The sequence below is a fragment of the Triticum dicoccoides genome, chromosome 3B (genome assembly GCF_002162155.2).
Source record: "Triticum dicoccoides isolate Atlit2015 ecotype Zavitan chromosome 3B, WEW_v2.0, whole genome shotgun sequence".
Lineage (NCBI taxonomy): Eukaryota > Viridiplantae > Streptophyta > Magnoliopsida > Poales > Poaceae > Triticum > Triticum dicoccoides.
In genome coordinates, this window is record NC_041385.1 from 248,546,800 (window position 1) to 248,618,888 (window position 72,089).

Sequence of the window (72,089 nt, forward strand, 5' to 3'; positions counted from 1 at the left end):
TTTCAAAGTCTCCTGCAAATCAGCAATCCGGTCCTCCTTGATTCTCACCTCAGCCTGCATACAGACAGCATTTAGCTTTAAGCAAGCGGTCCAAGAAATTGAAGTATCAACCACATAACAAAGTTATACGCCTGATACTTGGGGGCTAATGCACCTTCAATTTTCATATATTATTAGATTTCAAAAGTCCCAAGCTCAATACAGGTATTCAACTTGGCACTTGGGGGCTAATGGCTATTTGATCAAATTATGTTCTAAGGATAGTTTTTCTATCGGAGACCCGGTTTAATTATGCTAAGTTAAACCGGCAATTAGGGGCTATATTGATGGATTTCAAAGTGTTGACGATCGTATTCAAGTCCTGGTTTGACGAAGGTTACAAACCGACCCTTGGGGGCTAGGAGGATCGATGCAATGGCAGTCAGTAAAGAAGTAAGTTACCTCAAATTTATCCCTCATCATCTTTACCAGCCCAGCTTCACAGTCACGGCTAGTATAAAGCCGGTTTAAATAGACGGAATGAAGATCTTGGGCACTCAGAGCAGCATATGTCTCCAGTTCAACATCCCATTTTTCTTTATTCAGAGCGGAAAAATCCTCTTTTATGGTATGCTTGGTTAAGGTGACAGGATTCCCGGGTTCAAAGCGGCCTACACCGGTAATCACAACATCATCATCTTTGGAAACGCCGGTTTGTATTGGTGCGATCGGTTTGTCAGCAGGACTGTGGGATTTCTCAATCCGGACGGAGCTGGCAGGCGGGTCAGCAGAGACTGAAGTATTAATAGGCCTCTCTTAGGGAATAGCATCGTCTTGCAAAGGAGGATCATTGGGAATATCCTCAGGAGCGAATGCGTCAAGATCTGGCGTTTTGTCATGTTCTGGGGTTACATCTTCTTCAGCCGCTTTATCCAGGCGGGCTTTCTTGCTCGGTTTAGGTTTGGCCCTGAAAGAAAATCAAAGAGTCAAGGAAAAGCATAAGCCATTACATAGTGTACTGGAAGCATATGTTCAGCTTAGCTTACCCAAGAATCGTTTTTAATGGTGGCAGCTGAGTGGCCGACGATTCACCAGAAGATGAATGAGAAGTAACTTGATAATCGGAGTCGGATGGGTTAAGAGGTTGACGGAAGAAACCCGCTTTAGGATTTAAATCAATAAAAAGGTCGGAGACCTCGGAGCGGCGTTTTCGAACCAGACTGTTTGGTAAACCGGTGGAGGTAACTACCTGGCCACTGTGCCGGGTTGTGCGGCGAGCTTCATGTTGCTGAGTCTTCATAAGAAATTTGGGATCCAAATAAGCAAGAGGATGAGAAAATTTAACTTTCCGGTTTGCCTGGCGAAATTTTGGCAAAGGCAAGATTTCTGAATCAGAAGAGAGAATAGTTACCTCAACGAATTCCGCATTGCTGGCTTCAGCGTCGTCCTGACAAGCATCATCATCAATAAGGCGTGTAAAAAATAAGCCAAGCGAGTCAAGTTCTACCTCAAGGTCCGGGTTACCCACATCATCATCAATAGCTGGGTCAGATGAAGCGGTGGTTTTTCTCTTGTGAGCTGGCTTCTTGATAACCTTGGTCTTGGGTCGGGTTGGCCGCCCTGCCTTCTCCGTTTTGTCTTGTGAAAGCTTCTTGCTCCAAAACGGATTATCGCCCTGGATCAGCAGTGATTAAATATCAGACAGATAATGCAGTAACCGGTTCAACAATAGAGCAATTAAAATCTTACCGCTGGCGGTTTGTTTGTGGTGCAGTAAGGAAGTAGACCGGTTTGAGCACAGAGGTGCTCCGGTTCATTCAGCATCTTCTTTACAGATTCTGTGACTTCATCATCGGAGAGTTGGATTTTAGTGTGTCGGAGTGGGTCATCGACACTATCAGTATACTTGCACATCAAACTGGAGCGCCGGCTCAGAGGCAGTATGCTCCATGATATCCAACAGCGTGCAAGATCTATTCCCGTTAAACCGTTGGCCATAAAAGCTTGGAGCTTGGACAGTTGCGGAGCATATTTAATTCTCTCCTTGGCGCTTAGTCTTTGTGGAAAAGGGTGCGTGTTGCTGAGCCGTTCTGGACGGAAGCCAGGCAAGGGATTTTCATTTTCAGGAGAGGTATCTTTACAATAAAACCAAGTCGCATTCCACTCCTTGGGGTGAGTATGGAGTTTGACGTGGGGATAAGTGATCTCCTTCCTCTTCTGAATGGCCATACCGCCCAATTCAGTGTTGGGGCCGTCGGTAAATTCAGTGCGGCGGTTTAAATGGAAGCAGTCTCTAAACAGCTCGACTGAAGGCTCCTCTTGAAGGTATACCTCAAAGAGTACTTGAAAGTGACATAGATTGGTGACGGAATTGGGGCCAATATCCTGTGGACGGAGCTGAAAGTTGGCTAACACATCCCGATAAAACTTAGAACCGGGCGGTTTGAAACCCCGGGCCAAGTGATCTGCAAAGACCACAACCTCTCCCTCCTGAGGTGTGGGAGGACATTCATTTCCAGGAACCCTCCAGTGGATCGTATATTTATTGTCTAAAGCGCCGATCAGGACTAGATCATCCAACTGAGATTCTGTGACGCGAGAGGGAACCCAATTGCACTCATATACTTGTTTGGCCATGGTGAGATCTACAAGAAATAGGTGATCCGGTTCAAGAATATGTTGGATAAAAAGAAGGTGTTGATCTAAACAACGACAAACCGGAGGCAATATCTATAAACCGGTCTTCTACGATGCGGCGTCATAGGGATTCTGGTGGTTCAACTAGGGGACTAATGGTATATACCGGTTTCGTAACTTTTTTCTATGGTAAGTTAAACCGCCTGACCTAAGCATCGGAAGCAATTGAAGTTGTGGACAGCTAAGTATGCAGAAACATGTTTCACAAGATCCTATTACCGCTGCGGATCTACAGCAAGCTCACAAAAACAAAAATATTCCGAAGAATAAGGCAGAACGGAAGTGAAACATTGAGCGGGTATGTGTGTGAGATCTATGGACTCAGATGAGAAATTACAGGTGGATGTTTAAAGATCACTACTGAACACAGCGGGGGTTCACAGATTTATTCAAGAGTCAGAGAACAAGTATGAGCAAGCGACGAACACAGCGCGAGTATGAAACCCTAAGAACAGATCTAGGTCAAGAAGAGAAGAAAGCTTACTAGAAACGAAGAAGATGCGGAAGGATACCACAGGGCTCTGGTGCGTTCAGGTTGATGCAGTGGCCCAAGACGAAGCAGAGGTCGACAGCGACAGCGGAGCTCCAAGGTTGGCGACGCGAGGAAGACGAAGAAGAAGAGACGAAGGAAAAAGAAATGACCCTTCGGTCTTATTTATAAGGCAACAGAGTTAGGTCAAGCGCGCGGATCCAGGAGCTATTGTTAAAAGGAGGGCGTTATAAATGATAAATTTCATGATGACGTCATGACCGGTTTACAGCGACCAGAAATGATGACGACATGGCGGTTTACCAATTACCAGAAGTTGTCCAAGACACAAGATTTTGGGAACGGTTGACATGAACCGGTTCAAATCAATCTGGGGCCTAATGTTGGGGATATTACCACTAGGCGTGAACCGGCTTACTTGGGCCGGGTTAACTTCCTTAGTGGTATAAGCAAATGAAGGCCCAAGGCCTATAGTCGGTTTAGAACCTGTAGCCGTAAACCGGCCTGATGTATACTTGTATTGTAAGTTAGGAATAGAGAGATACCAACCGGGATACGAGTATGAACCGGTTGGGACTCTATGGACCGACGGGCGTCACCCGTGTATATAAGGGGACGACCCGGCGGCGGTTCAGGGGAGAGAACGACAACTCGAGCCTAGGCGAAGCTTGTTTGCTCCCTAGCCATCGAGACCACATCAATTCCATCACAACTAGACGTAGGCTTTACCTTCATCGAAGGGGCCGAACTAGTATAAAACCCTCGTGTCTTTGTGTCCACTTTAACCCCTTCAAGTAAACCCGTAGCGATGGCTCCACGACTAAGTCCTTTCACTAGGACATCTGCCGTGACAAATCCACGACAGGTAGTGCCACTCACGCGAAAACTGGCAGGAGCAAAAAGAAAGAAGGCTTATGCAAATGGGAAAACCAAGGAAAATACGAGAGGGACAAGACAAGGAGCAACAACACCGGGTAGAGACACCTCAAGGACAAAAGCAAAGGAAAAAGAACCCCACAAGAAGTGTCTCAAACACACACAAAGACGTCAAGATCAACAACAACCGTTGATCATGAGGGGAGGGTGATGGCCGAAGCCACCTATGTTTGAGTTAATAGGTATGGCACCGCCAGAGATTTTAACCTTGGGCCCATGACGAAAACTCATCTTTGAAGAACAAGTACCATAAAAAATGGCCAATGTGAAAGACTTGATCGATTTATGCATAATGGTGGGAGGGAGAGTTCATTGAGAGAAGAACACTCCCCCTATGTCCATGCCTACATCTAGACAAGATATACTGATGAGTGTGAGCCACATTGCCCGAATCAATGATATTTAGCTCATGCCTTAACTCACAAAATCTTGCTTCATCTAGAGGCTTCTTGAAGATATCCGCTAGTTGCTCTTGAGTGTTGATGTAGATGATCTCAATATCTTCACGCTTGATGTGATCCTGAATGAAATGACGATGAATCTCAATATGCTTCGTCTTGCTATGTTGCACTGATTTGTGAGAGATCTTGATAGCACTTTCATTGTCACATAGAAGAGGCACTTTGTCATATGTGACACTGCTACCTCTTGAGCACTCCGTTGGTTTTCCATTGAAGAGGAAAGCGTGATGCAGCAAAGTAGCGTAAGTATTTCCCTCAGTTTTTGAGAACCAAGGTATCAATCCAGTAGGAGGCTACACGCAAGTCCCTCGTACCTACACAAACAAACAAGAACCTCACAACCAACGCGATAAAGGGGTTGTCAATCCCTTCACGGCCACTTGCGAAAGTGAGATATGATAGAGATAAAAAGATAAGATAAATATTTTTGGTATTTTTATGATATAGATTGAAAAGTAAAGATTGCAAAATAAAGTAGATTGGAAACTTATATGATGGAGAATAGATCCGGGGGCCATAGGTTACACTAGTGGCTTCTCTCAAGATAGCATAAGTATTACGGTGGGTGAACAAATTACTGTCGAGCAATTGATAGAAAAGTGCATAGTTATGAGAATATCTAGGCATGATCATGTATATAGGCATCATGTCCGCGACAAGTAGACCGACTCCTGCCTTCATCTACTACTATTACTCCACACATCGACCGCTATCCAGCATGCATCTAGAGTATTAAGTTCATAAGAACAGAGTAACGCATTAGACAAGATGACATGATGTAGAGGGATAAACTCAAGCAATATGATATAAACCCCATCTTTTTATCCTCGATGGCGACAATACAATACGCGCCTTGCTGCCCCTGCTGTCACTGGGAAAGGACACCGCAAGATTGAACCCAAAGCTAAGCACTTCACCCATTCCAAGAAAGATCAATCTAGTAGGCCAAACCAAACTGATAATTCGAAGAGACTTGCAAAGATAACCAATCATACAAAAAAGAATTCAGAGGAGATTCAAATATTTCTCATAGAAACTTGATCATAAACCCACAATTCATTGGATCTCGACAAACACACCGCAAAAAGAGTTACATCAAATATATCTCCAATAAGATCGAGGAGAACTTTGTATTGAGATTCAAAGAGAGAGAAGAAGCCATCTAGCGAATAAATATGGACCCGAAGGTCTGTGGTAAACTACTCACAACTCATCGGAGAGGCTATGGTGTTGATGTAGAAGCCCTCCGTGATCGATTCCCCCTCTGGTGGAGCGCCGGAAAAGGCTCCAAGATGGGATCTCACTGGTACAGAAGGTTGTGGCGGTGGAAATAGGGTTTCGGGGTGCTCCTTGATGTTTCCAGGGTACGGAGGTATATATAGGCGAAGGAGGTCGGTCAGGGGAGACACGAGGGGCCCACGAGGGTGGGGGCGCGCCCACCCCCCTAGGGCGCGCCCTCCTGCCTCGTGGCCGCCTCGGCTTCTTCTTGATGTCCACTCAAAGTCTCCTGGATTGCGTTTGTTCCAAAAAGATCACTCCCGAAGGTTTCATTCCGTTTGAACTTCGTTTGATATTCCTTTTCTTCGAAACACTGAAATAGGCAAAAAAAAACAGCAATTTGGGCCGAGCCTCCGGTTAGTAGGTTAGTCCCAAAAATGATATAAAAGTGTATAGTAAAGCCCATAAATATCCAAAACGGGTAATATAATAGCATGGAGCAATCAAAAATTATAGATACGTTGGAGACGTATCAAGCATCCCCAAGCTTAATTCCCGCTCGTCCTCGAGTAGGTAAATGATAAAAATAGAATTTTTGATGTGGAATGCTACCTAGCATATTTCTTAATGTAATTTTCTTTATTGTGGCATGAATGTTCAGATCCAAATGATTCAAGATAAAAGTTCATATTGACATGAAAACAATAATACTTCAAGCATACTAACAAGGCAATTATGTCTTCTCAAAATAACATGGCTAAAGAAAGCTATCCCTACAAAATCATATAGTCTGGTTATGCTCTATCTTCATCACACAAAGTATTAATCATGCACAACCCCGATGAAAAGCCAAGCAATTGTTTCATACTTTAGTATTCTCAAACTTTTTCAACTTTCATGCAATACATGAGCGTGAGCCATGGACATAGCACTATATGTGGAATAGAATGGTGGTTGTGGAGAAGACAAAAAAGGAGAAGATAGTCTCACATCAACTAGGCATATCAACGGGCTATGGAGATGCCCATTAATAGATATCAATGTGAGTGAGTAGGGAGTGCCATGCAATGGATGCACTAGAGCTATAAGTGTATGAAAGCTCAACAAAAGAAACTAGTGGGTGTGCATCCAACTTGCTTGCTCACGAAGACCTAGGGCATTTTGAGGAAGCCCATCATTGGAATATACAAGACAAGTTCTATAATGAAAAATTCCCACTACTATATGAAAGTGACAACATAGGAGACTCTCTATCATGAAGATCATGGTGCTACTTTGAAGCACAAGTGTGGTAAAGGATAGTAACATTGTCCCTTCTCTCTTTTTCTCTCATTTTTTTGTACTGGGCTTCTTTGGCCTTTCTCCCTTTTTTTAGAGTCCGGAGTCTCATCCCGACTTGTGGGGGAATCATAGTCTCCATCATCCTTTCCTCACTTGGGACAATGCTCTAAAAATGAAGATCATCACTTTTATTTACTTACAACTCAAGAACTACAACTCAATAATTAGAACAAATATGACTCTATGTGAATGCCTCCGGCGGTGTACCGGGATATGCAATGAATCAAGAGTGACATGTATGAAAGAATTATCAAGGTGGCTTTGCCACAAATATGATGTCAACTACATGATCATGCAAAAGCAATATGACAATGATGGAGTGTGTCATAATAAACGGAACGGTGGAAATTTGCATGGCAATATATCTCGAAATGACTATGGAAATGCCATAATAGGTAGGTATGGTGGCTGTTTTGAGGAACATATATGGTGGTTGTATGGTACCGGCGAAAGTTGCGCGGCACAAGAGAGGCTAGCAATGGTGGAAGGGTGAGAGTGCGTATAATCCATGGACTCAACATTAGTCATAAAGAACTCATATACTTATTGCAAAAATCTACAAGTTATCAAAACAAAGTACTACGCGCATGCTCCTAGGGGTATAGATTGGTAGTAAAAGACCATCGCTCGTCCCCGACCACCACTCATAAGGAAGACAATCAATAAATAAATCATGCTCCAACTTCATCACATAACGGTTCACCTTGCGTGCATGCTACGGGAATCACAAACTTCAACACAAGTATTTCTCAAATTCACAACTACCCAACTAGCATGACTCTAACATTACCATCCTCATATCTCAAAACAATCATCGAGTATCAAATTGATCATAGCATCCAATACACTTTCTATGATAGTTTTTATTGTACCCAACTTGGATGCCTATCATATTAGGACCAATTTTTATAAGCATAGCAAATACCATGCTGTTCTAAAAGACTCTCAAAATAATATAAGTTAATCATGAGAGATCAATAATTTCTACAAAATAAAACCACCGCCGTGCTCTAAAAAGATATAAGTGAAGCACTAGAGCAAAACTGTCTAGCTCAAAAGATATAAGTGAAGCACATAGAGTATTCTAATAAATTCCGAATCATGTGTGTCTCTCTCAAAAGGTGTGTACAACAAGGATTATTGTGGTAAACTAAAAATCAAAGACTCATATCATACAAGACGCTCCAAGAAAAACACATATCATGTGGTGAATAAAAATATAGCTCCAAGTAAAGTTACCAATAGATGAAGACGAAAGAGGGGATGCCTTCCGGAGCATCCCAAAGCTTAGGATTTTGGTTGTCATTGAATTATCTTGGGGTGCCATGGGCATCCCCAAGCTTAGTATCATGCCACTCCTTATTCCATAGTCCATCAAATCTTTACCCAGAACTTGAAAACTTCACAACACAAAACTCAACAGGAAATCTCATGAGCTCCATTAGTGCAAGAAAGAAAAACCACCATTAAGGTACTGTAATGAAATCATTCTTTATTTATATTGGTGTTAAACCTACTGTATTCCAACTTCTCTATGGTCCATACCCCCCGATACTAGCCATAGATTCATCAAAATAAGCAAACAACACACGAAAAACAGAATCTGTCAAAAACAGAACAGTTTGTAGCAATCTGTAACTTTAGAATACTTATGGAACTCTAAAAATCCTACCAAAATAGTAAGTCCTAGGAAATTTGTCTATTGATCTACTGCAAAAATAATCAACTAAAAAAACGTTTCTGTGATTTACTAAAATTATTCTCGTGCACACAAAAGTTTCTGTTTTCAGCAAGATCAAATTAACTATCACCGTAAGTTATCCTATAGGTTCTACTTGGCACAAACATTAATTAAAACATAAAACCACATCTAAACAGAAGATATATGAATTATTTATTACTAAACCTAAGCAAAAAGCAAGGAATAAAAATAAAATTTGGTTGCCTCCCAACAAGCGCTATCGTTTAACGCCCCTAGCTAGGCATAAAAGCGAGAATAGATCTACGTATTGCCATCTTTGATATTCAATTCATAAGTGGCTCTCATAGTAGATTCATAAGGTAATTTGATTTTATTTCTAGGAAAGTGTTCCATGCCTTTCCTTAATGGAAATTGGAATCTAATATTTCCTTCCTTCATATCAATAATTGCACCAATCGTTCTAAGGAAAGGTCTACCAAGAATAATAGGACATGAAAAATTGCAATCTATGTCAAGAACGATAAAATCTACTGGCACATAATTCCTATTTGAAACAATAAGATCATCATTAATTTTTCCCATAGGTTTCTTAATGGTGGAATCCGCAAGGTGCAAGTTTAAAGAGCAATCATCAAATTCATGGAAACCTAACATATCACATAAAGTTTTTGGAATCGTGGAAACACTAGCACCCAAATCACACAAAGCATAGAATTCATGATCTTTAATTTTAATTTTAATAGTAGGTTCCCACTCATCATAAAGTTTTCTAGGTATAGAAACTTCCAACTCAAGTTTTTCCTCATAATATTGCATCAAAGCATCAACGATATGTTTGGTAAAAGCTTTATTTCGACTATAAGCATGAGGAGAATTCAACACGGATTGCAACAAGGAAATACAATCTATTAAAGAACAGTTATCATAATTAAATTCCTTGAAATCCAAAATAGTGGGTTCATTGCTATTTAAAGTTTTGACCTCTCCAATCCCACTTTTACCAAATTTAGCATCAAGATCTAATAAGTCCGAATCATTGGGACGCCTTTTAACTAAAGTTGACTCTTCTCCAGTCCCATAATTATCAAGATTCATATTACAAAACAAAGATTTAATAGGGGACACATCAATCACTTTTATTCTTCATCTTTATTTTCATGGAAACTAGAAGAACACGCTCTTACAAAGCAATCTTTCTTAGCACACATTCTAACGGTTCTTTCTTTGCACTCATGAATGGAAATTCTCATGGCTTTGAGAGACTCATTGATATCATGCTTAGGTGGAATAGATCTAAGTTTCAAAGAATCAACATCAAGAGAAATTCTATCCATGTTCCTAGCCAATTCATCAACTTTACGCAATTTTTCTTCAAGCAAAGCATTGAAATTCTTTTGAGAGATCATAAATTCTTTAACGCTAATATCAAAATCAGAGGGCATCTTATTAAAATTTCCATAAGAATTGTTGTAGGAATTACCATAATTATTAGAGGAATTACTAGGAAACGACCTAGGATTAAACTTTCCTCTATAAGCATTGTTACCAAAACTATTCCTACCAACAAAATTCACATCCATAGATTCATTATTATTCTCAATCAAAGTAGAGAAAGGCATATCATTGGGATCAATAGGAGAACTCTTAATAGCAAAAAAATTCATAAGTTCATCCATCTTTCCACTCGAAACATTAATCTCTTCTATCGCATGAACTTTTTTACTAGTAGATCTTTCGGTGTGTCATTGAGAATAATTAACCATATATCTAGGAGCTTAGTAGCTTCTCCTAAAGTGATTTCCATAAAAGTGCCTCCCGCGGCCGAATCTAAAAGATTTCTATAAGCAAAATTCAATCCGGCATAATTTTTTGTATGATCATCCATAAATTTAATCCATGTGTAGGGCAATTGCGAATCATTAATTTCATCCTCTCCCAAGATTGTGCAACATGCTCATGATCAAGTTGCTTAAAATTCATAATATCATTCCTAAGGGAGATGATCTTAGTGGGAGGAAAATACTTAGAGATAAAAGCATCTTTTCACTTATTCCACGAATCAATACTATTTTTAGGCAAAGATGAAAACCAAGTTTTAGCATGATCTCTAAGTGAAAACGGAAATAACTTCAATTTAACAATATCATTATTCGTGTCTTTCTTCTTTTTCATGTCACACAAATCAACAAAGTTGTTTAGATGAGTAGCGGCATCCTCACTAGGAAGGCCAGAGAATTGATCTTTCATAATAAGATTCAACAAAGCAGCATTGATTTCACAAGATTCAGCATCATTAAGAGGAGCAATCAAAGTGCTAAGGAAATCATTATTATTGGTATTGGAAAAGTCACACAATTTAGTATTATCTTGAGCCATTGTGACAAACAATCCAACACACAAGCACACAAGAGGCAAGCGAAAAAGAGAGGCGAACGGAAAGAGAGGGCAAATAAAACGGCAAGGGTGAAGTGGGGGAGAGGAAAACGAGAGGCAAATGGTAAATAATGTAATGCGAGGGAGATGAGTTTGTGATGGGTACTTGGTATGTATTGACTTGAGCGAAGACCTCCCTGGCAACGGCGCCAGAAATCCTTCTTGCTACCTCTTGAGCACTGCGTTGGTTTTCCCTTGAAGAGGAAAGGGTGATGCAGCAAAGTAGCGTAAGTATTTCCCTCAGTTTTTGAGAACCAAGGTATCAATCCAGTAGGAGGCTACACGCAAGTCCCTCGTACCTACACAAACAAACAAGAACCTCGCAACCAACGGGATAAAGTGGTTGTCAATCCCTTCACAGCCACTTGCGAAAGTGAGATCTGATAGAGATAAAAAGATAAGATAAATATTTTTGGTATTTTTATGATATAGATTGAAAAGTAAAGATTGCAAAATAAAGTAGATTGGAAACTTATATGATGGAGAATAGACCCGGGGGCCATAGGTTTCACTAGTGGCTTCTCTCAAGATAGCATAAGTATTACGATGGGTGAACAAATTACTGTCGAGCAATTGATAGAAAAGTGCATAGTTTGAGAATATCTAGGCATGATCATGTATATAGGCATCACGTCCGCGACAAGTAGACCGACTCCTGCCTGCATCTACTACTATTACTCCAAACATCGACCGCTATCCAGCATGCATCTAGAGTATTAAGTTCATAAGAACAGAGTAACGCATTAGGCAAGATGACATTATGTAGAGGGATAAACTCAAGCAATATGATATAAACCCCATCTTTTTATCCTCGATGGCAACACTACAATACATGCCTTGCTGCCCCTGCTGTCACTGGGAAAGGACACCGCAAGATTGAACCCAAAGCTAAGCACTTCTCCCATTGCAAGAAAGATCAATATAGTAGGCCAAACCAAACTGATAATTTGAAGAGACTTGCAAAGATAACCAATCACACATAAAAGAATTCAGAGGAGATTCAAATATTTCTCATAGATAAACTTGATCATAAACCCACAATTCATCGGATCTCGACAAACATACCGCAAAAAGAGTTACATCAAATAAATCTCCAAGAAGATCGAGGAGAACTTTGTATTGAGATTCCAAGAGAGAGAATAAGCCATCTAGCTAATAACTATGGACCCGAAGGTCTGTGGTAAACTACTAACAACTCATCGGAGAGGCTATGGTGTTGATGTAGAGGCCCTCCATGATCGATTCCCACTCTGGCGGAGCGCCAGAAAAGGCTCCAAGATGGGATCTCACGGGTACAGAAGGTTGCAGCCGGTGGAAATATGGTTTCGTGGTGCTCCTTGATGTTTCCAGGGTATGGAGGTATATATAGGCAAATGAGGTCGGTCAGGGGAGCCACGAGGGGCCCATGAGGGTGGGGGGCGCGCCCACCCCCCTAGGGTGCGCCCTCCTACCTCATGGCCGCCTCGATTGCTTCTTGACGTCCACTCCAAGTCTCCTGGATTGCGTTCGTTCCAAAAAGATTGCTCCCCAAGGTTTCATTCCGTTTGGACTCCGTTTGGTATTCCTTTTCTTCGAAACACTGAAATAGGCAAAAAAACAGCAATTTGGGTTGGGCCTCCGGTTAGTAGGTTAGTCCCAGAAATGATATAAAAGTGTATAGTAAAGCCCATAAACATCCAAAATGGGTAATATAATAGCATGGATCAATCAAAAATTATAGATACGTTGGAGACGTATCAGACACCGTAATCCTTTAAACTTTGCCTCATCCATAGCAATTGTGCACAACAACTTGCAGCGGCTACATATTTGGTCTTGGTGGACAAGTGAGATACGCAATTTTGCTTCTTCGAAGACCAACTCACCAAAGAGCGACCAATGAATTGGCACCCTCCGGGAGTTGTCTTCCTCTCCACACAATCTCCTTCCCAATCTGAATCCGAGTAACGCATGAGATCAAAGCTTGCTCCTTTGGGGTACCATAAGCCAAAGTTTGGGGTATGATCCAAATATCGAAAGATTCTCTTGGCCGCCACATAGTGGCTTTCCTTAGGTGCGGCTTGAAACCACGCACAAATTCCCACACTTAACATGATATCCGGTCTAGATGCACAAAGGTAAATCAACGATCCAATCATGGAGCGATATACCTTTTGACCCACTGCTTTACCATTGGGATCACTGTCAAGCTTGCATGTGGTGGGCATGGGAAACTTGACTGGCTTGACATCATCTAGCTTGAATCTATTGAGCATGTCTTGAGTACACTTGGCTTGGATGAATGTTCCTTCTCTTCTTTGCTTGACTTCAAACCCAAGAAAGAACTTCAACTCTCCCATCATAGACATCTCAAACTTCTTGGTCATTAGTGTGGCAAACTCATCATTGAAAGATTTGTTAGGAGAACCAAAAATATATCATCAATATATAGTTGGCATATGAACAAACCCCCTTTGATCTTCTTAGTAAAAAGAGTGGGATCAATTTTCTGAATTTCAAACCCACGATCTTGCAACAACTCGGTAAGGTGCTCATACCACGCACGTGGGGTTTGTTTAAGGCCATAGAGCGCCTTCTTGAGTTTGTATACATGATTAGGGAGCTTGGGATCCTCGAATCCTAGAGGTTGCTTGACATATACCAACTCATTCAAGGGACCATTAAGAAATGAGCTTTTCACATCCATTTGTTGCAACTTAAAATCATGATGAGATGCACATGCAAGCAACATGCAAATAGATTCAAGATGTGCAACGGGGGCAAATGTTTCATCATATTCGATACCCTCGACTTGGGAGTAGCCTTGTGCCACCAATCTTGCCTTGTTTCGAACAACCACACCGTTCGCATCTTGCTTGTTCTTGAAGATCCATTTGGTCGCAATGACATTGTGTTCCTCTGTTGGCCTTGGCACTAATTCCCACACTTGGTTGCACTCGAAGTTATTGAGTTCATCATGCATGGCTTCAAGCCAATTCTCATCAACGAGCGCCTCATGTACCTTTTGGGGTTCAACACACGAAATAAATGCATGATGCTCACAAAAGTTTGACAATTGTTTACCAGTAGATACCCCTTTTCTCAAGCTTCCAAGCACATTCTCCATGACAAGTTGTTGGCGCTCGAGCTTGGCTGCCACCTTGGCGGCATAGTGCTCCAAAAGTTCCTCAATGGGCATTTGAGGATCATCTTGCTCATCTTGAGCACTGTCTTGAGTTTGCTGTTGATCTTGAGCTTGTTCTTGATCTCGAGCAATGTCTTGAGCTTGCTCTTGACCTTGAGCACTGTCTTGAGCCTGCTCTTGATATTGAGCGAGCTCAAAGGCATGAACTTGATCTTGGGCATCAATTGGTGCAACACCATCTCCACGAGGTTGATCTTGCCCTTAATCTTGCTCATAGGGTTGAGGGCCTTCACTTTGTTCTTCGAAAGCATGTGGGTCTAGCATTGATGATGGCTCCACTTGAGTAGAGCATTTTCCTTCTCCTTCGGCCACAAGGGGTTCCTCAATGGGGAGTATTTGACCAATCCCCATTCTTCTTATGGCTTGGGGAGGAATTTCATCACCTACATCACAAAGACCACTTTGCTCCACTTGGGAGCCGTTAGTTTCATCAAACTCCACATTAAACGTCTCCTCAGTGAGTCCGGTGGACTTGTTGAGGACACGCTAGGCATGAGAGTTTGTAGCATAACCAACAAATATGCCCTCTTGAGCTCTATGTTTGAATTTAGACAAACGGACACCTTTGTTGAGAATGAAACACTTACAACCGAACACCCGGAAGTACTTGAGGTTGGGCTTGTTGCCGGTAAGTATCTCATATGGAGTATTATTCAAGCCTTTGCGGAGGTAGAGCCTATTGGATGCATGACAAGCGGTGTTGATGGATTCAGCCCAAAAGTTGTACGGAGACTTGAACTCCGCCATCATAGTCCTTGCCGCATCCATCAACGTTCGGTTCTTCCTCTCTACCATACATTTTGTTGAGGGGTATAGAGTGCGGCATATTGGTGCTTGATCCCCTTGTCACTAAGAAATTCATCCAAGGTGTAGTTCTTGAACTCGGTGCCGTTGTCACTTCTAATCATCAAAATCTTTGCTTCATGTTGACGTTGAGCTTCATTTGCAAAGTTGATGACGGTTTGTTGAGTCTCACTCTTCCTCTTGAAGAAGTACACCCATGTATATCTTGAGAAGTCATCCACAATTACCAATCAATACTTTCTTCCACCGAGACTATCAAAGGATGGAGGACCATGAAGGAGCTCCAAGGGCCTCTACGAGTAGATGATAGTAGAGGGTCGGTGAGCCATTTCATGAAGCTTTCCTTCGATACAAGCACTGCAAGCATGGTCTTTGGCAAAACTCACATTTGTTAGTCCACAGACGTGATCCCCTTTGAGGAGACTTTGCAAAGATCTCATATTGACATGGGCTGGTCGGCGATGCCAAAGCTAACCCACATCAACTTTAGCCATTAGGCAAGTCACGATCTTAGTGGGTCGCTCCAAAAAGTTCACCACATAAAGACCGTTCTAGACATGCCCAACAAAATCTACTTTAAGAGTCTTGCTCCACAAAAGGGCCATGGTATCAAGATCAAAGAATGTTGCAAATCTCATAAGTGCAAGTTGACGAATGAAAAGCAAATTGTATGCAAGGGACTCAAACAAGCATGACCTTCTCAATAGATAAATCTTGAGAGATGACCACCTTGCCAAGTCCCAATACCTTAGAAGTTGAAGCATCACCGAATTGGACATGAGTGGGCATATATGGAATTGGATGCACATCCACCACCAAGTCCTTGCTCCCGGTCATATGATTTGTTTCTCCACTATCAAGCAACCATGACACTCCGCCGGAAGCAAACTCCTACACGAGATCAATGCTTGGATTTAGGTACCCATTCTTGAATGGGTCCTTTGAGGTTAGTAACAAGGGTCTTAGGAACCCAAATAGACCATTCAATGTACTCATAAAAGGAACCAACAAATTTAGCATAAACATGCCCATCACTAGCACGACATAAAACATAAGAGGGGTTAAAGTCGCGGGCTTTGTTGGTAGGGGCGGTATTGCCCTTCTTGGCATTACCACCAACTTCCTTCTTCTTATTCTTCTTCTCATGAGCACCCTCACCCGCCTTGATAAAGGTTTCCTTGAGCGAGAGAGGTTGCTTGTTCTTGTTCTTGTTCTTCTTATTTAACTTGGGTATAAACCCAAGTCCATCCTTTCCTACAACTTCCTTTTGATTGCTCAAAAGGTCATTAAGGTTCTTCTCGCCTTGTATGCAAGTCACAAGGCCCTTCTCAAGTTGCTCTTTCAACTTGGCATTTTCCTCCACAAGATGCATATGCCCACAACAAGGGTTAGTAGCATTGGCATTATCGATTAGAATGAAAGGAGGACACGTTGAAATCTCCTTGGTTAGCTTCACTTGGAGTTGATCATGAGACCCTTTTAGAGAAGCATGAACACCCTTCAAGACCTTGTGAGCCTTGTCAAGTGTATCAAATTCTTACTTGAGTCTATCATGGCCAACCCCAAGTGCAACTTTCTCGGATTTAAGCACACGAGTAAGAACAATAGGATGATCAAGATCTTTTTGCAATTTAGCATGATGAATGTTGTGTGACTCCTCAAGAGTCAAACAAAGATCTCGCTCTTCCTCTAGAGGAATGGAAAGATCCGCAATCTGATTGGCATAGTCACGGCTATGCCCCTCCAACTTGGAGATAATATCCTCACGTGACTCAATGATGGCCTCACCAAGTTGTTCCAAGAGAGCAACAAAGTGCTTCTTGGATTCACCCTTGAGCTTACTCACGAACTTGGTGAATTCATTCTCACAACTTTCACCACCTCACTATCATCAACACAATCTAACAATGAAGGAGTAGTAATGATGGTGGTTTTGATGTTAGGAGTTACCTTGTTGATATCTTTGGCCATGAGACACTTGGCAATGGTGTTTTCGTTGGGGGCGCTGAAGAGAGACACCTTGGAGGGGGAAGATGTAGCAATGGCAATGGTTGCCGTTGGCATTCCTTTCCACTTGTATCTTCCTCATCAGCATTGGAGGGTCACTCTTCATGTTCCACCAAGCCCTTTGGAGGAGTCTTCTTGGTGAAGTTGTTCTTGCTTGGGAAAGACTTGGCTTTGTCTTTGCGAATGAGTTTGCCACCATTGTCTTCCCTCTTCTCCTAAGGGCACTCCACCACAAAGTGACTCACATTGCCGCAATTGTAGCAAGTCCTTACTCGTTGCTTGTTCTTTGACCCACTTGATTTGTTCTTGGTGGAGTTGGGTCTTGAGTTCCTCTTGTTGCTCCAAAATTGCCTTGACGCGAGAGCCATGTGCTCATGGTAAGCATATTCGATGTCCTTGGGGCAACTCTCCTATTCTTCTTACGGAATGGCCTTGGCCTTCAACGCAAGGGTGGATGAGCCTTTCTTTGACCGGACATGAGCAAGAGCATTGTCGGTGGTCTTGTTCATGGCAATAAACTCATCCAACACTTCACTAGAGGTTAAGGTGTGGAAATCCGGCCTTTGATGAATCACGGAAGACATTGCCTTGTTGAATGGCATGATGGCCTTGAGAAACTTGCGCTTGATCCAATTGTCACTCGTATCCTTGCTCCCATGATCTTGGAGAGCAACCGCGAGAGTTGTCACCCTCCGGTAGAGATCATGCGGATCCTCATATTCTAGCATCACAATTCATCGGCCTCATCAAGGACCACTTCAAAGTTGGACCATTGGATGCTTGAGCTCCCCTTGTACAAAGATAAGATGTGTTCCCAACAATCCTTTGCATGAGTGAAGGGACGTAAGTGGGATAGATCTTCGGGAGGAACCACATCTTGAAGGATGAACAAAGTGGAGTGATCGTATTGATTATCCACTTCTTCTCTTGGGGTGAAGTTGTTTGGGTCATGCGGGTAGAAGCCTTGCTCAATGATTCTTCAAAGATTTGTGATCTGTGATTCAAATGAGACTTGATGCGGAAAACCCAATTAGCAAAATCACCCTTAACAAGCTTAGGAGGAGGACCAAGATTATTGATGTGCGGTGTAGGGACCGGTCCTCCATAGACCGGGGGAGGGGGAACCGAGGCAAAGGTTCCCGCCCCATTCTTATCGTGAGGAGAAGAAACATGAGTACCTCTAGCCGCTTCCTTAGTAGAATTGGCCTCCGACTCCAATGCGGTGGGATTAACCACAAGCAAAGGATCAGGACAAGCTTTCATCCCCTTAGGCAATTCTTTAAGCATGGACTTGAGTTCGGTCATCATGGACGTCTTAAGTAAAGCCATAGCTTCATTTAAGTCGTCACGTGTGATTGAAGTCAACTCCACAGCCCCAGGCACTTCCTCCCCGGTGTCAACCATACTCTTCGGGTGGTGAAACCCTTAATAAAGAGACGAGGCTCTGATACCAATTGATAGGATTGATATGGTTGACTAGAGGGGGGGGGGGTGAATAGGCAACTAACATATTTTAGATTTTCTTCACAAATTAGGTTTAGCAACAAATAGGTTTTCTAGATGTGCAACTAGTTGAGCAACCTATATGATTCTAACAACAAACAACAACAACAAGTGCAAGCAAAGGATACAACACAACAATAGCTTGCACAAAGTAAAGGAAATAGATAACAACAAGTGGAGCCGGTGGAGACGAGGATGTGTTATCGAAGTTCCTTCCCTTTGAGGGGAAGTACGTCTCCGTTGGAGCCGTGTGAAGGCACAATGCTCCCCAAGAAGCCACTAGGGCCACCGTATTCTCTTCACGCCCTCACACAATGCGAGATGCTGTGATTCCACTAGTGGTGCCCTTGAAGGCGGCAACCGAACCTTTACAAACAAGGTTGGGGCAATCTCCACAACTTGATTGGAGGCTCCCAACAACACCACAGAGCTTCACCACAATGGAATGTGGCTCTGAGGTGACCTCAACCATCTAGGGCGCTTAAACACCCAAGAGTAACAAGATCTGCAAGGGATAAGATGGGGGAATCAAATTTCTCTTGATGAAAGTGTAGATCCGGGCCCTCTCAACCAATCCCTAGAAAATCAACAAGTTTGATTGGTTAGGGAGAGAGAATGGGCGAAAATGAGCTTTGGAGCAACAATGGAGTTTGGGAGAGGAAGAGGTGAGTCTTCTTGGGTAAGAAGACCCCCTTTTATAGTGGGGGGGACAAATCCAACCATTATGTACCTCTCAGCCCGCAAATCATCGAAACTACCGCTCATGGCACGGTACTACCGCTCTGGGAGTGGTACTACCGCCCTTGAAGATCAGTAGGAGGGGTTAGAAGAGCAGAGGAGGAAGCAGAGGAACAGGCGGTGGTAGCCGTGGTAGTAGGGCGGTACTACCACTTCCACTACCACTGCTACATCCGCCAGTTTTCTAGAGGCGAACAGGTTGCACGGTAGAGACGCGGAGGTACTACTGTAAAACCCGACACAAAAAAGTCGAGGCCTCAACTGCGAGCGGTAGTGCGAGCGGAGGTAGCAGCGGTACGACTACTTGCAGCTCTTCTCCTCTTCTTCGGCACAAATGGAGGACAACTCCAATGAAATGGAAAGGGGCGACGGGTGCAATATGTGTGTGTATGTGATGATTCCACCCAAAACTTTCCGACGCGGACCCACTCTTGATAGTACGGTTTTCCCTACGAGTCAACTCCACCAGAAAAGAAACACGGTAAATGTTGGGGATATTACCACTGGGGTGAACCGGCCTACCTGGGCCGGGTTAGCTTCATTAGTAGTTTAAAGGTGATTAAACAGATGAAGGCCCAAGGCCTGTAGTCGGTTTAGAACCTGTAGCCGTAAACCGGCTTGATATGTAAACTTGCATTGTAAGTTAGGAATAGAGAGAGACCAACCGGGATACGAGTATGAACCGGTGTGGGATTCTGTGGACCGACGGGCGTCACCCGTGTATATAAGGGGACGACCCGGCGGCGGTTCAATGACAGACAACAACAACTCGAGGCCTAGGCGAAGCTTGTTTGCTCCCTAGTCATCGAGACCACATCAATTCCATCACAACTAGACGTAGGCTTTTACCTTCATCGAAGGGGACGAACTAGTATAAACCCTTGTGTCTTTGTGTCCGCTTTAACCCCTTCAAGTTAACCCCTAGCGATGGCTCCACGACTAAGTCCTTTCACAAGGACATCTGCCGTGACAAATCCACGACAGTTGGCGCCCACCGTGGGGCTATCGCACGACGGTTTGATGATCTTGGAGGGCAACCTCAAAGGACTCGAAGGCTATGCTGTGGGCCGGATGACCAAGAGTCGTCGTGGCAAGCTCTACATCGACGATGCAGGATGGGGTCCCGAATCCGGCTCGATCGAGTACGGGTACCGGGTCCCCTTTGGTGGTATACCCGTTTTTATCGGCAAGATTGGTGAGCCTGGGCCTGAGCCGGACATCCGCACCGACCTCGTCGAGACTGCTCAGCGTGCGAGATCTACCTAGGTTAAGCCGGCTGTGAAGCGTGCCTTCGTGGGAGTCATCCACAGAGGAGAGCATGAGGACGAGTCAGAATACGGTAGTGAGACCGTCGTCTATTCTGGCGACGAGTCCTCAACCGGAGAGACTGAATCATTGTACCAGTTGCAAGACGACCAGATTAGGGGCTGTTCCGATGGCGACAATATTCCGGACCCCCCAGATCAGATCATCTGGGTTGGAATATTCATGGCCGGCACGCAGGAGGCAAATCACTCTTCGACCGCAGCAGCAATGCTTTCTGGATCAGCAGCGGCAGCAGCAGCAGGGGAAGGAGGCCTTGTGCACCCACCGGTTCAAGTTCTGTCTGACCTGTTTGACGCACTAGCAGTACTTATGGCAGAGGCCAATCCGGCGGATCAGGAGGCCCATGATGCGGAGGTTGCAAAGGTGAGAGAGCAGATCATACAGGCCAAAGCCGACCTGGCAGCAGAGAAGGACAGGATGGCTGCAGAGTGGGCCGCTTTGGACGCCCAGGCCTATAAGCTCATGCTCGACCAGATCGCATCACAGGAGGTCTTGAAGTGGAAGCACAGATCACGCCTGCCGTTAGGATTCGACCCTCGAAATCTCTTTCACACTCCGGGAGCTGGAACCAGCAATCCGCCGGGGCACCTGGAGGTAAACCGGGTCGAGGCACCAGGGCCAGGAGCGACGGTCCAACCCCGCCTAATGGAACCTCCTCGGCAGAACATTGTGATTCCTCCGCCGGTCCAGACACCTCCGGGTCATTATTCTAATCCTATGGACAATCTTGTCGCAGCTGTTGCACGATTAGAAGCTATCCCGGTCGAAGGAGACTCTCCACAAGCAGTAGAGACGCGCCGGGTTAAGGAACTTCTCCGGACCGCTTTGATTCAGGAGGAGGCATACTCATACAGCCGCGATCGGATTCATTCCACACCTCGTCCAAGCCGGAGCTATAGTAGGCGCATGGACGAACCGGCCGTATCAAGCAATGCGCGGAACCGTGAAGCGGCCCGTGGCAATAGCCCGGCAGGTGGTGTTCGCGATGCTCAGGATGTAGTGGACCGGGCCCGGGCACGAAGGGAGGCCGAGTTAGCAGCACAGAACGAGGCGGATCAGCTTACACCAGTTCGTCCTACCACCTCAGCCAGGCCAGGGGTCGCATCTAGCTTGGGAGTGCCCTATTTAGTCCCCGCTTTACGCAATGTACGCCTGCCAAAAGACTTCAAGGGTCCGCGCAAGGTGCCGAATTACACCGCTGATTTATCTCCAGAAGCGTGGGTAGAGAGCTATGAGATGGCCATGGAGATGCTGGATGTGGATGAGACCGCGTGTGCAAAGTACTTCACCATGATGCTTGAAGGCACGACCCGTACTTGGTTGAAGAGCCTGCCGCCTAATTCTATCAGTTCATGGGCCCAGTTGCGGGCCCGGTTTATCCAGAATTTCAAAGATACGTGTAAGCAGGCTAAGTCCATAGTAGACTTGGCGGCTTGTGTTGAGGAGGACGGAGAGTCAACAACCCATTGGGTACGCCGTGTTTCGGAAGTCTTGCACTCGTCTGACAGGATCAATGCTGACTCTGCGATCTTAACCCTGGAGGGCAACTGCCGGTTTAAGCCTTTAAAGTTGAAGTTGGGGCGTATGAAGCAGTTCTGTAATGACATGGGAACTCTCATGGCTGCTTTAGTGAAGTATGCCGATTCTGATAGTACCAAGGATCCTGAGACTGACGATGACGAAGCAGGGAAGGGAAAGAAGAATAGCAACTTCAAGGGGCATCAATACAAACCGGCGGGCCATGGAAACGGAGGCAAGCGTAAAGCGGATGGCAGAATGGATTTTGTGGCTAACACTAATGCACAGGACAAGGGTCAATGGCGCAGAGGTAAAGCGGCGAATCGTAATGGGGCTCCAAATCCTAACCCGGATCGCTTAAACTATTTGTTGAATCAGCCTTGCCCAAAACACGGGACGAAGGAGGCGCCGGCTAACCACCTTTGGAAGGATTGTTACATTATGCAGGAATTTAAAAACTCTAATGCCTTCCGATATGACCGTGGGTCAGGTGGTGGCTCAGGATCCGGTTTCCATGGGCCGGGTCACGATGGAGCTTCCGGTTCAGGTTTCAATCAGGGCGGTAATAATAACTAGAATAACCAGAGCCGTCAAGGGGGTTACAACCAACAACAGCAGCAGTCGGGTTATCAGAGCCAGCCAAAACAGTTGAACAATGGGCAATATCATGTTTTCACAACTAGCTTGGATAAGTGCGACCGGAAGCTTCACAAGCGAGCGGTGAACTCTGTTGAACCGGCCATACCACGTTACTTACGCTGGTCGGAGCAGCCTATCGTGTGGAGCAGGGAGGATCACCCCCCCGGGTTGACAATCCGGGCCAGTTGGCATTAGTGGTAGACCCTCAGGTGGGAGGTTATAAATTCACCAAGGTTCTCATGGATGGAGGGAGCAGTATTAACATCCTGTACTATGAGACATTCCGCCGCATGGGGCTAACGGACAAAGATCTCAGACCGTCTAATACGGTGTTCCATGGTGTGGTGCCTGGCAAATCATCATACCCTGTTGGTAAGATAGCCCTGGAGGTGGCTTTTGGGGACGAGCATGATTCCCGATCCGAAACACTAACCTTTGAGGTGGTGAAAATCCGGAGCCCGTATCACGCCTTGTTTGGGCGGCCGGCTTATGCCAAATTCATGGCACGGCCTTGTTATATCTATTTGCAGCTCAAGATGCCGGGTTACAAAGGGACAATAACGGTTCATGGGAGCCGAAAGATTGCTTTGGAATGTGAGGAAGGTGATGCGGCCTATGCAGAGTCGGTTTGTGCCACGGAGGAGTTGAAATATTATAGGGACAATGTTGATCCAGCGGACATGACCCCTTTGAAGAAGCCGACTACGGAGCATGATTCAGATCTGAAGTTCAAATCGGCGGCTGAGACCAAGCTTGTTGACTTCGTGCCCGGCGATTCATCCAAGCAGTTCACTGTCAGTGCCAACTTGGACCCTAAATAGGAAAGCGCGCTCATCGAGTTCATCTGTGAGAATCGGGACATTTTTGCATGGAAGCCTTCTGACATGCCAGGTGTACCGAGGGAACTCGCTGAGCACACTCTTAATGTTGATCCTAAGTGTAAACTGGTAAAGCAATTTCTCCGCCGGTTTAACGAAGAAAGGCGCAAAGCCATTGGAGAGGAAGTGGCCAGGCTCTTAGCAGCTGGTTTTATCATTGAAGTGTTCCATCCAGAGTGGCTTGCTAATCCAGTGCTGGTTCTTAAGAAAAAAGGCACTTGGCGTATGTGTGTAGATTACACGGATCTTAACAAGGCTTGTCCAGCGGATCCTTTTGCCCTCCCCCGCATTGACCAGATTATTGATGCCACGGCGGGTTGTGAGCGTTTGAGTTTCTTGGATGCATATTCTGGGTATCCTCAGATCAAAATGGCGGTTAAGGACCAGGAGAAGACGGCGTTTATTACTCCCTTTGGAGCCTTCTGCTATGTATCTATGCCTTTTGGGCTCAAGAGCGCCCAAGCCACTTATCAACAGTGTGTACAGAATTGCCTGCATAAACAGATCGGACGCAATGTGCACGCCTATGTGGATGATATCGTAGTCAAGTCAAGGCAGAAGGAGACGCTGGTTGATGATTTGAAGGAAACCTTTGACAACTTGCGGGTTTATAAGATGATGCTTAACCCAGCCAAATGTGTCTTTGGTGTTCCGGCAGGCAAGTTACTGGGCTTTCTTGTGTCCAATAGAGGAATTGAGGCTAATCCGGAGAAGATTACGGCTATCACCTCCCTGGCTAAACCGAAGTGTATCAACGATGTTCAGGGTTTGGCGGGTCGGATCGCCGCACTGAGCCGGTTTATCAGTCGCCTCGGAGAGAAGGCCATCCCTTTATACTAGATGCTGAGAAAGATAGATCAATTCATCTAGAGTCCGGCTGCTGATGAAGCATTGGAGGACTTGAAGCGGCAATTAGCCAATCCACCCGTTCTTGCAGCCTCGGTCGACAAGGAGCTGTTATTGTTATACGTAGCGGCCAATGCTCGTGCAGTTAGCGTGGCTATTGTGGTGGAACGAAAGGAGGCAGACAAGGAGTATCCAGTTCAGCGGCCGGTTTACTATATCAGCGAGGTGCTTATTGAATCCAAGCAAAGATATCCGCATTGGCAGAAGCTGGTATATGGAGTTTTCATGGCAAGCCGGAAGTTGAAGCAGTATTTCCAAGGGCACCCCATCACAGTGGTCAGTTCAGCTCCCTTGGGCGATATCATACAGAACCGGGAGGCGACTGGCCGGATTGCCAAGTGGGCCATAGAACTTGGGCCGCACGGATTGAAGTACGTGCCTCGGACGGCGGTGAAGTCTCAAGCACTTGTTGATTTCATCAATGATTGGACAGAGTTGCAGGCACCAGAGGAGAAGCCGGATGACACATATTGGACTATCCATTTTGATGGATCCAGGCAATTGGAGGGCTTGGGGGCTGGAGTCGTATTAACTTCCCCACGAGGTGATAAGTTTTGTTATGTTCTCCGCTTAATGTTCCCTTGTACTAATAATGCAGCTGAGTACGAAGCTTTGCTCCATGGTCTCCGGATGGCTAAGGAGATGAACCTAAGTCGGGTTAAGTGTTTCGGTGACTCGGATCTCGTGGCTCAACAGGTGTTTGGCACTTGGGATTCTAAAGACCCACTTATGGTTGCATATCGTCGTGAGGTGGATATGATTGCGGGTCACTTCAAAGGTTATCAGGTGGATCACGTAGATCGTCGAAAAAATGAAGCAACGGACACTTTAAGCCGGTTGGGCTCTCAGCGTAAACCGGTCCCGCCTAATGTCTTTCTTGATGTGTTGCACAACCCGTCAGTCAAGCTCCCGGGTGAAGCGGATTTGGCTATTCCTGATCCGGAGGCTCAATTGGTGGCAGCCCTGCATATTATACCGGATTGGACAGTTCCTTATCTTGCGTACATGAACCGGGGAGAGTTGCCAGAGGATGAGACTCTAGCCAGGCAGATAGTCCGGCGATCCAAGTCTATGACAATTGTCAATGGCGAATTGCATCATTGCAGTGTATCAGGGGCGTTTCAACGTTGCGTCTCTCCTGAGGAAGACTGTGAAATCTTACGTGAAATCCATGAAGGGGATTGTGATCATCACGCCGGTTCAAAGTCTCTGGTGGCAAAGGTGTTTCGTCACGGGTTCTACTGGTTGACAGCTCATGCTGATGCGGAGGACTTGGTTAAACGGTGTGATGGCTGTCAGAAATTTTCAAGGCGTGCTCATGTGCCGGCTCAAGAATTGAGGATGATTCCAATTACTTGGCCGTTTGCAACATGGGGGCTGGATATGGTCGGACCTTTTAAAAGATCCAAGGATAAGAAAACCCACCTTTTGGTGGCAGTTGACAAGTTTACCAAGTGGGTTGAAGCGGAGCCTGTCAGCAAGTGTGATGCAGCTACAGCGGTGCAGTTCATTAAAAAGGTGATTTTCCGGTTTGGCTTTCCACACAGTATCATTACTGACAATGGTACCAATTTATCCAAGGGTGCTATGAAGGAATTCTGTGAACGTGAGCACATCCGACTTGACGTATCATCAGTGGCTCACCCCCAGTCCAATGGGCAGGCAGAACGGGCTAATCAAGAGATCTTGCGAGGCATCAAACCCCGGCTTATGGTTCCATTGCAAAGGACACCGGGTTGTTGGGTTGAAGAGCTACCGTCTGTGCTATGGAGTATCAATACTACGCCCAACCGATCTACATGATACACACCGTTTTTCATGGTCTATAGAGCAGAGGCGGTTCTCCCTAGTGATATCCGGCACGATTCGCCTCGTGTGGCGACTTATGTTGAAGCGGACAATGAGACAGCACGGCAAGATGCTTTGGACCTATTAGATGAGGAGCGTGACATAGCGGCTGCCCGCTCGGCGATTTATCAACAAGATCTTCGTCGCTATCACAGTCGCCGGGTCAGAACCAGAGCCTTTCAAGAAGGAGATTTGGTGCTTCGGCTCATCCAAGACCAGACGAATATGCACAAGTTATCCCCACCTTGGGAGGGACCTTTCATGGTTAGCAAGAATCTGCACAACGGGTCGTACTATCTGATCGATATTCGAGAGCATAAAGACTCACGCACATCAGAGGAGAACAACAGGCCGTGGAACATAGCTCATCTTCGGCCTTACTACACTTGAGCCATCGGCTCTATCTATGTACATATTATGACAGTGTATATATTATCATTGGTATAATAAAACCGGAGCCTCGGCTAAAGCGGGGTCTCTGTCCTTTCATATCATGCGTGGTTACATGAAGTGGTTCTGTTTTAAAGCGGCCTCCGATTTACCCCTTGAAATTTGCTTTTCAACAAAGCTTTGTGATATCACTTGGGGCCTTGGTCGTGTCCGAACCATTGCGACACCTTTTGATAGGCAAAAGCCACCAGATCACTTGGGGACATGGTCAAGTCTGAACCAGTCACGCCTCTTGATCGGTCTAAGGCCACAAAATCACTTGGGGGCTTGGTCGAACCCGAACCATTGCCACGCCTTTTGATCGGCATAAATGCCACGGTTTCATTTGGGGACCTGGCTGACTTGAACCATTGTCACTCCTATTGGGGGCTTGGTCCTGTCCGACCATGGTAACACCATCTGATCAGCTCAGTAAAGCATGTTTTTGCAAACGGTTTTTGTCATTGCCTTTGCTTCCATATTTCTTTTATGACTATTCTTCAATTTTTGTTGTGTTTCCTTTAAACCAACAACACTTTTTTACCGGTTCAGCTGACGAAATTCGGTTCATTTCTAATCCGGAGAAATATGCCTAGTTTAACTTTCCTGTTAACGTCATGAACTAGCAGGGGGGCTCACAATGACCCAGCACGGTTTACATGGGAGTTATTTTTTCCCCTTTGATGGTAACGGTTTATAAATACTCCGTTTCAAGCCTGGCTAAGCCAACTTCATGCCCAGCGATGGCAGGTATTTTGTATCACATATTTGATTATATGTCTTAAATACATTGATGATATATATATAAAGGTCATAAACCGGCTGGCGGTATAACCACCACCGAAGTTTAAGATTTTCTGATTGCAGGAAATATAAATTGAGGGTTTCAAGCAAAAGCATCAGTACTTATGCACGAGGGCATATTCAAGGCAGAAGTATTGACTATCCTATTACAAGGCAACGCGGTGCCCAAATAAGATCATTGTTGTTCTGGCGGATCATAATAAAACAGCTACTTAAACCGGCTTCCGGTTCAAGCCTGTTCATCGCCCCGATCTGATGGTTGTGGGTCATCCCGCGCCGCTTCAGCTTCCTCATCTCTATCCATTGGATGGAAATCAACAGTGGTCTAGTCGATTCCCATTAAAGCTTGAAAAACAGCTTCTTCGTGGATCAGAGAAGACGGTTCAATATCAGGAGCGTAAGTATGCTTACGGATTGGAGGAATCAGATTCTCCGCTTCAAGAGTTGGTGCAGGAACTCGTTTGTTCTGATCATTGTACTGAGCTTGATAATGCGACAAGTTATCCTCTTCAGCCAATTGACAAGCCAGAGGGCGTACTGCATGGTTTATCGCCCTCAAATCATCCTCATTGAACTCTGAGCCGTCTTCCTTCAAGCTGGGATAGCCTTGAGCTGCCTCAACAGGATCGAAATCCGGCACCCATGCTTTTGCCCGGATCAAGGCATTAATGGCTCCGGTTCGAGCAGCAGATTTTTTCAGTTCTTCAATCCGAGCAGGAAGCATTGACAACCTATTAAGAGTGTCTTGGATTAAAGTGGGTGCCAGATTGTTATGAGATGCAGTGGTGATGATCCGCTGCGCTCCGATATACAGCTGTTCAATTAAAGTGTAGGCAGCCTTCAACTTCTTCCGAACATCTGACCCTAAGTGACCAATGCGTGTACCTGCAACAATACAGGAAAGATCACAAACCAGATCTATTATAAGCAGGCCGGCGTTGTCAAAGAAACCAAAAAGAGCTTACCAAAGATAGCAGCGGTCATGGAATGTACTTGCCGCTTTACGGCGGTCAGCTCATCTACCACCGGCTTAAGGGCAGCTTCAGCGTTTTCAGCTCTGTTTATTAAAGCGGCCTTCTCAGTGGCCCAATCAGCCCGCTCCTTCTTGAAGCCCTCCTTCAGCTGTTCTGTGATGCTCAAAGCGCTGGTTAATTCTTCCCTTGCCTTGTCGGTTTCAGCTTGTTGGGTTTTCAAAGTTTCCTGCAGATCAGTAATCCGGTCCTCTTTGATCCTCACTTCAGCCTGCATAAAGACAGTGCTTGGCTCTAAACAAACGGTACAAGAATTTGAAGTACCAACCACATAACAAGTTATACGCTTGATACTTGGGGGCTAATGCACCTTCAATTTTCATCTATTACTAAAATCGCAAATTCCCAAGCTCAATACAGGTATTCAACTTGGCACTTGGGGGCTAATGGTTATTTGCTCAGTTATGTTCTGATGTTAGAATCTTTATTGGAGTCCCGTTTTAACTATACTAAGTTGAACCGGCCCTTGGGGGCTACATTGATGGATTTCAAAGTATTAAGGACTATATTCAAGTCCCGGCTTGAAGAAGGTTACAAACCGGCCCTTGGGGGCTAGGAGGATTAATACAGTGGCAGTAATTAAAGAAGGAAGAAGCACAAGGAAGTTACCTCAAATTTATCTCTCATCATCTTTACCAGGCCAGCTTCACAGTCACGACTAGCATATAGCCGGTTCAAGTAACCAGAATGCAGATCTTGGGCACTCAGAGCAGCATATGTTTCCAGATCAACATCCCATTTTCCTTTGTTCATGGCAGAAAAATCTTCTTTCACAGTATGCTTGGCCAAAGCGACAGGATTCCCTGGTTCAAAGCGACCGACGCCGATAATTACAACGTCATCATCCTTGGACTCGCCGGTTTGCGTTGGCGCGGTCGGTTTATCGGCAGGCTTTGAAGGGCTACGGGATCTTTCAATCCGGACGGAGCTGGCAGGCTGGTCAACAGGGACTGAGGTATTGATAGGCCTTTTCTCAGGAATAGCATCATCTTGCAAGGGAGGATCATTGGGAACATCCTCATGAACGAACGCTTCAAGATCTGGTGCTTTATCCTGTTCAGGGGCGACGTCTTCCTCGGCCGCTTTATCCAGGCGGGCTTTCTTGCTTGGTTTAGGTTTAGCCCTGAAAGAGAAACAAAGAGTCAAGGAACAACATAAGTTATAACACAGTATACCAGAAGCATATGTTCAGCCTAGCTTACCCAAGAACCATTTTCAGTGGCGGCAGCTGAGTGGCCAATGATTCACCAGAAGAAAAATGAGAAGTAACCTGATAATCGGAGTCAGACGGATTAAGAGGTTGACGGATGAAACCCGCTTTAGGATATAAATTAATAAAAAGGTCGGAGACCTCGGAGCGGCGTTTTCGAACCGGACTGTTTGGTAAACCGGCGGAGGTAACTACCTAGCCGCTGTGCCGGGTTGTGCGGCGAGCTTCATGTTGCTGAGTCTTCATAAGAAATTTGGGATCCAAGTAAGCAAGAGGATGAGAAAATTTAACTTTCCGGTTTGCCTGGCGAAATTTTGGCAAAGGCAAAGGATCTGAATCGGAAGAGAGAATAATTACCTCAGCGACATCAGCATTACTGGCTTCAGCGTCGTCCTGACAAGTATCATCATCAATAAGGCGTGTAAAAAGTAAGCCTAGTGAATCAAGTTCTACCTCAAGGTCCGAGTTACCCACATCATCATCAACAGCCGGATCAGATGAAGCAGTGGTTTTCCTCTTTTTAGCAGGCTTCTTGATGACCTTGGTCTTTGGCCGGGTTGACCGTTCTGCTTTCTCCGGTTTGTCTTGTGGAATCTTCTTGCTCCAAAACGGATTATCACCCTAGTTAAGCAGCAATTGATGTCAGACAGAGATAGCAATAACAGGTTCAGTAAAAAATGCAATCAGAATCTTACAGCTGGCGGTTTGTTGGTAGCACAGAAAGGGAGCAGGACGGTTTGAGCGCAGAGGTGTTCCGGTTCGTTCAAAATTTTCTTCATAGCCTCTGTGACTTCATCATCTGAGAGCTGGATGTTGGTGTGTCGAAGCGGGTCATCAACGCTACCAGTATACTTGCACATTAAACCGGAGCACCGGCTGAGAGGCACTATGCTCCATGATATCCAACAGCGTGCAAGATCTACTCCTGTTAAACCGTTGGCCATGAAGGCTCGGAGCTTGGATAATTGCGGAGCGTATTTACTCCTCTCTTTGGCACTTAATCTTTGTGGGAAGGGGTGTGTATTGCTGAGCCGCTCCGGACGAAAGCCAGGCAAAGGATTTTCATCATCAGGGGAAGTATCTTTGCAGTAAAACCATGTTGCATTCCACTCCTTGGGGTGACTGTGTAGTCTGGCATGGGGATAAGTGATTTCTTTCCTTTTCTGAATTGCCATACCGCCCAATTCGGTATTGGGACCATCAGTGAATTCTGTGCGGCGGTTTAAGTGGAAGCAGTCTCTGAACAATTCAACTGTGGGTTCCTCTTGAAGGTATACCTCACAGAGCACTTGGAAGTGACATAAGTTGGTAACAGAATTGGGGCTAGTATCTTGCGGGCGGAGTTGAAAATTGGCTAACACATCCCGGTAAAATTTAGAGCCGGGCGGTTTGAAGCCCCGGGCTAAATGATCCGCAAAGATCACAACCTCTCCCTCTTGAGGTGTGGGAGGACATTCATCACCAGGAACCCTCCAGTGGATAGTCTCTTTTCTGTCTAAAGCGCCGATCGAGACTAAATTATCCAACTGAGTTTCTGTGACACGAGAAGGAACCCAGTTGCACTCATATACTTGTTTGGCCATGGTGAGATCTACAAGAAACAGGTGATTCCGGTTCAAGAATATGTTGGATGAAAGAAGGCGCTGGTATGAACAACGCTAAACCGGAGGCAGTATATTTAAACCGGATTTCTATGAAGTGGCCTCATATGGCTAGAGAGTTCTGGCGGTTCAACAAGGGGACTAATGGTATATACCGGTTTATTAACTTTTTCTATATTAAGTTAAACCGCCTAATCTAAACATTGAAAGCAATTGAGGTTGCGGATGGCTAAGTATGCAGAAACAGATTTCACAAGGTCTTATTGCAGCAATGGATCTGAAGTAAGTTCAGAAAAACAGAAAATATTCAAAAGGTTAAAGCAGAACGAAAGTAAATCAATGGGCAGGTATGAGGATGAGATCTATAGACTTGAGCGTGAAACTACATGCGGATGCTAAAAAGCTACTACTAGTCAGAGCAGGGTTTCACAGATCTATCTAGGAGTCTGGGTACGAGCATGAACAAGTGATGAACACGGCAAGAACATGAAACCCTAGAACAGATCTATGTTAAGAAGAACAGAAGGCTTACCAAAATCGAGGAAGACGCGGAAGGCTACCGCGGTGCTCTGGTGCGTTCAGGTTGATGCAGCGGCCGAAGACGGTGCAGAGATCAACGGCGGCGGCGGAGCTCCGAGGCTGGCGACGCAAGGAAGACGAAGAGAAAGAGACGAAGGGGAGAAAAGGAAATGACCCTTCGGTCCTATTTATAAGGCAGGGGACGTGTGGCAGGTGCGCGAATCCAGGAGCCACAAAATTCGGAAGTGGAGCTGCTGCTTTGGGTATCGCAGATCTATTAATAAAAGAAGGCGTCATAAATGTTAACTTCATGATGACGTCATGCCGGTTTACAGCAACCAGAGATGATGACGACATGGCGATTTACCAATCACCAGAAGATGTTGAGGACAAAGATTTCTGTGAAGGATTGACATGAACCAGTTCAAATCAATCTGGGGCCTAATGTTGGGGATATTACCACTGGGCGTGAACCGGCCTACCTGGGCCGGGTTAGCTTCATTAGTAGTTTAAAGGTGATTAAACAGATGAAGGCCCAAGGCCTGTAGTCGGTTTAGAACCTGTAGCCGTAAACCGGCTTGATATGTAAACTTGCATTGTAAGTTAGGAATAGAGAGAGACCAACCGGGATACGAGTATGAACCGGTGTGGGACTCTGTGAACCGACGGGCGTCACCCATGTATATAAGGGGACGACCCGGCGGCGGTTCAAAGACAGACAACAACAACTCGAGGCCTAGGCGAAGCTTGTTTGCTCCCTAGTCATCGAGACCACATCAATTCCATCACAACTAGACGTAGGCTTTTACCTTCATCGAAGGGGCCGAACTAGTATAAACCCTTGTGTCTTTGTGTCCGCTTTAACCCCTTCAAGTTAACCCATAGCGATGGCTCCACGACTAAGTCCTTTCACAAGGACATCTGCCATGACAAATCCACGACAGTAAAGAAAACCGTCTTCTCTTGAAACTCTGAGGGGTACGACCCGTCTTGTGACATATGCTTGATAGTCTGAAATGCTTAATGCACACGATTAGTCCGCAAATATATTGTCATCAATCGCCAAAATCACTTAGGGAGAAATATGCCCTAACAGCCATTCAGTGGGTGCTTGGAGCAAGTGCGGAATGCACCTCCAAGTGGTGTCACGATTAACGATTTTGTGAGTTCCAAAGGATATTTGTGAAATTGTTTGCGTTGATGAAAGTTTGGGCTCATCCTTGCCTCTATGTCCAATTGTAAGCCAATGAATATTTCAAGCCAACAACGAGTTTCAAAGCCCGACTATGCTTGCTCAAGGATAGTGATAAGTGGAGGGTGAGGGACAAGGAATCTCCACAAAAGAATGGTGCTCATGTTAGTTTGGAAGACGATGATGATAGTGATGATGCACGAAGGGGAGGAAGAAATAGGGTCAAGCCAAGGGAAAAAATAAGGAGAAAGAAAGGGTGAAGAGATCGGCCAAGGCATCCACTTTGAGGGATCAAAGTAGTGATATGGTTAAGGTGAAAGAAATTATGCCGGCCAAGCATTTTGATACTAAAATGGCCATGGCCAAGAAGAAAGACAAACAAAAGGAGTCAAAGTGGGAGAGAAGGTGTGCCTTCGAGGAGCGCAAGATCGCCCTATAGGAGCAAAAGAGGAGGGACAACAGGACCGCCGAGGAGGACCAGTTCACGATGATGAATGTAGAGCGCATGGGTGCAATGACAAGAGAATTTTGGGAAATGAGAAAAATGGAGATCATGTGCCAGAGGAAGATGCAGCTTCAAAATCTTTTGGCCGGTGGTGGGGGTTTGGACAATGTTGGTGGTGTGGGTTTTGGATGAGGTGGTGGTGTCGGTAATGGTGGTGGTGGTGGTGGGGAGTTGGAGGTGGTTTTGCTTTCGGCAATGGTGGTGGTGGTGGGTTTGGAGGTGGTGTTGGCTTCAAAAATGGTGGTGGTGGGTTTGGATGTGGTGTTGGCTTCTGCATTGGTGGTGGTGGTGGGTTTGGTGGTGGTGGTGGGTTTGGTGGTGGAGGATGTGGTGGTAGTGGTGGTGGTGGGGTTTTTGGAGGTGGCGAAGCTTTCGGTAATGGAGGTTGAGGTGGTGAAAGTTTTGACAATGGTGGTGGTGCTTCGGCAAATGGAGTTGATGTTGATGCTTCAACCAATGAAGATGGTGGTGCTCATTGTTCGGTCAATTTGGATGAAGATGGTGATCGAGTTTCTATAGCCGGTGGTGGTGGCAACGATCTTCACAACAATGATGTTCTTGATTTGTTTTACGGCTAATGGTGATTTGATCATTTTTTTGTTTGACTGCGCATTTGTATGGCCTAAATTGCTACCTCGTATGTTGCGCATGCTTTTGGATGTGAAGTAGTGCATAATGACTATGTTTATATAAATTCTAGTACTTGTCAATATTTGCCTGCAAAATTATTTGTTGTACCGCGAGGCCTCTGCGCGAAACAGATCCTTGTGGTACGGCTTTACAAATCTGTTCTTTCAAATCCCTCTCGGTACCTGATTAGTCCAAATTACGCGATTATTTAGATAGTATTTTTATTCCTACTCGGTAGGCTTTGTGGAATTTACCACGTTTGTGCACTTCTTTTTGTCATTTTCCCTCAGGCAACACTTTTTGGACCAAATAATATTTTATCAAAGGAATTCCCGGAAATGGTAGTCAAATCACACATTTAATGTGATAATCATCTACCATAAGTGGAGGGAGCAAGAGGACCAAAAGAGAAGGTGCTGCACCGCCTCCAGAGCGAAAGACAACATGCCATACGACCACGACCGCTCATATGAGAAGTCGTATGGAGTGCAATCGCCGCCGCCTCTTCAACTATTTTCACCCCATGGAATCAGATCGGAGAACAGATGCACACAGAGAGTAGAAACTCGTCCAGAAGGAGGAACCTAGCAGGAATTGGCAAGGAGTAGGCCACCGCCTCCACCACATCACAAGGAAGGCTTCAACATTGTCACAACTTTCATCATCATCATCATCATCATCATCATCGGCATCCTACTCATTGTAATCCCAAGAAACCTATTGGGGATAACTTGTGTGTTACATGTGCGAATCATTCATGTTCTCCATCACTACTGTTATGATGTTTGTTGCCTTTATGAGTGAGTAGTTCCCCTAGTTCTCGGGGATATGGATGAACCCTGGTGTATAATAGTTTGTTTGATACTAGGATTTAATATCCTCTTTGCATGTTTATGTTAATGATCTTCTTGATGTTGGGTGAAGTCGACTATCCAATGTATGCCAATTTTGGACGGAAGGTTATTACTTCCGGCGGACTGACTGGTTGTAGCGGTGGGTGGCGTGACATGCCCCATCTTCCTTTTGTCCCAGACCACTCTGGCTGCGACCACGAGGACCTCTTTCCTCTTAATCAGTGTTTGGTAACCGGAGTGGGGAAGAGCGGTGGTGGCGTATGTGATATGGGGCCGCCGAGTTTATGTAGGTATCTGTACCGGATCTGCCTAAAAATATAAATATTCAAAGTGTCTTAGGAATCCGACGTAGAATTGTGTTTAGGCACCATTATAGATGCACACTAGTGGGGATTCCGGACTCCCTAGGAATGCTTTTAATCTCATTGGCTTCGATACTTTGTTTACAATTCTTGTTATTATTCTTCTGCAATAGTTACTTCCATGCCCGTTGCACCATTATATTACTACCACTTTGGATCACTAACAACTTACATACATATTATTTGAACCTTTGAAAAGACAAAAGATTGATTCATGTGCTCCTTGTGTGATCGATACTCTTACTTCGAAAAAGCTACAACTAAATCCTGTGCACTTGCAGGACATCAAGCTTTTTCTGGCGCCGTTGTCGTGGAGCTGAGCACTTTTGATCTTTGTTTTGAGTTAGGTTTGAATTACGTGCATTGATTCATTCACAGATCTAAAGCAACCATGGCTGAGTTTGGACTCCGTTACCAGCTCAAAACCATGCTCCTCAATGGACCACCTATGCAGGAGATGTTTGCACCATTGGGTCCTAACCCCACCAGTGTAGTTTATGAGGTGAATCCAAGTGTCCTTGAATTATTGAAAGTAAGCAATTTAAAGGTGAGGGTCCTTATCAACATTTGGAATTCTTTGATGACATATACAGGACATTCAAGTTAAATGCTTTTAGCCCAGATGATATGAAACTAAAATTATCTCCTCACACTGTGGCTGGTGCAGCGAAAGAATGGTTAGTGTCTCACACTGTAGGTACCTTTGATACATGGGATAAACTCACAACATCATTTTTATTAGAGTACTATCCTGAGATAAAATCTTATAAAGCCAGACGAAGGGTCTTAAACTTTCGACAGAGATGAGCAAAAGTCTAGTAAACACATATCAAAGGTACATAACTCTATTGAATGATTTACCTCATCATAAACTCCATGATCGGTTGGTCTTAAATCTCTTCTATGGAGGACTTTGGGATGATTCCAAGGAAGAACTAGATTTAGCTTCTGAAGGTTCTTTTATTACCAGCTTGGTATCTGAAGCCTGGGAATTATTGGATGGTAAGATTGCTAATCACAAAGCTTGGGGGAGTGATGAGGAAGAAGAGGGTAAAGTTGATGTAGATTTTGACTACATAAAAGCTTATCTTAATTCGGGGAGAGTCAACCAAGTTAGTGATGAATTTTATCTTGACCCTAATATTGTTTTAGGATTTGTTAAGAGCTATGCAGAACATATGGAGCTTCCAAAGAAAAAATGGGAGTGCTACACCAATGAGGACCCCGAGGAAGAGGTCATTGTGGTGGCCTCGGAGGACGAAACATCAGTAACTCCCATTGAAGATGATTATGAACCAGTACAAGAATTGCCCTTTCTAGTTAGAAAGGCACAACTTGAGTATCTCAGCAAAGAACATAAAGAGGAGGAAGATAAATATATATATATATATATATATATATATATATATATATATGCAATATTCAGTTAAAGTCCCGGAAGAGAAAGAAGAAGGGAAAGCCCATTGAAACTATGGTGAAAGAGGTAACAGATTTTGTGAAGAGATGTATTAAAGTAGCCAACAACAGTAAACCATTTGTACCTTGCTCCTTTGGTACTACTTATTTTGGGCTTTGCGGTATGGCCTCCTCTATTAATGACCTTATACTCTTTATACTAAGCTTCATGATGAAATCTATGCTTGTGGCTTGCAAACTACATATATGGTGATAAAATTAGCTAATTTAACTTTGAGGAAACCTTATGGGATGGTGTTGGATGTTTATATCATTCTAGGAACATTCACTTACTGAGTAGACTTTGTTGTAATGGAAATTCCCAAAGATGATAATTTTTGAAAGACCTTTTCTTAATACTACAGGTGCAAGTATTGATTGTCTCTCTCAAGTATGGGGAAAGGGAATTTAATTTTTTAAGGTTTTAAAATTGCCCCAACCAAGACATGACAACATTGAAGAGAAAAGAATTGCGCAATTGGCTTCCATTTACTTCGGAACTCCAGAAGACGACCTGGAACAGAGTTTGATATTATGAAAAGAGCCGAGAAGACCCAACTAAAGTGGAGATCGATCAATATCTGAATGAAGCACTGGTACAAGACCTAGTTTCTAGTGAACAATATGAAGTACCAGAAAAGAAAGGCGATGGGGAGCTACCACCTCCAAAATTAAAACCTCTACCGAAAGAGCTAAAGTATGAGTTTTTAGATGCAACCAACAAATATCCTATTATTATTAGCGCTAATGTTTTAGATGAAGAAAAAGAGAGGCTAATGAAAACTCTAAGGAAACAAAGAAAGGCCTTCCAATATTCAATGGATGATTTGAAGGGTATAAGCCCCTCCATATGTACTCATCGCATATACATGGAGGAAGGGGCTGAATCGGTGCACAAATGCCAAAGGAAATTGAATCTTGCAATGAAGGAGTTGGTAAGACAAGAAATAGTTTGCTTACTTGATATAGTTATTATATATCTTGTTATTGAAAGCAAGTGGGTGAGCCCAGTTCATTGTGTGCCCCAAAAGAGAGGATTTACGGTAGTACCCAATAAGCATAATGAGCTAATCCCCAATAGAACAATAGTTGGGTATAGAGTGTGCATTGATTTTAGGAGACAAAATAAGGAGACACACAAGGATCATTATCCTCAACCATTTATTGATCAAATGCTGCAAAGGCTAGAAAACAATACTCACTTTTGCTATTTGGACAGATACTCGGGATTTTAGCAGATAGCGGTGCATCCTGAGGATCAAGATAAAACTACTTCCACTTTCCCCTTCGGTATGTACTCTTACCGTTGAATGTTGTTTGACTTATGTAACACACCTGCTACCTTTTAAAGATGTGTGAATGCTATCTTTGCTGATTTTGTTGAAGAGGTCATGGAAGTTTCCATGGATGATTTTTCTGTCCATGGTACTTCTTTTGATGATTGCCTTTACAATCTTGATAAAGTTTTGCAGAGATGTGAGGATACCAATCTCATCTTAAATTGGGACAAGTGCCATTTCATGCTCAATGAAGGTATGGTCCTAGGGCATAAAATATTGGAGAAGGTATTGTGGTGGATAAAGCAAAAATAAATACCATATTGAAGCTCCCTTTTCCTGGAGACATAAGAGGGATACAGAGTTTTCTTGGGCATGTCGGCTTCTATAGATGATTCATTAAAAACTTTTCTAGTATTTCGAAGCCCCTAACTAACCTTTTGCAGAAAAGTGTTTTGTTCGTGTTCAACAATGAATGCAATGTCTCTTTTGAAAGGCTCAAACACGCTCTACTTAATGCAGCTGTTATTATACCTCCAAATTAGGACATACCTTTTGAAGTAGTGTGTGAAACTGACGACAATGCGGTGCTGGGTCAACAAGAAGGTAACAATTTTTTATATTATCTACTATGCTAGTCACACTCTTACGGAAGCTCGAAGAAATTATGCTAAGAATGATATAGAGTTATATGCAATATTTTTTGCTTGTGAAAAGTCTGGGCCTTACATCACCGACACCAAGGTCATATTCTACACGGATCGTCAAGCGATAAAGGAATTCCTCGATATTAAGGATACAAAACCTTGGTGGATGAGGTGGTCTCTTCTTTTACAGGAATTTGATAGCAAGATACTAGACCGGAAGGAGATAAATGAAGTCTTGACGAACGTCTCCCTGCTAGAGGAAGAGCATGAGTACGAAGGAACGGCAATATGTATCCCATTTGGAATGGTGGTAGCCTTGGATAGGGATACCACCTGTACCTTCGGGGATACTGAGCCTCCACTCATTTGATTAGAAGAACCATTCCTTAAACTGAGGGTAAGAGAAGAAAGTGATGTCGATTTATTTGATTATACTAATTCTTTGCACCCCATTAAACTCCAAAAGACGTCTTCATCGCTTCGTCCCTGAAGAGAGAAGAAACTGGGCACGAAGACGCATATCAAGAGCAAGGGTTAGAAAAGGTGTGGAAACTCACGCTGGTCCTACTGAAAACTCTTAATTATCACACTTACAATTTTCGTTTTGGTTTTCTGTAAATTTTTCCTTTGTTTTCCTCAGCCGTACGATCGGTCTTGCGATCGTACAGAACACCGTTGTTCCTCCTATACTAATGGGTGATTCGGGTGATAGACCAAAAGACCAGCAATGTGACCGCTTAATGACCGCATGGAACACCATCTATCACTCTGTCACTCGAAGCTAACATTATCTTCTTGTTTTAGAAAAACTTTTTAGTAGGACAGAGGGAGGAGAACGAGCACCCATTGCTACTTGTGAGATGCGCTAGGATTTTCCCCAAAGAGGAGATGAGATGCAACATAGTAGAGATAAGTATTTCCCTCAGTGAGAACCAAGGTATCAATCCAGTAGGAGAATCACGCAAAGCCTCGTGAACATCACCTTCACACACAAAAGCAAATATTTGCACCCAACATGGGGAAGAGGGTCGTCAATCCCTTGAACTCAACTTCATAAAGATAATCTAGTGCACTGAAAGTGCAACTAATCCCTGGGTGGTTTTGGTAATTCTTAACAACATATAGTTCATTGAACTAATGATCTTTCAAGATAGTCATTTCAGAAAGTTCAATGATTGGCATGGCATGGACTAGAGATGTGGACCCCTCAAAATGCAAAGGACATATATTGGCAACAAGCTCAAGACTCTACATTTTCATTTTAGATTTCCAAGATCACATTGAGTCCATATGAAAGCCAATAATATTAAAAGGGGATAAGGTGTTGCTTAATGGCTTACTTGCTCAAAATGCTTAGTGATATGCTCACCCTCAACCATTTTCTCAGTTCCACATATGACCTAAACCTAAAGTCAAATTCGGCCGCACCGATTTGATCTATCCGGTGCCACCGAGTTTCATTTGACATAGCCACTGCCACAAACCCTAGTTACTTCAGTCCCACCGATAGGGATCTCGGTCTCACCGAGATGGGATTGCAAACTCTCTATTTCCTTTTTGTAACATTTCGCTCTCACCGAAATGAGCAAATTGGTCCCACCGAGTCTGCATTGCAAACTCCCTGTTTCCTTTTCGTAACACTTCGGTCCCACCGAAGTGAGCGAATCGGTCCCACCGAGTTTACCTGACCAACCCTCTGTGTACCTATTGCTGAAAATCGGTCCTATCGAGTTTATATGATCGGTCACACCGGGATTACTTTATGTCCTAACCCTAGCATATCGGTCCCACCGAGATGACTATATCGGTCCCACCGAAAATCCTAACGTTCACATTTTTACCTGGATCAGTCTGACTGAGTTTGCTGATTTGGTCCCACCAAGTTTGGGAATCTTTGTGTAACGGTTAGATTTTGTGTGGAGGCTATATATACCCCTCCACCCACTTTTCATTCGTGGAGAGAGCCATCAGAACATACCTACACTTCCACTACTCATCTTTTGAGAGAGAACCACCTACTCATGTGTTGAGACCAAGATATTCCAATCCTACCATATGAATCTTGATCTCTAGCCTTCCCCAAGTTGCTTTCCACTCAAATCATCTTTCCACCATAGCCAAATCTGTGTGAGAGAGTTGAGTGTTGGGGAGACTATCATTTGAAGCACAAGAGCAAGGAGTTCATCAACAACACACCATCTATTACCTTTTGGAGAGTGGTGTCTCCTAGATTGGTTAGGTGTCACTAGGGAGCCTCCGTCAAGATTGTGGAGTTCAACCAAGGAGTTTGTAAGGGCAAGGAGATTGCCTACTTCGTGAAGATATACCCTAGTGAGGCAAGTACTTCGTGGGCGATGGCCATGATGGGATAGACAAGGTTGCTTCTTCGTGGACCCTTCATGGGTGGAGCCCTCCGTGGACTCGCGCAGTCGTTACCCTCCGTGGGTTGAAGTCTCCATCAACATGGATGTACGATAGCACCATCGATCAGAAGCATGTTAAAAATCTCCGTGTCAACATTGCCTTTGCTCCCTCCAAACACCCCCCCATTTACTTTCTTGCAAGTTGCATGCTTTACTTTTGCTACCCATATACTCTTTGCATGCTTGCTTGAATTGTATTGAGATTGCTTGACTTGTGCTAAGTTGCTAAAATCTGCCAAGAACTAAAATTGGGAAAATGTTAAGTTTTTATTTGGTTAAGTAGTCTAATCACCCCCCTCTAGACATACTTTCGATCCTACAAGTGGTATCAGAGCTTTGGTCTCCATTTGCCTTGATTTCCATAGCTTTGGTGATCATAGCCTTGGTTTCACAACCTAGGAGAGTATGGCGTATAGCGAGGGAAATTACCACCGTAGAGGTCCTTACTTTGATGGTATTAATTTTGCTAGTTGGAAACATAAGATGAAAATGCATATTCTTGGACATAACCCCACCGTTTGGGATATTGTGTGTATTGGCTTGCTAGGTGAATTCTTTGATGGGATATAACCAAATCGTGAAGCTACCGCGAAAAAATTGAAGATGTTGCAATACAATGCTCAAGCTTGCGATATCCTCCTCAATGGATTGTGCCCCGAAGAATGCAAAAAAATCAGCCATCTTGAGAATGCAAAGGAAATTTGGGATACTTTGATTGATATGCACGAAGGTACCGACTCCGTCAAGGAATCCAAGTTGGATGTGCTCCAAAGTCAACTTGAAAAGTTCAAAATGAAGGATGGTGAAGGTGGCGCCGAAATGTACTCTAGGCTTGCTCTCATCCCAAATGAGATTGCCGGCTTAGGAAGTGAAGAGATGACCGACAAATTCATTATCAAGAAGATCTTGAGAGCCTTGGATGGAAAATATGATACCGTGTGCACATTGATCCAAATGATGCCAAATTACAAAGACCTCAAGCCAACCGAAGTCATTGGAAGAATTGTTGCTCATGAGATGTCACTCAAGGACAAAGAAGAGCTTCACAACAAGTCTAGTGGTGCTTACAAAGCCTCATGTGATGCTCCTACATCATCAAATGAGAAACAAGCCTTCAATGAAGAATTGAGCTTAATGATGAAGAACTTCAACAAATTCTACAAGAGTAGAAGCAAGGAAAGAAGTTCCAAGTCAAGGTCCTACAATGAAAAAAGATCTTCTAGTCGTGAGCGAAATTGCTACAATTGTGGTAGACCCGGACACTACTCCAATGAGTGTACGACTCCCTATAAAAGAAGAGAAGACTCACCTAAAAGAAGAAGCAAAAGGGAAGAATCACCTCCAAGAGAGAGAAGGAGTAGAGATGATCGCTATGAATGAAGAACCTCTCGAAGAAGCAAGGATTTGGAAAGGAAGGACAAGTCATCAAGGAGCTACACAAAACAAAGACATCAAGCTCATGTTGGTGAATGGGTATCCGACTCCGACTCCGACCACCACTCCGAGAGAAGTTATCACTTCGACTCCGAATATACTCAAGATGAAGGTGTTGCCGGTCTAACACTTGTGTCGACCAACTCCTATGACATATTTGATTTACCAAATGAAAGATTTGGGAGATGCTTCATGTCTAAAAGCCTCAAGGTAACACACCTCGAGTATGTTGATTTCAATAGTGATGAAGATGACTTGCTAGGTGATGATGATTTACTTGTTGACAACTCTAGTGATGAATACTATGACAAAACGTCAATTAACCATGATAATCAAGATAAAACGAATGAGAATGATAAGAAGGAGATTGAGCGTCTAACTAAAGAATTAAACACTCTTAAATTAGCTCATGAAACTACTTTAGAAGATCATTGAGAACTTTTAAAAACTCATGAGAAGTTACGCTTCGTAAAGCTCAATCTTGAGCAAGAGCATGGGTTCTTAAAGGCCATCAATGATGATCTTCAGAAGAAAAGTTCTTCTTGCATTGCCAAGCATTTAATCTTGTCTACTTACATGCCACAAGTAAAATCTAGCAACAAGAACAAGAAAGATTCTACTTCTAGTAGTAACAATAATCATGCTAAATCCAATATTGTTGCTTTTAGTAGTTCTCTTGATTCCACTAATGATTCTCTTAGCCAAGTTACACTTGAGCAAGAAAATAGCTTATTGAAGGGAATTATAGAGAAAGGTGTTTACAAAAGCCTTGCCGGAAGTAAGCAATTTGAGGAAATTGTATGCAAGCAAGGAAGGCACCGGAAGAATCAAGGTGTTGGTTCTGAATGAAAGTTCAATGCCAATGGAGTTGGGTGGGAAGAAGATCAGTACCCCAAGACGAAATTTGTTCCTCAACAAGAGAAGTATGACCCTACTTCCTTCAAGGGGACACAAGCTCAAGATGATCTTCCACCACAAGACCACAAGCTAAATGGCAAGGACAAGCTCCAAGAAGAGATTGATGCATTTGAAGATCCTCCGAAGGCCTTGGTCAAGTGGGTTCCCAAGGCTACATCAAGTTCTACTTCATCAAGTACATCTACAACTCCAAGGACTCCCATCAAGATGATGTGGATCCCGAAGAAGAAGAACTAGAGAGTTCTTGAGGGTGACTCCGCCAACATACTTCACTCATATTTATTTCGGCAAGGACAAGTGCAAACAACTTCCACATCTTGCACTAGTTCAAGGAGTCACAAACCCTCTTGTTGGTAAGACAAGGACAAGGTAACCTAATGCTTTCATGGACATCATCATGTGTGTGCTTCACTCTATGTCTATGGATATCCTTGTTTGTTCCTTGTGGGACTAACCCATGTAGGTATTGAAAGTGCAACTCACTCTAATGGATTGCTTCAAATGATCTACATCAACAATGAGCATCCACATATTCAACATCTACATGAAGTCATCATCGACAAAACCCAAGGTTAGTTGATCCCTCTTAGGGGGGGATATCACATCTAGGGGGAGCTTTACTCTAAGAATTGAGCTAAAGCAATTCTAATAGTGTGAACACAACAATGCTTTATGTAAAAGTGGTAACCCCACTTGTGCTTAAACGATGAGTATGACCTATGATCAAATGTTCTCATTTGACTCCTAAGTCAATATACTCATATATAGATGACCTAGTCATCGCCAATTGCTTGATAGATGCTAGAGTGATTGTGCATGCTTTGCCACATATTTCATTTGCTATTTTATTATGTGAGCATGTTGGTTGCATACTTTTCTCATTCGAGGACATCCATTTGTTGCTTTGATTGTTTGGAGTTTCTTGTTTTTGCCAAATGGATGGACAAGAATGCCTAAGAACTCCCTCTAGCTATTTATGCTTTTCTCTTCTCAAACTCTATTCATGCTACATCACAAAGTTTGATCTAAGTCAAACTAAAACCCTCTATGTGAGGAGCACTCGGAGTCCCATTTTGTCATAGACTTAAAACTTCCAAAACCTCCCTCTGTATTTCGGTCTGACCGACTAGTCCATTTCGGTCACACTAAGTTCACTGGGTTGATCAAGTTTTCAATCTCGGTGCAACCGATTAGAACACTTCGGTCTCACCGAGTTGCAGTAACCACTTGCAATTCTGCATCTCGGTGCCACCGAGTTGTTCCACTCGGTCACACCGACAGTGTCAGGATATATATACTGACGGGCCAGATTTTGGAAATCACTTCAAAACCTCTTCGCCCGCGCGTGTCCTTCTCTGCCTCTCGGGTCTCCGGATCATCACCTCGTCGCCAGCAACCTCCCGCCGCTGGTCTCCGCCGCTGTCAAGGGATTTCAATGCCGCCGTTGCACCGTAGTGAACTCACCGCCGAACTAGGGTATGAGTTCGACCCCTTGTGCATTCTTTTTACCTCCGATTCTGAGCACAAGGTCAATGCCATGTTCTTTACCACGTATGAGATCGATCCATCCATAGAGAACCTCCATTAGACTAGATTTGAATTGAAAATTTAGGGTTAGGTTTCCACTGGACTCATCTCGGACCGACCGAATTGTAGGAATTGGTTCCACCGATTTGGCTTAGGCCAAAGCACAAGTGGTTTTCGGTCTGACCAAAAGTTGCAAATCGGTGTGACTGATACCAGGACTTTGTGAAACCCTAGCAAACTCGGAGTCACCGAACTGTGTCTCGGTCTGACCGATTCCACATGTTTAGACTCCAAAGTTGCTTTTGTGTCACCGAGTTTTACAAATCGGTAGCTCCGAGATGCTTCCTGCAGAAAACTAAAACTAAGGTTTTGACTCATTATTTTTGCAAAAACTTTGCACTTTGTGATGCTCATCTACTATACCTCATCTACATCTATTCACAGGGTCTGTTGTTAGTTTTCTTTGCCAGAATGTCTGACCAGAGTGATAGCCAGAACAAATCAGAAGAGCAAGTGAACATGAGTGAGGGCACTAGCCCCTCTAGCAACTCTGATGATGGCAGCAGGAGCAGTCCAAGCAATTTTCACAAGGCAGCTACAAGGACAAGGAAGAAGAGAACCTCAGATTCATAGGATCAGGACTATGTGGCTGCTGAGGAGGAAGTAAGATCCAAGAAGAAAGTGCTGAAAAATGAATATGGAACTGCTGCTGCAACAAAACTTGGTATGCACAAGAAGGCACCTGCCAAGAGAGTTCCTATGTCGAAGGCCAGAACCTCCACTTAGGAAACTATGGTTTTCACACTTGAGCCAAGATCAGGTGAACAAGGGAAGAAGAGTGTCAGAAAAACTACATCTAGAGTGATTGGAAATCCATCTATGAGGAAGGATTCTGCAAGTGAGGAGGAACAGGAAGAAGAGGTTGCTGGTCAAGCACCTCCTGCTAAGGCATAGAAGCTAATGGGGGATGCCATCAAGTCTGGGATGGCTCCTTCAAAGCCCAAGACAGCCCCCAAAGCTCCAGCTCAATCTCCAAAGAGAAGCACCAGGAACATACCTGCAACGGAGAAGAACAAGGCCCAAGTGCCTGAAGCTGCAGAAGAAGCTGAAGCCCAAGTGCTTAGGAAGCTCAAACCCAAGATTCCAGACCACAATAACAGTCACCCAGTTGCTGAAAACATGAAGGAAAGAAAGGATGCTGGTCTCAGAAAATGAAGACAAGCAGATCCATATGCTATGAGGAGGAGGACTGCAATGGACTATAGGTTCCACACCAAAGAGCAACCGGATTTTTCTGAGACAGTGTTGCTGGACAAGTAACCCATAGTTAGTGATATGAGATGGGTGGACTGGAAATACAATGATGCAAATGGTGATCATTTCCCAGGTGTGCATGAAAGCTTCAAAGCAAATGGTGTTGATGAGTTTGTTGGTTAGAAGCTCACCAAATGGAATGATGAGCTCATTATGCAATTCTATTCAACAGCTCACTTCTATCCAGATGGAAGGATTGTGTGGATGACAGAAGGTTAGAGGCACCAATCTACAGTTGATGAGTGGGCCAGGCTGATAAATGCCCCTGAAGAAGAAGAAGAAAATGACATAGATGTGTATGCTGAGAAGAATAAAGATCATAACACCATGGCCAATATGTATAAGGAGATTCCAGATAAGGCCTTGGAGACACATAAGTTTGGGTCAGTCTACTACTTGTTGTCTGGTTTAGCCACCATAAACACCATCTTGAGTCACACTCTGTTGCCCAAATCTGGAGATCACAGGATGATCAGAGGCCATTCCATCAACTTGCTGTAGTTGTTTGATGTTGTGCCACAGAAGTTCAAGGTCATGAGCTTGATTGTTGAGACAATCAAAAGGACAACAGCTGACCAGAACAAATCTTGTGGATATGCTCCACACATCCAAGAGCTAATCAATTCCAAGATGAAGCAAGGAGTGTATCTTTTGGACAAAGAACATCTTCCTTTGTTACCTGACTTTGAGGACAACATAGTTGTCATGGATGCTAAAGATCCCTCTTCAATTGCAGCTCATGAGAAGAACGAGAAAGCCTGAGCAGAAAAAGCAGCAAAGATGCCAAGTGCAGCAGAAGCTTCAGAAGTCTTTCTCAAGTCAAAGCAAGACCAGTTTGGATTTTTGATTCAAGCAACCTTGAGGATTGAGAAAGGACTAGCTACCCTGACTCAGAACCAGGAGAGCTTGGAGAGGATCATTGAGACAAAATTCTATGATTTGGACTTGAAAGTGACTGAGATACACATCTGTTGAAGAACTCCAGGAAGAAGCACTGGACAGGAAGGGCAAAGCTACTACACAGGTGCTCCATAGAGTGCCTAGGGCACAGAGGTCTGTAGTAGAGCCAGTGACAAACACAAGAGCAACAACTTCAGCACCTGCAGGCACAACTCCCATAGCTCCTGTTGCCCCTCCAGTGGCAACCCCTCCAGCTCCAACATCATCTACAAACACATTCGTCCTTGGAGTCATCTCAACACCTCCTTCCGAAGATCAAGCCTAGAGAGACACATAGCACTATACATTTTCGAGCTTTTTGGTAACTTGTTGCCAAAGGGGGAGAAAGTGTATAGATCATAGGCTTCAGAGAGAGAGAGAGAGAGATTTGTCTCTTTTTGCTACTTATTTGCTTTGTTTGCTTTGTTTGCTTGTGAGATACATTATGTCTATGTGTGTGAGATACTTTGTATGATCATGTGCTTGATCATATCACACTTTATGTTTATGCTTGAATGATGACATTATCTATCTCTTGTATGATCATTCACTTTGCCTTGGTGATGAGTGCTTGTTCTTATTTATTATAATTTTGAGCACTCCACCAAGATGTATGTGACATGGAAGAGTAACCCATGATCCTAACAGATTGTGCATTTGTAGTCCAAAGCAAATTTTAAAACAATGCACAAATTTAGGGGGAGCTCTTGCCTATCACATACTTCTCAAAGCGACAATGTACTTCATTCTTATTATCATTTGTCGAAGCTTTGATCTATATGTTGTCATCAATTACCAAAAAGGGGGAGATTGAAAGTGCAACTAATCCCTGGGTGGTTTTGGTAATTCTTAACAACATATAGTTCATTGAACTAATGATCTTTCAAGATAATCATTTCAGAAAGTTCAATGATTGGTATGGCATGAACTAGAGATGTGGACCCCTCAAAATACAAAAGACATATATTGGCAACAAGGTCAAGACTCTACATTTTCATTTTAGTGATCCAAGATCACATTGAGTCCATAGGAAAGCCAATGCTATTAAAAGGGGATGAGGTGTTGCTTAATGGTTTACTTGCTCAAAATGCTTAGTGATATGCTCCAAAACCCTCAACCATTTTCTCAGTTCCACATATGTCCTAAACCTATAGTCAAATTCGGCCCCACCGATTTGATCTATCCAGCGCCACCGAGTTTCATTTGACATAGCCACTGCCACAAACCCTAGTTACTTCAGTCTCACCGAGATGGGATTGCAAACTCTTTGTTTCCTTTTTGTAACATTTCAGTCTCACCGAAATGAGCAAATCGGTTGCACCGAGTCTGCATTGCAAACTCCCTGTTTCCTTTTCGTAACACTTTGGTCCCACCGAAGTGAGCGAATCGGTCCCATCGAGTTTGCCTGACCAAACCTCTGTGTACCTATTGCTGAAATTGGTCCCACCGAGTTTACGGGATCGGTCACACCGAGATTACGTTATGCCCTAACCCTAGCATATCGGTCCCACTGAGATGACTATATCGGTCCCGCTGAAAATCCTAATGTTCACATTTTTACCTGGATCGGTCTGACCGAGTTTGCTGATTCGTTCCCACCGAGTTTGGGAATCTGTGTGTAATGGTTAGATTTTGTGTGGAGGCTATATATACCCCTCCACCCACTCTTCATTCGTGGAGAGAGCCATCAGAACATACCTACACTTCCACTACTCATCTTCTAAGAGAAAACCACCTACTCATGTGTCGAGACCAAGATATTCCAATACTACCATATGAATCTTGATATCTAGCCTTCCCCAAGTTGCTTTCCACTCAAATCATCTTTCCACCATAGCCAAATATGTGTGAGAGAGTTGAGTGTTGGGGAGACTATCATTTGAAGCACAAGAGCAAGGAGTTCATCAACAACACACCATCTATTACCTTTTGGAGAGTGGTGTCTCCTAGATTGGTTAGGTGTCACTTGGGAGCCTCCGTCAAGATTGTGGAGTTGAACCAAGGAGTTTGTAAGGGCAAGGAGATCGCCTACTTTGTGAAGATCTACCCTAGTGAGGCAAGTCCTTCGTGGGCGATGGCCATGATGGATAGACAAGGTTGCTTCTTAGTGGACCCTTCGTGGGTGGAGGCTTCCGTGGACTCCCACAGCCGTTACCCTCCGTGGGTTGAAGTCTCCATCAACATGGATGTACGATAGCACCACCTATCAGAACCACGCCAAAAATCTCCGTGTCAACATTGCGTTTGCTCCCTCCAAACTCCCCCCATTTACTTTCTTGCAAGTTGCATGCTTTACTTTCCGCTGCCCATATTCTCTTTGCATGCTTGCTTGAATTGTATTGAGATTGCTTGACTTATGCTAAGTTGCTAAAATCTGCCAAGAACTAAAATTGGGAAAAGGTTAAGTTTTTATTTGGTCAAGTAGTCTAATCACCCCCCTCTAGACATACTTTCGATCTTACATGCACTCAACTCACTAGCAATTGGTTCATCATAGTTGGATATTTTAAAAAGATTAGCAAGTGGATGAGGATCCATAAACTTTTTGCTTCTGATTTGGAAAAAACATACAATTATGCCAAGCGAACGAGCAAACAAACCAAGTAAGATATAAGGGAAAATGAAAAGAAAGCAAATAAAAAGGAAAATATCTTTGTATTTTTCTGAAAACGTTTTAGATGTGTGTGTGTGGGGGGGGGGAATGAAAATGAGAGGCATATGGCAAAAAATGTAAATGCAAGAGATAAGAGTTTATGCTAGGTACTTGGTGGGCTTGATGTACATACTCCCCGACAACGACGCCAGAAATTCTTCCTGCTACTTCTTGAGCTTGCGTTGGGTTTTCCCTTGAAGAGGAAAGGGTGATGCAGCAAAGTAGAGATAAGTATTTCCCCCAGTTAAGAACCAAGGTATCAATCCAGTAGGAGGAACACACAAGTCCCCAATATTTGCACCTGCACAAACAAACAAATACTTGCACCCAATGCGATAAAGGGGTTGACAATCCTTTCACGGTTACTTGCAAGGATGAGATCTGATAGTGATAGAGATAAAAGATAAGTAAACGTGCAAAATAAAGTAAAAGTAAATAAATTGCAGCAAGGTATTTTTGTGTTTTTGATTTTATAGATTAAAATAATATGGTAAAAGATAGAACCGGGGGCCATAGTTTTCACTAGAGGCTTCTCTCTTGAAAGGAAGCATACGGTGGGTAAACAAATTACTGTTGAGCAATTGATAGAAAAGCGCATAGTTATGATGATATCCAAGGCAATGATCATGTATATAGGCATCACATCCGAGATAGGTAGACCGACTCCTGCCTGCATCTACTACTATTACTCCACACATCGACTGCTATCTAGCATGCATCTAGTGTATTAAGTTAACAAGAATGGAGTAATGCCTTAAGCAAGATGACATGATGTAGAGGGATAGATCCAATCAATATGAAGAAACCCCATCTTTTTATCCTTAATGGCAACAATACAAATACATGTCATGCCCCCTTCTGTCACTGGGATTGAGAACCGCAAGATTGAACCCATTACAAAGCACCTCTCCCATTGCAAGAAAAATCAATCTAGTTGGCCAAACTAAATCAATAGATCGGAGAGAAATACAAATCTATATAAATCATGCATAAAAGAGTTCAAAGAAGACTCAAATAATATTCATAGATAATATGATCATAAACCCACATTTCATCAGATCTCAACAAACACACAACAAAAGAAGATTACATCAAGTCTCCAAGAACATCGAGGAGAACATTGTATTGAAGATCAAAGAGAGAGAAGAAGCCATCTAGCTAGTAGCTATGGACCTATAGGTCTATGGTAAACTACTCACACATCATCGGAAGGGCAGCAAGGTTGATGTAGAGGCCCTCCATGATCGAATCCCCATCCGGTAGAGTACCGAAAAAGGTACCTAGATGGGATCTCATGAAGATAGAAACTTGCAGTGGTGAAAAAGTATTTTTGGTGTGCCCTCTGGTCTACGGGGAATATTTGGGTATTTATAGAAGAAGAATTAGGGTTAGAGGAGCCACGAGGGGCCCACAAGCTTGGGGGGGGCCTTGAGCTTGTGGCCATCTCGTGCCCCTTCTGGCCTCCTCTCGAAGCTTCTAGGGTGTCTTGTGGTCCAAGAAAAATAATCAAAAAGTTTCGTTCCATTTGGACTCCGTTTGTATTGATTTTTTGTAAAGACAAAAACAAGGGAAACAACAACAACTGGCACTGGGCACTAGGTTAATAAGTTAGTCCCAAACAATGATATAAAATAGCACAATAATGCATATAAAAAATTCAAGGTTGATAATATGATAGCATGGAACAATAAAAAATTATAGATACGTTGGAGACGTATCACTCCACCCTTGCTCGCGTTGGCGAAGCCGTGGTGATTTGACATGGCACGAACATCGCACACGGTTTTGCCAGTGCACCCGTGTCTGCTGCGTGTAATTCGAGTCTTCATATATAGCTCCATTTGGCAGCAAAAAAATGTGAGAGAGGGTCAGAAGTCAACTACACTAGCATGTGGACCAAATATATATGAATGAAAAGGGTGGTGTGTGTTGTTCAAATTCTCAATGCCCAACTTTGACCGCACAGGCCCACAGGTGGGCGCGTCATCGAAGATCAGGTGAGAGGGTCCAGAAGACAACAACCACCTGGAAGCGGCCAAATATATGTAGGAATAAAGGCTGTTAAGTTTAAATACATAATGCACAAATTTGGTGGCACCTGCCTCGCAAACCAGAAAGTCCCCCTTGGATATATCTATAAGGACATGCTAAGGTCGTAGCTAGGGTGCTTGCCCCACCCCCACTTTGTGTCGGCGGGACGCATGCACGTACTCATACTTTGGTCATACATGCACGCCGCCATGACCTACCAGTGAATCTATCGCTTGGTCAAACAACCATTGTTGTTGTCAATAAAAAAGGGATAGAATACACCGCTTGCGCCAATAGATTGGACCATCATGAAAAACTGCATGAGAAGGGCCACAAAACCAGCACCACCTGCATGCGGCCCAAAATGATGTATGTTGGAAGGGGTGATGTGTTTCAAATACCAAATAATGTACAATTTTGATGTGGTGCCTACCTCTTAATACAGACAACCCCCATGAAATCTAGGTAAATAAGGACGACATACGTAGGGTGTCGGTCCAACCCACCAATTCAAGCGTGTGGGAGGGAATCCTGTGAACGCATGAGCTTGAACTTTGCTTGAACATGTCACCGTGACCCACCCTAACCCGAACTAGGAGGAATCCATTCATGGCAAAATCCCCTCATTATCGGTCAAATGGATGATATATATATATATAGACCCCAGGGAGCCCATAGATATGCATATACCCTACATGTGGCCCAAAAATATGTATGGGTGGTGTGTGATGTGTTCAAATCCCCAATGCACAACTTCGATGGGGCACCAACTACATCACAAACAGAACACCGTACTCCCAAGCCAGGTTCAAGACGTACAATGCCAGTTCCCCAATGCATGTGCTCAAACTTAATTTGGTCTAACATGGCACACAAAGCAAGAGGAAATTATCATGGTCAATCCCCTTCTCGTACGTTGGGTCAAAGGGTTAGATGAGGAACCTGCCATTGTCAAACCCGTCGAAGGGATAGATTGTGTGGGCCCACAAATCTCGATCTTTTTATGATTTTTGAAAACAAGAAAAAACAAAAAAAATCATTCTACAAATTACCAAAACAAGGATCTCAAGGTTATATAATCGACATGACAGGTCACCACAAACACATTTAGATGATAAATATCTGTAATGACCGTATCATGATGCTTAAATGAAGCTTGAGATATGCAACTTCCCACCCGGTCACGCATCCTTAGACTCCTCCAGCCCTAGCATGCTTAACTTTTGCGTTCTATTCGACTCGGCTAGTGGATGGGAAGCCGCCCCTTGCTGATAAGAGTTGCCTCCTCGCCTTTAAGGCGTTTCACGCTGGTCACCGTGTGGGTCCTACTCCCTACTATCATACACGTTTGTGCTTTTAGAAACTGTGTGCAATCTTTACACACTGGACCACTTCCATTCAAACTTACATCATTTTTTTTACCTAAAACTAGCCGGAAGAAGCAAAAGCTTTGCCTTTTCATTAATTATGAACAAGATAGTTGCCTAGTTAATTGCGGAAAACCACAGCTGATGCACGACGGCGTTCTCCTGCTCTTGCGCGACAACACTTTGACACTATCTCTGCACCACTCCTTGGGGGGCAACGAACACATGTGTAGACATTGGCCTGCTCAAGCACTAGGGTGCATAGATACCGTCACGCTCAGCGGTGCGTGGACGTTCTTGCTCTCCGCCCTGCTCCAGCTCGTTCTCTTCGTCGAGGAGGTTGATGACGACGGTGGCGCTTCACCGGATTGGCATGCTTGGAATGGTATACTACCGTATGGTCGGTGTGTTGCTGCCTAGCCTTCTATGCCCATTGACACTGGCAGCAAGAAATCGAAGGGAGAAGAGGCGGGAAACCGATGGGAGGAGTGGCCAGAAACCGATTAGGGAGTGGCGGGAACTATAGCGTGTTTGGATATATAACACCATTAATATGGAAAACTTAGGAAATAAGGAAGCGCGAGCTATCACGACGCGTGCGCACAGTGCTTACCCACGGTGCTAGACGGTTAACCAGAACTACTTTAAATATTCAGGCTTCATTTGGCCTTATTTATACATTATAATTGAATTTTCTAAGCATTAATTTAATGCGCAAAATTTAAAATTGAACTACAAACACATGCTCTAGTGCACCAAAATGGCTGGAAAAACCATACATGTATCCTTGGATGCATGTTTAGGTCGCATGCAAGGAATGAGAATGAATTACAACCATTGATGACCCACAAGTATAGGGGATCAATTGTAGTCCTTTCGATGTGTCGAACCCAACAAGCAGCAGAAGGAAATGACAAGCGGTTTTCAGCACGGTATTCTCTGCAGGCACTGAAATTATCGGTAATAGATAGTTTGGTAGTATGATAATTTGTAACGGGTAACAAGTAACAAGTGTAAAAAAGGTGCAAAAAGGTGTCCCAATCCTTTTTTAGCAAAGGATAAGCCTGGACGAACTCTTATATAAAGCAAAGTGCTCCTGAGGACACATGGGAATTATTGTCAAGCTAGTTTTCATCATGCTCATATGATTCGCGTTCGTTACTTTGATAATTTGATATGTGGGTGGACCGGTGCTTGGGTGTTCTCCTTACTTGGAAAAGCCTCCCACTTATGATTAACCCCTCTCGCAAGCATCCACAACTACGAAAGAAGAATTAAGATAAATCTAACCATAGCATGAAACATGTGGATCCAAATCAGCCCCTTACGAAGCAACGCATAAACTAGGGTTTAAGCTTCTGTCACTCTAGCAACCCGTCATCTACTTATTACTTCCCAATGCCTTCCCCTAGGCCCAAATCATGGTGAAGTGTCATTTAGTCGATGTTCACATAACACCACTAGAGGAAAGACAACATACATCTCATCAAAATATCAAAGAATACCACATTCACATGACTACTTATAACAAGACTTCTCCCATGTCCTAAGGAACAAATGTAACTACTCACAAAGCATGCTCATGTTCAAGATCAGAGGGGTAATAAATATCATTAAGGATCTGAACATATGATCTTCCACCAAATAAACTAACTAGCATCAACTACAAGGAGTAATCAACACTACTAGCAACCCACATGTACCAATCTGAGGTTTTGAAGCAAAGATTGAATACAAGAGATGAACTAGGGTTTGAGAGGAGATGGTGCTGGTGAAGATGTTGATGAAGATTGACCCTCCCTTGATGAGAGGATCATTGGTGATGACGATGGCTTCAATTCCCCCTCCCGGAGGGAAGTTTCCCCAGCAAAATAGCTTCGTCGGAGCCCTAGATTGCTTTTGCTCAGGTTCCGCCTCGAGATGGCGACGCTTCGCCCCAAAAGCTTCCTTATGATTTTTCTAGGTCAAAACCTCCATATAGTCGAAGATGGACCCTGGGGGCTAGCCAGGGGGCCCACAAGCTCAGGGAGCATGCCGTGGGGGTAGGGCACCCCCAAGCTTGTGGCCACCTAGTGGGTCCCCTTATATTGTTTCTTCGCCCAATATTTTTTATATATTCCAAAACAATTCTCCATAAAGTTTCAGGACATTTGGAGTTGTGCAGAAGAGGTATCTCAGATTTGCTCCTTTCCGATCTAGAATTCCAGCAGCCAGCATTCTCCCTCTTCATGAAAACCTTGTAAAATAAGAGAGAAAAGGCATAAGAACTGTACCATAGTGTGAAATAACAGTCCATAATGCAATAAATATCAACATAAAAACATGATGCAAAATGGACATATCAATCCCCCAAGCTTAGACCTTGCTTGTCCTCAAGTGAAAGCCGAAATCAATAATCATGTCCACATGTTTAGAGATAGAGGCGACGATAAAATAAAATACGGACATGAGGGCATCATGATCATCCTTAGAACAACAATATATTGTCATGTAAATTCTTATGCCAAAGTGATAATTCATTCACAAGGTAAAGTATGAACTCAAAAACTTTATTGAAAACTAACAAACTATGATCTCAGTCATTGAGGCAATTGCAATTTATCACAACATCGGAAAGAGTCAATGTAAGAGCTCTTGTAGCAAGTCCACATACTCAACCAAGTCTTCCATAATTTCTAACACTCACGCGATACTTATGAGATCAAAGTTCAATCAAACACATAGAAAGATAGGGGCTTATAGTTTCACCTCCCAACCATTTACCTCAATGGTAATGTCAACAATAATACTTTATGATCACCTACATCCAAGTGGATATGTATGTCTGGATCTTTCCCCAACACATAGTGCTTGCCAAAAAGAGAAAGTATAAAAGGAAGGGTGAAGATCACCATGACTCTTGCATAAAGGTAGAAAGAAAGATAAAAGGTAGGCCCTTGGTAGAGGGAATCAGGCATTGTCATGCACTTTTTGGTGGATGCACTAAATCTTAATGCAATGGAACATCACTTTATATTGCCGTTTGTGATAGAGAACTTTATTATGTAGTACGTCACTTTTATTTCTTCCATATCACAAGTTTGTATAAAGCTTATTTCCCTCACACTAAAAGATAATACATATTTAGAGAGCAATTTTTTTTGCTTGAACCGACGACAACTTACTTGAAGGATCTTACTCAATCCATAGGTAGATATAGTGGACTCTCATGGCAATACTGGGTTAAAGATTTTTGGATGCACAAGTAGTATCTCTACTTAGTGCGGAATTTTTGGCTAGCATAGGATGAGAAGCAAGCTCAACATGTTGGAGGATCCATGACAATATAACTTCTACTCAGATACAAGGGAACATAACACATTATGTTGTCTTCCTTGTCCAACATCAACTTATTAGCATATAATATTTTAATGAGTGCTCACAATCACAAAAGATGTTCAAGATAGTGTATTTATATTTTAAACCTCTCTTTCTTCATTACTTCCTATTAATTGCAACAATGACCAATACTATGTTTGTCAACCCTTAACAAATTTCATGCATCATACTTCTTATATGTGAAGTCTTCACTCTCCGTATATAAGATTAATATATAATCTTTTATTTATTTTATTATTATTTTCTTTTCAAAGATCAAAGCAAGGAAGAAAGCCCTCAACTCAAAACTAATCTTTATTATATAACTCTCACACTTGATTACATAGATAGATCATAAAGCAAAAACTAAAAGACTAGATCATACTAAAACTTCTATTCTACTAGATCACGTTTTAACCAAAAGGATCGAACTAAGATAAACGATAAAGATAAAGATGTGATGGTGGTACGATATCAGGGCACGTCCCCCAAGCTTGGCACAAGCAAAAGGGAGTGCCCATACCCATGTATTCAAGTCTCCTTCTTCGGAGGTGGTGGTGATGAAGTTGATGATGTGGGAAGCTTGTCATCCGTCTTCCATGGCCTAGGCTCACCATCGTAAAAAGATGAATGAGTCTCCAAAATCCTCAAATCTGCAGCCAAACTCATCCTCTTAAATCTGTATCCATAGTTACAGTTTTGGTTTTGTAGGTCATAGATCTAGGCTTGGAGATGCTCGGTTTTATCACGAAGCTTGAAGATGGCCTCTCCAATACTATTGTTGTCCAGCTTGTGGTCACGAGTGAATTCTGTGATCATGGTGTGGTTGGCGTTGAGTTCTCATTCCACCATCCCTTGGCACTTGAAGACCACCGCTTCGATCCTGGCCTCCACGCTTCCGGTCCTCCTTGGCCCTTGAACATCCCGGATGTGAAGCACCCCCTCATGCATCTCAATGGCTTGAGGGTGGTTCATCACCTCCAGAAGGTAGGGGTTGATGACTTTCTCATAGAACTTGTCCTTGGAGGCAATTGGAGACGTCATGGTGATCTAGATCTGTCAGAAAAATAGCTCGAAACAAGAACAGAGGATATTGCCGTGATACGGTGGTCAAAATCTTCAGAAGATTATATAATGAATTTTTACCATGCAAAACAAGTAATCTGGGAGAAAATGGAGTCCGAAGGGCACACAAGGTGGCCACAAGCTTGGGAGGCGCCCCCCCAGGCTTGTCGCCTACTCGTGCACTTTTCGGACAACTTTTTTTTCTATTTTTTAAATATACTAAAATGGAGCAAAATTTCCTTTAGAAAACTTTTGAACTCGGTTTACTTGCCATATCACATACCTATTCATTTTTCGGGGTTCTGGAGCGCTCAGGAAGGTTTCCTTTATGTACTCCTCCCGTGTTATGGTATGAATAATGTTGGTCTCTAACATTTATAGGCATACCTGAGATGTAATGTTTGATTATTTGCCAATTCACCACCTTTGTATTAGTGCCCTTGGTGTTGTTGATCTTGTTGGCACCAGAACGATAAACTTCTTCGATAATGTACGGTCCTTCCCACTTAGAGAGAAGTTTTCCTGCAGAAAATCTTAAACGAGAATTGTATAGCAAGACATTGTCACCTACATTATATTCTCGCTTTCGTATTCTTTTGCCATGCCATCTTTTAACCTTTTCTTTAAACAGCTTCACATTTTCATAGGCTTGGTTCTCCTTTCATCAAGTGAGCTAATGTCAAATAAACTCTTTTCACTGGCAAGTTTGAAATCATAGATGAGCTCTTTAATTTCCCAATAAGCTTTATGTTCTAATTCAAGAGGTAAGTGACATGCTTTTCCATAAACCATTTAATATGGAGACATACCCATAGGATTTTTATAAGCAGTTCTATAAGCCCATAATGCATCATCAAGTTTCTTAGACCAATTCTTCCTAGATCTATTAACAATCTTTTGCAAGATCAATTTTATTTCTCTATTACTTAATTCTACTTGACCACTAGACTAAGGATGATAAGGTGATGCAATTCTATGGTTAACATCATATTTAGCAAGCAATTTACGAAAAGCACCATGAATAACGTGTGAACCACCATTAGTCATTAAATATCTAAGGACTCCAAACCTCGGGAAAATAACCTCTTTAAGCATTTTAGTGTTGTGATTAGCACTACTAGTTGGAATAGCTTCTACCCACTTAGTAACGTAATCAACAACAACTAGAATATGAGTATACACATTAGAGGAAGGAAAAGGTCCCATATAATCAAATCCCCAAACATCCAATGGTTCAATAACAAGTGAATAATTCATAGGCATTTCCCGACGTCTACTTATGTTACCAATTCTTTGACATTTAACACAAGATACGGCAAACTTACGAGCATCTCTAAAAAGAGCAGGCCAATAAAAACCAGATTGTAATACCTCGTGCGCAGTTCTGTCTCCGGCATGGTGTCCTCCGTAAGCCTCAGAGTGACACTTCCATAGGATTTGTTCCTGTTAATGCTCAGGCGCGGGTCTTCCATAGGACACTTCCAATAAAAATCTAATAACACCATCTACCCCTTCTTTATAAAGGTGCGGGTCATCCAAGAAGTAATTTCTTAAATCATAGGAAAACCTTTTGTTTTGTTGGTTGATAACCCACAAGTATAGGGGATCGCAACAGTTTTCGAGGGTTGAGTATTCAACCCAAATTTATTGATTCGACACAAGGGGAGCCAAAGAATATTCTCAGGTATTAGCAGTTGAGTTGTCAATTCAACCACACCTGGATAACTTAGTACCTGCAGCAAAGTATTTAGTAGCAAAGTAGTATGATAGTAACGATAACAGTGGCGAAAGTAATGATAGCCGTTTTGTAGTAATTCTAATAGTAGCAACGGAAAAGTAAATAAGCAAAGCACAATATGTGAAAAGCTCGTAGGCATTGGATCAGTGATGGATAATTATGTCGGATGCGATTCCTCATGTAATAGTTATGACATAGGGTGACACAGAACTAGCTCCAGTTCATCAATGTAATGTAGGCATGTATTCCGAATATAGTCATACGTGCTTATGGAAAAGAACTTGCATGACATCTTTTGTCCTACCCTCCCATGGCAGCGGGGTCCTAATGGAAACTAAGGGATATTAAGGCCTCCTTTTAATAGAGTAATAGACCAAAGCATTAACACATAGTGAATACATGAACTCCTCAAACTACGGTCATCACCGAGAAGTATCCCGATTATTGTCACTTAGGGGTTGTCGGGTCATAACACATAATAGGTGACTATAGACTTGCAAGATAGGATCAAGAACTCACATATATTCATGAAAACATAATAGGTTCAGATCTGAAATCATGGCACTCGGGCCCTAGTGACAAGCATTAAGCATAGCAAAGTCATAGCAACATCAATCTCAGAACATAGTGGATACTAGGGATCAAACCCTAACAAAACTAACTTGATTACATGGTAAATCTCATCCAACCCATCACCGTCCAGCAAACCTACGATGGAATTACTCACGCACGACGATGAGAATAATAAAATTGGCGATGGAGGATGGTTGATGATGACGACAGCGACGAATCCCCCTCTTCGAAGCCCTGAACGGACTCCAGATCAGCCCTCCCAAGAGAGATTAGGGCTTGGCGGCGGCTCCGTATCGTAAAACGCGATGAAAATATCTCTTTGATTTTTTCTCCGTGAAAGGGAATATATAGAGTTGGAGTTGAGGTCGGTGGAGTTCCAGGGGACCCATGAGGCAGGGGGTGCGCCCAGGGGGAGGGGGCGCGCCCCCACCCTCATGGACAGGGTGTGGGCCCCTAGCCTTGATTCTTTCGCTAGTATTTTTTATATTTTCCAAAAATGATCTCCGTGGATTTTTAGGTCATTCTGAGAACTTTTGTTTCTGCACAAAAATAACACCCTGGCAATTCTGCTGAAAATAGCGCCAGTCCAGGTTAGTTTCATTCAAATCATGCAAGTTAGAGTCCAAAACAAGGGCAAAAGTGTTTGGAAAAGTAGATACGTTGGAGACGTATTATTGGTATGTGAAACTAGGTGGTATTAATTTAGCAACAATATGATTGGCATAATCAGCATACCAAGGAGTACTACAAGAAGCATTTATGACAACTAATTGTTCATCAAGAAAGCTATCGTCAATAGGTAGTGGGTCATCAAGAATATTTTCTAACCGAGACAAGTTGTCTGCTACGGGATTCAAAGCTCCCTTCCTATCAGTAAGATGTAAATCAAATTCTTGTAGCAAGAGAACCCATCTAATAAGTCTAGGTTTAGCATCTTTCTTTTCCATAAGGTTTTTAGTAGCAGCATGATCAGTGTGAACAATTACTTTGGAATCAACAATGTAAGGTCTGAATTTTTCACAAGCGAACACAACTTCTAAAAATTCTTTTTTAGTGGTAGCATAATTTCTTTGAGAATTATCTAGGGTTTTGCTAGCATAATGGATAACATTTAATTTCTTATCAACTCTTTGTCCTAGAACATCACCAACAGGATAATCACTAGCATCACACATAATTTGAAAGGGTAGGTTCCAATCAGGTGTTTGAACAATAGGTGCAGAGATTAAGGCTTTCTTAAGTATTTCAAAAGCTTCTAAACAATCATCATAAAAAACAAATGAAACATCTTTTTGCAAAATATTAGTAAGAGGCCTAGAAATTTTAGAGAAGTCTTTAATAAATCTCCTATAGAAACCAACATGACCAAGGAAACTTCTTATACCTTTGATATCTTTAGGACACACCATTTTTTCAATTGCATCAACTTTAGCTTTATCAACTTCAAAACCTCTTTCGGAGATTTTATGCCCCAAGAAAATACCTCCATTAACCATAAAGTGGCACTTTTCCCAATTCAAGACAAGATTAGTTTCTTCACATCTCTACAAAACTCGATCAAGGTTGCTTAAACAATCATCAAAAGAAGTTCCATAAATGGAAAAATCATCCATGAAAACCTCAACAATATTTTCACAGAAGTCAGAGAATATAGCAGTCATACATCCTTGAAAGGTAGCAGGTGCATTACATAAACCAAAAGGCATACGTCTATAAGCAAAAGTACCAAAAGGGCATGCAAAAGTAGTTTTTTCTTGATCCTCTTGTGACACAGGTATTTGGGGAAAACTAGAGTATCCATCTAGAAAACAGAAATGTGTATGTTTTGATAGTCTTTCTAGCATTTGATCAATCAAAGGCAGAGGATAATGATCCTTACTAGTAGCTTTGTTTAGTTTTATAAAATCAATTACCATTCCATAACCTGTGATAATTCTTTGTGGAATCAATTCATTTTTATCATTAGGGACTAGAGTAATACCTCCCTTCTTAGGGACACAATGAACAGGGCTTACCCGTGTACTATCAGCTATAGGATAAATTATACCTACTTCTAGAAGCTTTAATATTTTGTTTCTTACCACTTCTTTCATCTTTGGATTTAACCGTCTCTGGGGATCAACAACTGGTTTAGCATCAGGTTCCATATTAATTTATGCTAACATAGAATGGGACTAATGCCCTTAAGATCATCAAGAGTATATCTAATAGCGGCATGGTGCTTCCTCAGAGTTTTCAATAACCTCTTTTCTTCATGCTCTGAAAGGTTAGCACTAATAATAACATGATATATCTTCTTTTCATCGAGATAAGCATATTTGAAAGGATCAAGTAATTTTTTAAGCTCAAACACGGGATCACTCTTGGGAGGAAGAGGATCTCCAAGAGTTTCAATAGGTAAATTGTGTTTCAAAACAGGCATTTGTTTAAAGAATATCTCATCTATTTTGTTTCTTTCATTCATATGCATATCATTTTCATGGTCTAGGAAGTATTGTTCTAAAGGATCGGTAGGAGGCATGACAATAGAAGCAAGACCAATAATTTCATCCTTACTAGGTAATTATTTATCACGTGGTTCTCTATGGAATTTGGATAAATTAAACTCATGAGGCACATCACTGGAACTTACACTAACAGTTTATTTCTCACAACCTATCTTATCATTAACAACGCTTAAGAAAGGTCTACCAAATATAATGGGACAAAAATCATCTTGCGGGGAACAAAGAAATATAAAATCAGTAGGGTATTTTATAGTCCCACACAAGACTTCCACATCTCTAACAATCCCAAGTGGTGTAATAGTATCTCTATTAGAAAGCTTAATAGTAACATCAATATCTTCTATCTCAGCATGTGCAATATCATTCATAATTTCTTGATAAAAAGTAAAACGGGATTGCACTCACACTAGCACCCAAATCACATAAGTCATGATAACAATGATCTCCTATTTTAACAGAGACAACAGGCATGCCAACAACATGTCTATGTTTATCTTTTTCATCGGGTTTAGCAATTCTAGTAGCTTCATCACAGAAATAAATAATATGCCCATCAATATTTTCAGCCAAGAGATCTTTAACCATGGCAACATTAGGTTCAAATTTAATTTGTACAAGGGGTATAGGTGTTCTTGTATAACTCTTACAAACCATAGCTAAAGCTTTAGCATATTCTTTTATCTTAACAGCAAAAGGTGGTTTCTCAATATAAGCGGTAGGAATAACGGGATCAACATTATAAGTGGTGGTTTCTTCTCTTGCTTCAATGGATTCTACTACTTTTACTGCAATGGGAGGGTGATATTTAAACCACTTCTCCTTAGGGAGATCAACATGAGTAGAAAATGATTCATAGAAAGAAGATACTGTCTCAGAGTCAAGCCCATATTTAGTTCTAAAATTATGAAAAGCATTGGTATCCATAAAAGATTTAACACAACCAAACTCAAGCTTTATACCTAACACCTTACCTTCGTCAAGCTCCCAATCTTCGGAGTTGCGTTTAATTATTTCCAATAGATCCCATTTGAATTCAGTAGGCTTCTTCATAAAAGAACCAGTACAAGAAGTATCGAGCATGGATTGATCATTATGAGAAAGCCGAGCATAAAGATTCTGAATAATAATTTCTGTTGAGAGCTCATGATTGGGGCATGAATATAACATTGAATATGTAAAGCCAGCATTCAAGCAATTCAGTTGACAAACTGAAAGTGATAAAGAAAAACTTTTACCAACTCTGTTTGCTCTTGTTGTTGTAAATATGTAAAGCCATCATTCAAGTTTTCAGCAAAGATTATGAACTAACCATATTCACAATAATACCACTACAAAAAAATACACTTCCGTGATGATACGTGTTTGTCACAGTAGGTCGCGTTTTTTGTCATGCATGTACATCCATGACGATTTTATGACAGAATCAAGATAGTCATACCTGTGCTGTCGTAGAAGTGTTCCATGACATTACCAAAATTATCATCACGGAAGTGTCCACTTCCATGACGATAAATCACGCGACACAGAAGTGCTTTTGTCAAGGGTGACGGACACGTGGCATCCATTGTAACAGAATGCCGTTAAGCTATCGAGTCTAGTTTTGGATCCGATAACCCGTTAACAGCCCCGACCAATGGGGATTTTCCACGTGTAAAATCACCATTGGCTGGAGGAAACATGTGTCGGCTCACCGTTTTGGGACAGATGTCATCCACTCATTGGACCGAAGGCGCCTATGATACAGCGACACGTAGCACGGCCCAACAGAGGCCCATTCCTGTGAAAAGGCCGGCCCATTTGACTTGGTCAAAAGGTGGCGGGCTGGCCTATGGAAAGCCTGTTAATGGCCTATTCACATATAGCCCATTTACAGCCCGCTAACCCAGGGCACGTTATGACCTCTCTGAATTAGGCCCAGTAGCGTCATCTAGGCCGTCCAATATGATTCCAGCCCATTTTAACTTCCGGCCCATGTGTGGCCCATGACTTCTTTCGGCCCATATGAGGCCCTTTGTAACTCTTGGCCCATTAACGGCCCCTGGTGAAACTGGCCCGTAATGAACAGTGTATCACTTTATACCCATTAACGGTCCGTTATTCCATTGGGCCGTTTCCAGCCCAAGTTATCTTTCGGCCTTCTTAGGGCCCATTGATTCTTGGTCTCATTTGCCGCATTCGGTTACATACGGCCCATTACTATCATTTTCTACTTGTGGGCCAAATTCAGCCCGTCGTTATAGTCGGCCCGTTTGCGGACCGTTAATACGTTGGGCCGTTTTCATGTCAAAAAAACCTGTTGGGTTGTTTTCATAGAGTTATCAAATACGGCCTATTAACGGCCCATTATGGTCCACGAATAGTATGGCCCATGATTGGCGAAATGATGATACGCCCCGTAGAAGGCCCATGGATCCTACGGCCCGTATGAGGCCCATGGATAGTACTGCCCGTAGAAGGCCCATGGATCGTACGGCCCGTAGAAGGCCCATGGACCCTACGGCCCGTAGAAGGCGCATGAATCCTAAGGCCCGTATAGAAGGCCAATGGATCCTACGGCCCGTATAGAAGGCCAATGGATCCTACGACCGAAAGAAGGCCCATGGATCATACGACCTGCAGGAGGCCCATGGTTACAACAGTCCGTGTGTTGCCATGATTATTTTGGCCTAGTTACCAAAAATAGTCTATTGTGGCCACTAGAAAAACACAGAAAAAGAACTGCAACGACTACAAGCAAACAACTAAACAAGACAATAAGGAAATAAATAAGCAAGCAATTAACACTAGCCTATTACCGCTATTACACATATTACATCCACTGGGCATCAAAGTTCGCCACCAGTGCAAATATAGGGAACAAAGCAGTATATTACATACACTGGCTGTCAAAATTGGCCACTAGTGCAAATAAACGCGGCAGCAAAACAAGAGCATAACTGAAACAACTTCAGAAGAGCTCAAGAAACGTTATCCTGGGTATCCACCATGCTGGCAATAAGCTTAGCAAGCTTATTTGCTTTGTCCTGTTTGGCGCTAAAATCCTCCAACGCTTGCTATTGCACCAGAAAGTATGCATCTGAATGCTCTAGGGACTTCCGCAGTCCTTCTGCTTCTTGTCGCAGCACAGCTGATCGATGTCTTTCAGCTTGTAGTTGAGACTCAAGCAACCGAACTGATTCATACAGTGAGTTTGAATAGCTTGTGCAAGTGGTAGTGGCTAGTAACTCGAACACTAAACCAAGACAGGACTTTGGGGTTGTCTCGTTGTCTTCAAGATAGTCTTCCTTAGCTGTTTTATCAGCTTTGTTGGTGACCAACAAGGATGTGTCACTATCCTGAACCTTATCTGCATTACTTCCTTTACCATTGCTTAATAAGGCACTCTTCCCCAATATTCTGTCAGCATTCTAAAAGAAGAAACAAGCAGACACGTAACAAGTTTAGCATGTACTAGTATATGAAACTCATTTTGGTGAACCAATTCATTAGTAAGGTGGACATGATTAAACTACCAAGTCTTCTTTTGCCAAGTACTAGTACATAATAAAAGCATCAAACAAACATATATGTATGTCCTATGGTCACTGCATTGTCTTGCCAAATCAAAATAGAGACACGGTTCAAATCATATCAGTTCAAGACAAAGCAGCAGTGAAAGAATACAAAGCATGGGAAACTACACGGCACAACAAGATTTCAGATGGGTACCACGGGTCTACGTGTACAACAACACTATTGGCTCTGTTGTGATGCTAGTAATGTGCATGATATGAAAGTCAACTGTATACACAATTGAAATTAAAATCAACAGAGCTATTGATAAGACTAAACATGTTAAAGAAACATGCGTGAACATACCTGCTGTGCCATTGGAGTTTCGATTGGATCCTTCAATTTAAAAATAAGTTTGTATGAGTAAATACAGTGATACAAGAGCAAAGCAATCATAGTTAAAAAAGGCGTGCCTAAGTGAGCGCTTAAGCGCGCCTAGGCTCTAGGTGTTGGCAAAACGCATTGCGCATAACTATGCTTAATCTGTGCATAATTGCGCATAAGCATGCGCTTTGGTCAGTAAAGCACAAGGCGGTGGCAAATCACACAATTAACGCCTAGCGCTTTTTTGAAATATGCTAGCAATGGAATCTTAAATTAGAACAGTTGTTCTTCAGGTTTAGGCACTTGTTCTACATGAACAAAGTATAGTAAGACGCAAGAATATAATACTTAAAATAGAAAATGAGCTCATAGACCTTACCACATTCTTGGTTCGGGACCAGTACAGAACAAGGCGTTCCCAGTCATCGTCCAGTAAATGTGTCTCAGGAGAACGTAAGGGAATTTGATGAGTTTCTTTGCCGGTGAAGTACGTTTTCTTCAGGTAATTCCGATACTGCCACCAAGCATTCTTGAAGATAGCAGAGTTATTAGCACAGGTTACCTCATCCTGAGTTTCCAAATCGGTCCTTCTCTATAGAGAAAAATGGGAAAATTTGCTGTATTATAACCATCATGGAGGTAGGATGTATGGGACAAAGCAAAGTAATTGCCATGAACATTACTTACACATAACTCCTGGACAAACACCTGCAACTGGCATTTTCCTTCATCTTCAGTATAATATTTCCAAGATGGGAAGATATGCACATACGATTTAACAACATCAAATGCGATAGCTGCTAAACTACGACTAGCTGGTTGTGCTTCCTCCACGGGAATAGGCGTACTAACTGGTGGAGTTGGGGTTCGCCGTGGTAGTACTGGCCCTTTGGGCACTGGAGCTGCCTTACTAACTGCTCTTGTTTGGGAGCGCTATGGTGGAGATGGTGCTGTGTCAACAGGAACTGGGTTACTATCTGCTGGGGTTGGGGTTAGATTGGGTAAAGCTGGTTCTCTGTCCATCGCAGTAGGGGTACAATCTGCGAGAGTTTGGGTTATGTGTGGTAGGGCTGGTTCTTGTGCATGTACAACCAGGGTGCTATCTCCACCAAGAGGTAGCACTGTTTTATTTGAAGACCGTGTTTTTAGTCCGCTGGATACTGGCATCACCCGCTCTAATTCAAATGGCTGATAACCAGGAAACATAGTTGAATGTACAGACATTGTATGAGAGACATATGCAATAGATAGTGTGGAAAAAAGGCATGAAATAGTTGACATGTATATTGTTTAATTAAAACAGATAGCATGACATAATTTCACATATATGATGTCTATCTAAACTGGATAGCATAGCATAACATAATTCAAAGATATGATGAATAACTAAACAGGATCGCATGACATAATTCACCTACATGGTATCTAAGTAATCATGATCACATCATTTAATTCACATATGCGATTTATATGCTAAACAGAGGGCATTCGATATGATGTCTGAACTAAGAACATGGTGTTGAATATTGTGTATATGATGTCTAAACTATGCAATGCAAGACACCATATGCATGATATGAGCAGTATAACCATGCCAAGTTTGAGCATACACCTCGGTGGGGGAATAGGACTGGTCATCTGTCTCTGAATCCATCTCTAAAGAGCTATCGGGACCCAACAAGAGATCTGCTTTGACAGGTAGCACTGTCTACTCTGAAGGCCTTGTTTTCACTCCAGATTTTTCCATCTCCCACCCAAATGGCTGATTCACAGGAAGAGTAGTTTAATGTATAAACATTGTCGACAAATGGAAATGTAATGAAGAAAAGGATGGGCAAGATATCATTCAAATATATGATGCCTGGTTAAACAGGATGGCATTGCACATTTCACATATATTATGGCTGGCTAAAAGACATGAGACTACATAATTCCCATATATGATATAGAAACTAAACAGGTGGCATTACAGAACATGTCTAAACCAAGAAGATGACATATATGATGTCAAAAGTAGGCACTGCAAGGCAACATATGCATGATATGACTAACATCATCATGCCACGATAGAGCAAACACCTTGGGGGGTAAATAGGAGTGGTCAGCAGCGTCTGAATCCACCTCAAAACAGATATCTTCCTCTGGATTACAATCTGGAGAGGGTTTGCCATTGAACCCAACATGGAGCGATGTCTGCATGACATTGTATTGCCGCGCAAAACTCTTCTCTTTTTCTCTACATGTTCAACATGACTGTGTACAATATCTGACATGCATACAAAAAAATATGGTGAGATTATGTAAGGAGAGCATGAAGAAATTTAGAGTGATGGTAACAACCAGTGGATGGATCCAAAAATAATGATAGCAGGCTGATGATTGCTTTAAATTAATAAAAAGACAGATGATGATTGCTTTACTATTTGTTTCCCACCCAAGATGAACAACATAGGCATACCCTAGGTGAACCAGATATTAGACAGACATACTATTCATTGCTGCCTCGATATGTGCCCCACAACTAATTTAGAACTCAAGTTTGAACATTAATTTGGACCTGACTTGGGAGTCCAAGAGCTGAACAGGACGATAAAGTAGTAGGTAAGTTTAAGCAATGCATAACATAAGCAGAAACAAAAGAGTGAGACCTCTCTTGTGGACCCGTGTACTCCTCAGGTTCATCTGCTGAGTCGATGATGGTGATGACATTGCAGTGGGTGCCGGCGGCAGGGAAGGAGATCTGAGGCGGCGAAAGACGGTCAGGAGTCGTGATGTCTGGTTTGGTGGATGCTTCTGTCGATGGAGCAGCTCAGGTGAGGTGGACGACATCGCGGCAGGAGCAGGACAAACCACACAAAGTTCCCTTCGACACGTAACTGTAACTGAAGTAATTCTTTAAGGGCTCATTTGGCTTGCATGATTCTTAAAACGCAGGGATAGGAAAAACACCGGAATAGGATAGGAAAATGCACATGGTAAACAGAGCATTTGTAAACACAAGATTTCTGTCAACTTGGGTGTTTGGTTTACAGGAATTGGAAGAGCAGAGGAATGCAAAGAAACATGGCCAAAATAAAGTGAAACCATATGAAAGTGTGTACAGTTAGAATGTTATTCTGGCACTAATGCACTTGGTCTTGTTTTCATGCATAGGATTTTGAAAAGTAGGTCTAGGTGGATGTTTAGCTTCATTCCTTTCAACAAAATGCATGAATAATTGGGTTGGTCGCTGAAGCAGTTGAGGCAGAGGTGGCTGTTGGAGGTGTGGAGGAAGATCTGAGGAATCTGTAGACAGCATCCAGGGCACTGCTCTGTTGTGATGGATCGTTCTATCATTGGAGCAGCTCCGGTGAGCCGTAAAACGTCATGGATGAAGCAGCACAAGACAAACATCGTCAATCTCAAGTGGGATTCTAATAGCATCTCCAATAGATGATGTAAAATAGATGTAAAATTTACATCACCAAAAACCACCTGACTACAACAGATGAGGTAAAAACTGCTGACTCTAAACTTAACTGTCGAAACTGAAATTTACTGTGGAATCTGAATGCTACTGTCGAAACTGAACGCAATGGTAGCAGAGAGGCACTTGACATGTAGTTTAGGGAGGGCCTGCAGATCATCTTCAACCTGCACCCCTAGAGCCGCCAGTCACCACCGGCCGAACTGCCGGCCCCAGCGGCGCCTCGCCGCCCCGAAACAACTCCCCACCGCTGCCCTGGCCAGCCCTCTAGGCCCCCCACCCTGAACCCTAAGATAGATAGTAGGGTACCTCTCCGGCGAGCCCCCGTCCCCGCTGCGGGTGATTCTTCCTTAACTCCGGCGAGCCCCCCCAACCCCTGAAAATCAACTGACCCAAAAGTCGATTCAGTCGACTGAAGTGTGGCTTAATCGGAGCAGAGCAGTAGCACGAGCGAGGGGGAGAGCAGCAGCAGCAGCTAGGCAAGTGAGCGATCGAGCGAGAGCCGGAACAGTAGCAGCAGCGTGAGCGAGCGAGCGAGAGCCAGAGCAGCAGCAGCAGATCCGGCTGGTATGGACGCTGCCGCCGAAGGGGCCTCGCACTGGGGGAGAGCCATCGTGGAGATGTCGCCCGGGTGCCGGCTTCAAGGTAGCCGCTCCATGGGGGTGTGGGATGGAGCACCGTCGGCGCCGGGAGGTCGAGTTAAGGAGAAGGTGCGATGCGATGAGTGTACAACCTCTTTGGTGGCACCGAGTAGGCCTCGGCTTCGTCCGAGGAGTCGGTGAGGATGCTGCGGTTCCGGTGGAGCAGGTTAAGGCGGCGCTGTGGGGATGGAGCAGCCGCGATAGATGAGGCGATCGTCGGAGTAGCTCCTTGGAGGTGGAGGACGAGGTGGCTAAACCGGCGGGACAACGAGATGGACGACGGATCCTCATCCGGGGAGGTGGACGAGGGACGTCGAGCTGTTGTGGTGGACGACGTCGTCGGGGAAGAGGCTCTGGCTGGGCAGCGGTGATGTGGCGGACGGAGGAGTGTGGGGTTTCGCGGCTGGAGCGGAGAGGTTATGGCGGCCTGGGATTTTGAATGGCGAAAAGGGGGCGATGGGAGGGGGTGAAGCATGACTTAGGGACGCGCTTGTCCAAAATGTGGGGTGTGTTACAAAAGTACCCCCCACCGATTTGAACTAGCGGCCCTTTCGGCTCAGGGTTAGAAGGGGGATTTCACGTGTCGGGATTTGACAGCTGGAGGGAGTTTTCGCGCGCTTTGTAATTTCGGGATTGCAAGACGCGGGTTGTGAAGGCGCCAGTTTTGGGAGCACGATATGTGAATTTTCAAGATATAACAAGACGTGGGTTGAATTTTAGGGACAAGCCTAATGTGGAGTAATATTGTACTTGTACGTACCAAATCAATTCGCACTTCGCTCAACCAAAAAGAAAACGAAAAAATAAAACTATTCACACCACACAAAGAGAGAGTCTTGCCCCATTTTACTATACAAATGCTATTCAAAGCTACTCCCTCCTTCCATCTATATAGGGCCTAATGCGTTTTTCGATGCCAACTTTGACCAAATATTAGAGCAATAATATATGACTTGCAACTTACACAAAGCACAACGTTAAATTTGTCTGTGAAAGGTTCTTTCAATGATATAATTTTCACATTGTGCTTGTCATGTACTATTAATCTTGTCGATAGTCAAAGGCGGTCTTAAAAATCTCATTACGCCCTATATAGATGGAAGGAGGGAGTATGAATCCATGTTATGTCCAATTAA